The sequence below is a fragment of the Barbus barbus genome (assembly GCF_936440315.1).
Source record: "Barbus barbus genome assembly, chromosome: 36".
In the NCBI taxonomy this organism is placed as follows: Eukaryota; Metazoa; Chordata; class Actinopteri; order Cypriniformes; family Cyprinidae; genus Barbus; species Barbus barbus.
Genome location: NC_136714.1, coordinates 26,911,890 through 26,970,145, shown reverse-complemented (window position 1 = coordinate 26,970,145; position 58,256 = coordinate 26,911,890). Strand labels below are relative to the sequence as shown.

The 58,256-nt window shown below is 36.3% G+C and overlaps 3 protein-coding genes across 5 annotated transcripts in view; 1 reads left to right on the top strand and 2 right to left on the bottom strand.

The window, feature by feature from the left end:
• LOC306856288 (programmed cell death 1 ligand 1-like) overlaps positions 1-8,361 on the bottom strand; it is a 12,693-nt gene extending 4,332 nt beyond the window's left edge. The window contains exons 1-6 of one of the 2 annotated variants that reach the window (XM_079395467.1): positions 8,020-8,361; positions 6,208-6,274; positions 5,200-5,553; positions 3,839-4,117; positions 2,158-2,265; positions 56-130 (exon numbers count right to left, since the gene is read on the bottom strand). In XM_079395467.1, the coding sequence (XP_079251593.1) occupies positions 56-130; positions 2,158-2,265; positions 3,839-4,117; positions 5,200-5,553; positions 6,208-6,268 (877 nt within the window). In that variant the 5' untranslated portion in view covers positions 6,269-6,274; positions 8,020-8,361. Of the gene's footprint in view, positions 1-55; positions 131-2,157; positions 2,266-3,838; positions 4,118-5,199; positions 5,554-6,207; positions 6,316-8,019 lie in introns of those variants that run through there. The other variant, XM_079395466.1, reaches the window with a different exon arrangement.
• A 4,093-nt stretch (positions 8,362-12,454) lies between these two features.
• LOC306856093 (3-hydroxy-3-methylglutaryl-coenzyme A reductase-like) lies at positions 12,455-21,952 on the top strand. Of its 2 annotated transcripts, none has more exons than XM_079395108.1 (19): positions 12,455-12,516; positions 13,248-13,434; positions 13,624-13,735; positions 14,053-14,140; positions 14,222-14,306; positions 14,833-14,938; positions 15,324-15,430; positions 15,533-15,652; positions 15,921-16,045; positions 16,132-16,450; positions 17,191-17,385; positions 17,468-17,626; positions 18,333-18,490; positions 18,601-18,706; positions 19,532-19,702; positions 19,880-20,020; positions 20,232-20,390; positions 20,477-20,631; positions 21,103-21,952. In XM_079395108.1, exons 2-19 carry the CDS (start codon positions 13,267-13,269, stop codon positions 21,152-21,154), a joined length of 2,526 nt encoding a protein of 841 aa, XP_079251234.1. In that variant the 5' UTR covers positions 12,455-12,516; positions 13,248-13,266; the 3' UTR covers positions 21,155-21,952. The 2 variants fall into 2 exon arrangements, with proteins under 2 accessions (XP_079251234.1, XP_079251235.1); XM_079395109.1 differs by having other exon boundaries at positions 12,470-12,516; positions 13,290-13,434.
• Positions 21,953-23,726: 1,774 nt separating this feature from the next.
• Positions 23,727-57,421, bottom strand: LOC306856414 (ceramide transfer protein-like). Its single transcript, XM_079395694.1, has 17 exons — positions 57,040-57,421; positions 55,614-55,748; positions 39,309-39,425; positions 33,261-33,368; positions 33,021-33,159; positions 32,622-32,705; positions 31,875-32,032; positions 29,969-30,061; positions 29,797-29,883; positions 29,057-29,149; positions 27,365-27,460; positions 27,135-27,267; positions 26,166-26,236; positions 25,949-26,077; positions 25,647-25,776; positions 25,376-25,510; positions 23,727-25,156 (listed from the first exon to the last, which is right to left on the bottom strand). The coding sequence occupies exons 1-16, from the start codon at positions 57,181-57,183 to the stop codon at positions 25,383-25,385; spliced, it is 1,845 nt and encodes a 614-aa protein (XP_079251820.1). The 5' UTR covers positions 57,184-57,421; the 3' UTR covers positions 23,727-25,156; positions 25,376-25,382.
• Positions 57,422-58,256: the final 835 nt, after the last annotated feature.

The following is a 58,256-nucleotide window of genomic DNA, read 5'->3' as shown; positions in this document are numbered from 1 at the left end:
GTATATATCACAATAAGTTCCTGTGCTGGAAATGATGTCAATTTGAAAAACTCACAATCAGTTTTGGCAGAGGATGAGTGTGGAAACAGAAAAGCACATTTAGGTGATTCATTTCGTCTGTTTTTCTGACCTGAGAACAGATAAAGTTAGAGGTGATAGAGATAGAGGTCACATGCACATTTGTTATCATAATTTATTGGAATTCACCCATGGTTGCACATAAAAAGAGGATATGAAACAGTATTTTTGCATAGTAATGATTTTATAATCGGATCATCAGCAGTTGACTTCTAAGCATTCAGCGCTCATGCAATGGACAAATGATTTTTCCATTGTCAGGAGCAAAATATGTTTTAAAAACTTCATATTAAAGGTCAGATAAAGCCTACTGTAATGATAGCACATGTTCGGTCATGATGCCAGTGTCTGAGCAGGTTTTATTTATAAAAAACTAAAGCCTTTTCCATGAATGTTTGCGGTATTTACCAGTGACAAAACCTGGTTCTTTTTCCTGCAGATACTGAAGATTAACAATCAGGGGAATCTGTGTTTCTATGCAGTTTGTATCGTCACGTGCCGCTGCTGACTCGTTAAACTGCGCTCTAATCAATCATGGCCTGTTCTGGAAGCTTATTTCTCGCAAAAAAAAAAATAGTTTTTTTTTTTGCAATTGTGGGAGTTTATGTCCCACAATACTTCAAATAATACAATGCTTGAAAAAATGGTATTACCATGGTATATGTTAAAAAATAAAAATAGCTGTATAATGGTACATTTTAAATAAAGGTAATTACCATTTTGGACTTTTTCCTCACCATTGCGAGTTTATTTCGCATAATTCATACATTTTTCTCAAAAGTACAAGTTTAAATCTTAATTCAGACATTTCTTCCTCACTATTGCGAGTTTGTATCTCACAATTCAGACTTTATTCTCACAATTGCAAGTTCACATCTCCAAATTAAGGCAGTTTTTCTCTCTATTGCAAATTTATGTCTCACAATTGCAAATTATAAACTCACAATTTGTTTTTTTTTCTGACAGTTTATCTGTCATGATTTGGATTTTTCTCACAATTTTAAGTTTACATCTTGCAATTCTTGCAACATTTTTCTCACTATTGCGAGTTTATATCTTGCAATTCTGACTTTTTCTCTCAGAATTATGAGTTTATATCTCAATTTTTCTGATAATTCTCACTATTTTGATTTCTCACAGTTGAAAGTTTATATTTTCGCTGTTGACTACGTTTCTCACAATTGTGGGTTTATAGCTCACAATTCAGATTTTCTCACTATTAAACTCACAATTTAATGAAAAAAGTCAATTGTATACATTTTTCCCCCCCACAATTTTTAACAGAGGTAATTTTTCTATGAAAGAGTAGGCATTATTTATTTGATAGATGGTTTTAAAATAGTACTATGCTACATTGTTGTCACATGACCATGCACCCTACATGTACACATATAGAAATAGCTAGAGTAGTATGTTATTATGTTATATGAACATAGCTCAAAATGATGTCTGTTAATATGACATAAAGCACCAGTCAAGTATCAGGGTTATAAGGGTAATTCACTGGGTCATTCCTGTTTACTTTCTAGTTTCATAATGCCACAGAAACAGAAGTTCAGATCTGTGCATGTGCAAGATAACTATTAGCTTTTTATGAATTTTTAAGCTCAAGCCTTTTTAAAAGTGCCTGGTCACACAGCGTGTGAATGACTAATGAGGTTTTCACCTGTGTCAGCTGACAAATTCCAGTTTCTATTTCCTGCAGATACTGAATAAACTGGGGATTCCTTCTTCACAAACTGTTCAGTGATCATATGATGTTGACTCACATGACTACGCTCTAAATTAAACAACAAATCGATCAAGCACATCTACACTGGTTACACCTAAAACCAGCTCACCATATCTGATTGAGAGACCATATGAGCCGACACAAACAGTAAACAAGTAATACAATCATCTGGAATATTAAAGATGTAATGTCATGTTACTATGTTAAATACCAGGGGATTGACACATTTGCATGGTACTCCAAGGTACTTCAAATAATACAATGCTTGAAAAAATGGTATTACCATGGTATATGTTAAAAAATAAAAATAGCTGTATAAAGGTAAATAAATGTGCAATGTAAATTACCATTTTTTCTCCTATGCAGAATGACAGAGATGAAGACAATGGCTAAAAGCACAACAACCACGGCGACAATCCACGCGTATTGAGTAGAAGAGTGAGGAAGGATGTCATCTGTAAACAGAGAAAAATGTTGCCGTTAAAAAAATTAAATAAAATATATGATTGTAAATGTAAATGTGATGTGAAATATGATCGCAAAATATATATGTATCATTGATATTCTTTTAAAGTTTGTTAATATTTTGAATGTGATTTTATGTTTAAATTTTATTTAATATTTAATACTTTTTATTTGAAAGTTTTAGTAATTTTGTGTTTTTGTCATTGTTATTATTATTTATTTTAAATATGTCTATACAGGTTTTCAAGTTTTGTTGTAGTTTATTTATTATTAGTTATTTTAGTACGTCCACTTAAACTAAATATTTTGCCTTTGAAACTAGCTGAAATAAAACTTTTTTTTTTTTTTTTTCTCAGTTAATGTTTATTTAAATTAACACATTTTTTATGGGTTTAGTTTTAGTAACATTAATAACCCATGTCTAATCCAATCAGATATTAGAGCTATGAGACCAACAAAACTTTTATTAAAGCTAATAGCAGTCCTACTCTATCAACACTTGACATATTTTGCAACTCTATTATATAACAGAAAACATTTCCTTAGACGTCGAACGATGCTTACTTGCTTTAGGCTGAAACATCATATGAATAAAATCTGCATCATTATGAGACTAATGTCTGCTGGAAAAAATAGCAACAAAAGCACTCCTCTGCATTTATTTGAAACCGATCCGTTTTTATTTTGTGCATGTCTTCACCTACATATTTCATATCACACGCCCCCACATCCGGGGAAAACCGTCAAGGAAAATCTCTCTCACAGAAACCATAAGCAACTGAAAACAAGGGCAACTTTCAAACTCTGATACTCGTTTCTACAGAGATGAACTGATAGATCTTATAAGTGCTATATACATTCAGAAAAAAAACATTTAGGCCTAGACTTGTTCCATGCAAAAAGTCTGTCCACTTGAAAAACACAGTTTTGAGTTTTATCCCATCACTTGCTCACCAATGGATGCTCTGCAGTGAATGGGTGCCGTCAGGATGAGAGTTCAAACAACACCACTCCAGTCCATCAGTTAATGTCTTGAGAAGACAAAAGCTGCGTGTTTGTAAGAAACAAATCCATCAAGACATTTTCATTTCAAACAGTTGCTTCCAGCTAAAATACGAGTCCATAATCCTAAAATAAATCCTGAAAAAGTCCATCTCCTGTTTTCTCTCACATCGAAATCCACACACATATTTGTTTAGAGCTGTTTTCTCTTGTAAACAGTGCTTGACCTATGCATATTCCTCTCCTGATTCAGATGAGACGACCTTTTCATTGAAAGAAATCAATATTATGTAACACATTTTACCCAGAATCAATGGTTTGAAGTTAAAAACGTCTTAATGATGGATTGGTTTCTTACAAACATGCAGATTTTGGCTTCACAAGTTGCTGATGGACTGGAGTGCTGTGAATTACTGTGATGTTTTTATCAGCTCTTTGGACTCTCATTCTGACGGCACCCATTCACTGCAGATCCTTTGGTGAGCTAGTGATGAATGCTACATTTCCCCAAATCTGTTCTGATACTATATAACAAAGCTTTCAGACATCAGTGAGACTCACCTGGTATGCTAAAGGTGGCCGTCTGCCGGATTTCACCGTTCACGAGGAAAGAGCAGGTGTAGTTATTGACGAGGTCTCGTTTCACGGTCAGTTTGCTGATGATGTGGATGAGATCTTCGTCTGTAGAGCGTGTGGTGCTGTTGGACATCTCTGTGAGGTTTGCGTTTTGACCATCGCTCCAGATAACCTGAGCTGACGGGAATCCCTGAGACTCACAGGAGAGCTCGACCTCATCCTGACCCGTCTTCACGATGCTTTTCTTTACAGGAGTATAAGGAGCTGGAAACCATAAACAAGATATATAGCTAAACTCACACCCAGGACAATCCGGTTAAAATTTTCGAAAAAGTGGATATATTTGGAATACCATTTCCACCATACTAGTATTATTTCTGTAGTATGCAATATGCTAATTTCCTGCATGCATTGAACTCAAACCCAACCTGAATGACCTACCACTGTATCCATGATTTTTGCTTCTTTAATAATTTGATTAGCAAGTTTACACATTTCTACACAAAATAGGATTAAAAATGCACAATAATGTTTATATTTGCAAGTTGCAACTCAATGAATTATACTGTATTGTGTGCGGTATATAAATAGAAATGTTCTGTACAAATAAATGCCAGTCTAATCAAATCATTAGTCAAGAAGCAGATAATAAAAATCCAGACTCATTTAACTCAAATCAAGCACATTGCATTGCGTGATAAGTTCTTCCATATTACACTATTTCCATGCATACAGGAATTGAACAATATTCATACTGCAGAAATATTGGCTTTTATTGATTTATTGACATTTTCATGAACTTCTACAATGGGACTCTTGTCTGCTGACATGCTAACTTAGTGAATGTAACATACTAATATATATTATCATCTTGCTATATATATATAAAAGATTCATAGTTAGTGCCGTCAAACGATTAATTGTGATTAATCGCATCCAAAATAAAAGTCGTTTACATAATATGTGTGTGTGCTATAAATACACACATATACAGTATATATTTTGAAAATATTTACATGTATATTTTTATATTCATATAATTTATAACATAACATTTTTCTGAAATATATACATGCATGTGTGTGCATTTATATATAAATAATAAATATACACAGTACACACACACATATATTATGCAAACAAAAACTTTTATTTTGGATGCGATTAATTGTTTGACAGCACTATTTATAATATATAAAATGTGTTTATACATACTGCATAACGAGTCTTATTAAGGGTCCCGAAATGCATCGCTGCAGTTAATTAACTATGCAAACCAACCAAAAGACTGTTGCCAGCTATCATGTTCCTTTTATGAATTTGTGTGTTTTGTAAGGCAAACGCACCTGTAACCTTGAGCGTGACTTGCTTGTAGTCTCCATCGTCTCCCTCTTTCACGATACACCGGTACATGCCTGAATCTTTTATCCGGAGCTTTTCCAAGAGCAGCACCGCTTTGTTTTCATTCAGCTGTTGGTGGATGAGCTGTGCGCGCTTTATGAACATGGCACTTGTGTAATTGGGATTTTCTGTGCCTCTCTCCAGCCGATACACATCTACGGCCGGCTTCGGCTCGACTCGGCTCCATATGACAGTGAGGTCAGAAAGACTTTTAACCTTGGAGAACAAACACACTAGTCCGACATCTCCATGTAGCTCTGCCTCGTAAACGCTGTCCTGTAAACTGACTGTAAACAGGGCTGGAGGAAGACAGATGAGACATCATCATCATCAATATCATGAGATTTATGAGAAAACTTTAGTGTTATCACTCAAAAACTACAATTATCACCTATGATCAGTTTGAAAAAAGCTTGCGTTAAAATTGACCATTTACATTAACCTACAGTTAGGGCTCCTACAATGAAATTTAATATTGTTATCTTTGAAATTATATTTAAATTTTAACAGTGCATTTTGGCTGAAACTAAGATTACCATGGTACATTTTCTAAGGTCCATTGTATGAATTGCTTATTCAAAACTGGAAGTGAAATTATCAAAGGAATTTTTTATTGCTCAAATGTTGCTCTTTCACAGCTCACGAGACTTAAGGACTTCTCGGTTATGTTTAATGTATTACATTTGTCTCAAATGAGTCGCTATTCATCATCTACTAAGATTCTAGAGCTATAAAATTCATGTAGAGAGCAGTTCAGATGGTTTGATGTTCAGATCATCAGTTTGAAACAACACTGAGAACTATTCTCAAACTCTAAAGCAGTTGAAAGATCATTTGCTTCATTAGGTCTAATTAATGTCTAGGATAAACCACTGCTTAGGAGTCTCTAGCTTCATCTTTGAATCATCTAAAACAGAAAACAGACAGAAAAGTGTAATGTATATCAGTCATACCTGATGCTGAGACGACAGGCCACAGCAGAGCCTGAAATACGACGACCAGCGTCCCCCTCATTGACCCCTGCAGGTAAACACAACACATCAATCTGATATCACATGAAATCCTCCTGATCTCAAGCCCAAACTGAGCCGGTTATGAAGTGTTTGTGTGTTTTGGCTGGTCACTGATGTCATGAACCACAATGATTCAGCAGTGAAGTACTTCTTGATTTACAAATGCCGCCAGACCAAAAAAATTAAAAATGGCTGTATGAGTCAGATCTGGGGCATCATAGATGATTCATGAACTGATTCAAATGTGGGGCAAAACCTAAAGAGCCCCAGGTAGAAAATTTCACACAGGCAGAGAAATAATGCAATGGTCATTCCTCAGGAAGGTCCATCTCTTTCTAAATGAACACACACACACACACACATATACTGTGTGTACATATATATATGAGACACTGTATTTTTGAGTAATACACAAAGTACCATCCGGACAGCACGTGTAGATCATAAAAATACATTTTTCTCTTCATCCAAGCAGTCACACTAAGACTGGAAGGGATGATATTATCAGAAACTGGTCATTTGATTTTCAACCCCACAGGAGAAGGAAACTAGTGACTTTGAAGCTGATTTACCCAGGTTACTATAGTTCATGCCACAGGAAAAAAATCAAAGGAGTTATTGATGTAAAAAAACAAAACACCCACATTCTCATCTTAACCCACTTATAGAAAAATGGCATACAGTTAGTGGTTTAGTGGTTGGCAAGCAAACCTCACTTACTCCAGTAAGTCCCCTTTCTTTTTTTGGTTTCAACCAACAACCTCTGGGATATCAGCCCTAATCTACCACGAATGTGTTATATCCACTTAAGAACACGCAGATGGGATTTCTACAGATTATCCCATTTAGCCTGAATGAGGAAATTCATACTCATACACTTTCAGAAACAAGGTACAAAGCTGTCACTGAGCATTACCCTTACAAAGGCTAAAAGATATATCTTTGTACCTTATTACCCCTTAATAGTACCTTAAAGATAGAGAGTACTTTAAAAGTGCATAATACCTTTGTGACAGTTTTGGACTTTTTTTCCTGAGAGAGTAGATCTGAACTAGAAGTATAACCACCTAACTAATCCTCTGTAGGTTACTGTACAGTATGTCTGTATATCTGAACAGCATATATAGGGTAATTCAAGATCTACTGTCAAATTTGAATAGCATGCCCATTACAAAATAATTGTGGTACTGCAAAGACTGTTAAAAAACATGGTTTTACCAAGGAACATTTAAAAATAATACAATTAATGAATGAATAATTTAATTAATTAATACAATTTTAAATACTAACTCACTAACTAAATAAATTGTTACTGTGGTACACATCTAATGCTGTGGTACATCTAACATCTAATATAAGTGGCATCTATCTATTTGACAACAAAGAAATCAGCCCAAATAAAAGAACAGGGAAAAATGAATCAAAACTGAATTTGGGCTTTCTGACCCCCCAGATACAGCATAAATAAAAAAATAAATACAAAATAAACAAATAAATATTCAGTTCCACTGCTGTTAACATCTATGACACTATCACTCTAGCAGAGCAAATAGTCTTTTTAAGGTGCATCATATTGCAAAAATACATACAAATATGCAGCAAACACAGGATGTTAAACAGCAGCAACCAGGCTGAAAATACACAACTTTAAAATGACAAAACAAATAGTGAAACTACTTCCCAAATCATGATGAATTAATTTGCTCTATACCTGCTAGTAAAGAACAGATTCTACTAAGTATGATAACTTACTTATTGATGAATGCCACACATGAGCAGGTGCTGTATCCTGCGGATCTTTGTTGTGATTATGAGGACAGGATCAGCTGTAAAGCGCTTTTCAAGCTCGTGCGCTTCCGTGCGCTTCAGGCTGCTGACTGCTGTCTGACTGATTCCTGGCTGACTGTCTGCCTGCCGCTAATCAAGAAAAGCGAGTCTCAAAAGAGTTCAGTTTCCCTTCTTACAATGATACCGAGAAATGAATGACAGCACCGTTAAATCATCACTCAATCCGGTAAACCATCACTGGAATCAAAAAGTCAGATGACACCAGGAAGGAAGTCTAGTTTCCGGTATGAATCAAATCTAATAAACGCAATTTAAGGAAAAATCGGCGAATTTATAAACTCTGAACCGAGCGCTAGTGACGCAACAGAATAGATCTCATAAAAGTTATATTATAGACAGACAGACAGACAGACAGACAGATAGACAGATAGACAGATAGACAGATAGATAGATAGATAGATAGATAGATAGATAGATAGATAGATAGACAGACAGACAGACAGACAGATAGATAGATAGACAGACAGACAGACAGACAGACAGACAGACAGACAGACAGACAGACAGACAGACAGACAGACAGACAGACAGACAGATAGATAGATAGATAGATAGATAGATAGACAGATAGACAGATAGATAGATAGACAGATAGACAGATAGACAGATAGATAGATAGATAGACAGATAGACAGACAGATAGATAGATAGATAGACAGACAGATAGACAGACAGACAGACAGACAGACATATAGATAGATAGACAGACAGATAGATAGATAGATAGATAGATAGATAGATAGACAGACAGATAGATAGATAGATAGATAGATAGATAGATAGATAGATAGATAGACAGACAGACAGACAGACATATAGATAGATAGACAGATAGATAGACAGACAGACAGACAGACAGACAGACAGACAGATAGATAGATAAATTCTTACTTTGTCCAAAGAAAGTTCTCAGTCTTGTCTGTTTCTCCTGAACACTATGAGTCTTCCTTCCCAATTTTACTCCTTTGGGTGTTTCCTAAGTTTCATTTTGACAAGAGAAGACATGAGAGGGATTTAGAGGAATGTAGTACCAGTTTCCAACAGTTCTCTTCAGATAAAACATCTGAAAACATCTGCTCTTGAATTGAAATGAAAGCGTGTCATCATTTACTCACATCTCGTGTGTTTCCTTCCTTTCTTTCTTTTCATGTAATAAAGTGAACGAGGACCTCAAAATAACCAAAAATATCCATAAAATGTCATAACAGTCTATAAGACTCATGCACTATATTGCAAGTTTTCCTTTGTGTGAGGAACAGACTCAAATCTGTTAGTTATGACATTTTAATTCATTTAAAGTTCAATAGCTAGATCTATTTCTCAAGATCTGTGGCTTATGTAATATGCAATAAAGTGTCTTATGACAGTAAATAAGGTTTATAAGGTTCGAGGTGAAAAAATAACAAACAATGTCATTTCAAATACACCCCAGGGCTTTCTGGATCTTGTGTAGGTGGAAAATTTTGGTTGTGATCTTCTTCCTGCTGGTATTAGAGCAACTGAATGGCATCATCACGCTATGAATGAGATGTTCTGGGTTTCCCATTTCTATCCGGGGGACTCGTTTAGATCAGATTTACAGGTATGATGGAATTTCCTCCTGGAACCTGTGGTTCCTTTAATTTGAGATGTTATTTTGGATATTTTTTTATTGTGATTTTCTTTTTTGCTTCACGGAAAGAAACCTGATATGATGAAGATTTCCATGTCTAGTAGGGTTTTTTTAGGCAAGACCCGGGATCATGTTACTTACCTGTAGATTACAGGTAGAGTGACACGGGGAAAAAAACATTTTAACAAAACACAAGAAATACAAGCAATGGGCGTTTAGTTGGCATTTAGAGATGTGATGACAATAAATCAGGAAGTTCTATATATTACACTGATGCGATGAGTAAGATTTACTGTTAAGAATGAAGAGTTTCTCCCTCTTAATAAAGACAGAGTGACAAACGTGTATCCGTGAACTGAATGACTGACATGTGTGATTTTAGTCACGGTGGAGATGTTTGGCTTGAGGTTTGTTTGACTCTGTCATTCGATCCTGTTGATGAAGCGGTTTAGTTTTCATGGCAACTGATAATCATTTCTCTTTCTGTGTTTTCAGTCAGCTCACAGTTTATTTGACTCATTCTTTCATCAGTTTTCACCAGAGTGGTTAAACATAATGTTGTCCACTAGATGAAGCACTTTGCAGATTCTGAGAAACAAACCATTTCATGAGTACACTTTAGGTTTAGCACGCAACGAAAGATACAGATCAAGCGGAAAACCAAAAACAAGAACATTACATTTGACATTTAACTGTTTACCATGACTGACCAGTCTTGCAAATGAGGAAAAACACAAGCAATTTATCCAACAAGGAGCCGACAATATTAACAGTGCAACAATTTGAAGAATAATAAGAGAAGTGAAACTGCAGAATAGAAGAGAAAAATTAGAAAGTGCATCATTTTTTTAACTAGATGGTGCTGTTAGACCATTACTTAATATTTAAAGACATGTCATTGCATGAGTATTTTGAATGAAATGCTTATTCTTTATAATGCAGTATTATACTGATCTCTATTGTGTCATATAATGTAACTAGTGTGTTGAACTTAACAAGCAATTAACTTAACTATAAGCCAAATTTCGCTTGATACTGCGACCTCTGTTATTCTGTGACAACTTATTTACATTTATGTGCTGTTTTGTTTTAAGTTGTGTACATTTTAGGACTAATGTTGAGGAGATCCCCCTCACAACATAAAGCACTTTGAGTACCCAGAAAAGCACTATATAAATGTAACGAATTATTATTGTTCCCCATATCCCAAATCACTATATGGAATGCAAAAACCTCGAAGCTCAGTATCTCGAAACTGCTTAGAATGCAGATAGAACCTTATAATTCCAAGCTGATGATATGTTTGTGATGCCCTGCCATTTTCGTTTAATTTGATCTATTTTATGTAGTTGCATCCTTATGTGGGATATACACGGCACAGTCATATACAATTTTCACTTTTATGTTCCAGAGAGGAAAATATTCCTAAGGGTTGGGAACGAGAGTTACGAATCTAACTGGAGTTCTGGATGACCTTCACACTGGATGACTAACCACAATGTCACGAGGAGGTCCTGTTTACCTCTAAAAAGTGGAGGGTCCTAACAGGACAGCTGTTTCAAAAGTATCCGATGCAGCCACATTAATCCTGTAGTATTGGGAAAATGTGTTTGTATGACCATGTAGCTGCCGCACAGATGTCACTTAAAAACTGGAATTAAAATGATCATTTACATTTAATGTTATTATTGGGTACTGTTTTATGATGTACTACAATCAGATAATTGTCACTATTTCAAATAAGTAGTATAAATAGCAGAAAATCTTGCTATTTTAACATAGTGTAAATAAAATCTATAGCTATTTGCACTTAGTCTAAATAGCATATCCTTAAAAAAATACTGCTATTTTCACTTGGAAAGAGCATCTATCGCTAAAAAAATGTTATTTGCATTTATATAATCTAATTAGTGCAAATAGCCGCTGCCTAAAAGAATACATTGGCACTCATCACTGAACAAAGCAGAATATCATAATCATGGCTCTCTTGCTATAATACAATATAATACTCCCACCTTGTGGGCTATTTCCTATGGAAGCTCGTTTCTGCCACTAAATAAAGAAATGATTAATTAATTAAGAAATAGCTACTTTTTGTCTCACAATTATAAAATGTATAACTTGCATTGTTTATATCTCGCAATTCTGTGAAAAATTCAGAGTGAATGGTAAGATAAAAAGCTGCAGATTACCTTTATTTTTGATTCCATGGTGGAAACATGACACAAGTGAACCTGAATTCATACACAACGTAATGTAACCTACTAATAAATGTCATCAATGCCAGATAAACTTTTATTAAATTGTAATTTTTTTAAAATCAGCATTCACCTTTTTTGACTGCATCTGATCATGTGGCATTGTTCTTGTCCGTCATGCATTTATTTGTTCTATTTTTTATGTGTGTGTGTTTTTGTTTTTGTATAATTCCATTGTTTCTCATTATGTCTAAATATGTAATAATAATGCCCCTGCTGAATATTAAAGTTTTTCTTAAAATTTAAAAATCCATTATTAACAACACTGCGTCCTGTGGATGCTGCTATGAGAAAAAACAGCTTGATGATCTTCTTAATTTTTCATTACTCCATGTCAAACTCGATTAATTAAGTTAGAATTAATTACTATCCGCAAAATAGGATACTTGTTAACCTAAACTTTCCCAGCTTGTCTTAGATGACGTCACGGCAGTGGGCGGTGCGTGCTCGCTCCGGGCGTGTCGTGCGCGAGCCCGTTCCCGTTGAGGGCGGATTACGTCAGTTACAGTCACCGTGTGAGAACAGATGAGGGTATGATATAACGAAATTACAACTTACATCTTTAACTTCATTCTTAAATCTCTCACTTCAGTCAATATAAGGAATTATATTGACATTTTTTGGCGTTGTTGTTAAATTTGAGGCTCAATGACAGCTGTGTCCTGTAGCTTAAGCTAAATTAGCTTAGCATGCTGTCAGCTCACCTCTTTTTGACTGACTAATTTATAGCTTTTCGTTTTCTTTAATATGTGTTACAAAGGTAAATTGATAATGTTTGTATGTTGATGGTCTCATCGATCGCTATTATAGCTCAAATTATTATAAATGTGATCATGCTAATGCTAGCCTCCGAGTTTATTGTTATTGTTATTATTAATGACAACTTTCGTTACTTTACTGATGGATTAGATATCTCAAGATATGACATTAACTGTTTAAATCTGTTAAAACTAGCTAATGAAAAAGTTATAGCTTAAAATAATTACTAACTGAAACAAGAATATGAGAAAAGAGCAAAGACGTGAAAGAAGTTTAAAAAATAGTTTATCATTGATTTGCTGAATAATATTGACTGTTTTAATAATATTATAAAGTATCTGTCACTGTTTTTATTCAAATTGTCACTTAGTTTTGAGGATTTTGTTGGTTTCCTCATGTTGAGAATTGGGAAAGAGGAGTAAAATTGCTAAATTTAATTCAACTTTAATCTAAAACTCTTGTCAGTAGCGTGGATGAGCAGCTAAGATGTGTTTTGTTGACAGGTGTCCTGCTGAAGCTGTGATGATGCTGTCGTGTCTCTTCAGGCTCCATGGCCTGTTCGTTGCCTCTCATCCATGGGAGGTGATCTTGGGAACGGTTGCCGTGACGATGTGTCTGATGTCCATGAACGCTTTCGCTACCAATGACCAGATCTGTGGCTGGAACCATCAGTGTCCCAAAGTACAGGAGGTACACGGATCACATTTCAGATCATAAAATCATTCAAACGAGGTTATGGCTTGGTTCCGGTTTGAACTCATTTTATTACCTACTGAAGTCTAGCTCAGGTTGCAATGTTTGCTGTGAACTGTACGGTTGGGAATTCTGATCTTTACCGAAACAAAAACATTAAGAATTTTTTTTGTTGCACATTTTTAGAAAATTCTAAGCAGCGACATGAACATTTTAACCATTACGAGATGTGGAGCCATCATTTACATCTACTTCCAGTTCAGAAACCTCCGTCAGCTCGGCTCCAAATACATACTGGGTGAGTTTCTTTCTCTGAAACTTATTTGCTTTTGTGATGTGACATATTTCTGAGTGAAACGCCATATTTAAGGAGGAAAAAATGTTGTAATTTGAGAACTTGATTAAATGGTTAAATGGTTGAAAAATACACTACTTAATGAAATATTAAGACATACAAACATATTTTTCTTTAGAATGAACAATGCATTGATTAATTGTTCACAGTTAAGGATAAGAATCATGAATTTCGATGTTGCGTTGAATTTAAATGTACAATTTTGCCTCTCATCTTAACCATTCATATTATAAAAAGTATTTATTGTGTTTTGTGTCCAGGTATCGCTGGTCTGTTCACCGTCTTCTCCAGCTTTGTGTTCAGCACTGTAGTCGTTCAGTTTCTGGGCAAAGAGCTCACAGGACTGAAGTATGAATCTCATCTGTCTCTCATATTCATGTCCTCTGTGTCTTGAGTTTGTCTCTAAACGGTCTCGTTGTGTTCCTGCAGCGAGGCTCTGCCATTCTTCCTGTTGCTGATTGATCTGTCTAAAGCCTGCACACTGGCCAAGTTCGCTCTCAGCTCAAACTCACAGGTACAAAAATATGATTTTGCTGCACTAAATATTAAACGGCAGCATGAATATTGCATTTTGTTTTTCATGTTTTCATTTTTTATTTTATTTGAGCATGTAGACGAGTCCCAAATTACTTTAGCTGCATGTTATAGGTTTTTTCTGGAATAAAAAAAAATAATTTTAGTCAATTTAAATAAATTCTTTGAATCAGTTCAAGTGGTCCATTTAAATAAGTAGTTTAAATATAGATCATGCAAATTATTGGCGTGTTGGCATCGTCAATGTTATAGAAAATGCACATTAAAAAAGTATTCAAGTGGACATTGCTGTTTGTTATTATGTGTTATAATCAGGGTAATTATAGTTTACTAACACTAAAATCATTACATTTATTAAATAAATGTTTTTCTTAAATCTTATTTCTCAGCTTAACTTTATGTACTAAAATAATATTCTTATAAGATATATAACTAATAAATTACAAAAGTATTATAAAATTAATCTGAAAAACTAATTAATTCATATAAATGTAACAAATGCACAGGAGGAGGTCAGAGAGAATCTCGCTAAAGGCATGGCCATCCTGGGACCCACATTCACGCTGGATGCGGTGGTGGAGTGTCTGGTCATCGGTGTGGGAACAATGTCTGGTAAGTTAAAGCTGCATGTCTCATTGTGGCTCTCTTGCGTTCTCTCTTTACTTTCTTTTTTTTTTTTCCAAAGAAGTTGACAAATAAAAAAGTTGGGCTACCATAGGCATATAAACCTGGACGATGTATTGATCTGACTGCATGTGGGGAAAAGTCATGGAAAATTGTATAGTCTTTTAAATAATAATGTATAGTTTGATAAAAATTAATTATTTATTTTCAGTCTCTATAAAATAACGTCTTAAAAACCTTATTCAGTAATTAATAATGACTGGTAAAGTCATTGGTTAAAAGTCACTGGAACCCTTAAAAATGTGATCCTAAACTTGCTTCAAACTTTTAAGCTATGCAGCTCTCACTGTAACTACTTCCTGTCTGATTGCAGGTGTGCGTCAGCTGGAGATCATGTGCTGTTTCGGCTGCATGTCGGTTCTGGCCAATTACTTTGTGTTCATGACCTTCTTCCCCGCCTGTGTGTCGCTGGTGTTAGAGGTCAGTGTGTTTGTTTGTAGTGTTTGTAAGATGTTCTGTATAGCATATAAACCCAGATGTGAGTGAGCATTGACCCCAGTCACTGCCCCCTGTCTCGTCCAGCTGTCCCGTGAGAGTCGTGAGGGTCGGCCCATCTGGCAGCTCAGCCATTTCGCTCGTGTTCTGGAGGAAGAAGAGGGAAACAAACCAAACCCTGTCACTCAGAAGGTCAAAATGATCATGGTGAGTTTAGGAAACATCAGGCTTACAATAATGTAATACACTACTTTTCAAACATTTGGGGTCTGTACATTTAGTTTAATTATTCCATTCATCAAGGACAGGTTAAATTAATCAAAAGTGACAGTAAAGACATTTATAATGTAAAAAAAAAAAAACATAAAGTTATTTAAAATGGCAAAAAAAATCACAATATGATGGTTTTTACTGTATTTTGTAATTAATTAAATGTAGCCTTACTGATGTCTTTTTTGACTGTTTTTGACTTCAGTCTTTAGGTCTGGCGTTGGTTCACGCTCGCAGTCGACTCGTGACTGAATCTCCGACGCACAACATGAGCAGTTCAGACGTGGTTCTGCCTGCAACGAACATGGAGTCCGACAGAACCATGTCCAGGTGCGAGCTGAGAAACATGACACTGTTGAGAATGAAAATCTCTCTATTTATTTAATCATTAGTAATAATCTCTTTCTTTCTGTCAGTGTGGATCTGGAGCAGGTCATCACGCTCTCTCTCGCTCTGTTATTGGCAGCCAAGTATGTGTTTTTCGAGCAGGCCGAAACAGAATCCTCCCTGTCAATTAAATCCCATGTGGCCACACCCAACTGCTCGCTGACCAATAGGAGAGGAGGAGAGGAGCGCTGTCAGAGGGATTCGGCCCCGCCCAAAGCCCTGATGGGGGTCCCTACAAATAAAACTGAAGGAGAGCCTCCTGATCTGTCTGATGGAAACTGTGAGGAGGGAAAAAACGATGAGCGCCGCCCTGTGGACGAATGTCTGATGATTCTTAAAGACCCCAAAGTAATTCAGTCACTGTCACATGCGTGTTAACTGACCTTAAAACTTCATGTGCTTTTATGTTAGCTCTTTCTATTCTCCAGTTGTTCATTTTATAAGATTTATTTATTGTTTGTTTTGTTTCATGTTTATTAATGTATTTGTTTTTCAACTTTGTTTTTTCTTTCAATGTTTGTTTTTTTGATTCCGTACATTTAAGTTTTTTCATCTTTTCTCGCTTTTAATGATTTATTAATTTTTTTTGTATTTTTGTTTGGACATTCATTCTTTGTTTAACATTCTATCATTCGCTCTTTCTTTGCTTCGTTTTTTATCTATTTTTCACTATTTCTGTCTTTTTCTGTTGCTTGTTCACTTGTTATTTCCTTATTTTGTTCATTTGTTTTGGTTTATGATGTAATTTTTTTTTTTCCTTCTATTTGTTCATTTATTGTTTTTCATCTTTTTCTCTTTTGATGATTTATTCAGTTTTTTGCACATTCATTTTTTTGTTTATTATATCTGCTTTTATCTGTTTTTTGTTCACTTGTTTTTTTTTTCTTGTTTATTCGTTTTTTTTAATGTTTGTTAATTTATTTGTGCTTCCATTTGTTTCTTTTCTTCCATTTTCTTTAGATTAGTCATTATTTTTTTTATTTATTTTTTTGTTTCTTTTTTGTCTTGCGACTCTTAAAGACCCTTAAGTTATCAATCAGTAATTAAGCAAACTTCATGTGCCTTACGTGATCTCTCTCTTCTTTCAGAGAGGAGCTCGTTGCCTGACTAATGCTGAGGTGATGGCATTAGTGGAGTGCAGAGGCATTCTGGGATACTGTCTGGAAGCAGTGATGGAGAGTCCAGAGAGAGGCGTGGCCATACGCAGAGAAATGCTGTCCGCCAAACTCCCGGACACGTCTGCGCTGGAGAACCTGCCCTACAGACACTACGACTACTCGAAGGTGCTGCTCTGGAGATCCAGGGTTATGTGTGATGACGTCACAGCTGAATGGATGTTTAAATGACATTTCCTCATTTCCCCAGGTGATTGGCACTAACTGTGAGAATGTGATTGGCTATGTACCTGTGCCAGTGGGCGTGGCCGGACCACTCCTATTGGACGGGAAAGAATTCCACGTCCCCATGGCAACAACAGAAGGCTGTTTAGTGGCCAGCACTAACCGAGGATGCAGAGCCGTCACAGTGAGTTATGTGGTTATTTTACATTTAAAAAGTAAATAAAATAAATATATAACGAGAAAAAACTAAACAAAAGAAATAAAAGCATGGCATTCTACTTCTATTTCTGTTCTTTCTTTTGCTCGTTCATTTTGTTTGTTGCTCTTATGTTCATCCTTTCTGCTAAATTTCCGTTTCTGTCATTCCTTCACTTATTTGTTCTTTCTTTGGCTGATTAATTGATTCTTTTGTGAATTTGTTTTGATTAATGTTGTTTATTAATTTGTTTGCTTGTTCAGGCATTCTTCATTAAGGTTTCTGGTGTATATTCATTTGTTTCTTTGATATTTTTCATCTAGTTGTTTATCCTTTCTTTTGTTGATCTTTTTCATTTTATGTTGCAAATCAAGTTTTTCTATTTTTTTTCTTTTGTTTGTTCTTTTTGTTAGCTTGATCTGTTCATTGTCTAATTTAGTACTTACTTATTTGTTGATTGATTCATTCTTGTGTTTTATTTATGTTTATAATTTTAGTTTTTAATGTTTACTCATTTGTTTTTTCAAAAACAACATCTGCTTATTTTTAAAATGATTTCTTTGTTGTTTTCCTGTCTTCTTTCTTTTGTTGACATATCCTTTTTTTATTTTGTGTAGCACTATCATTGATTGGGTTTCTTTCTCTCTGATGTTAAGTGTCTCGTCACTAAGCGCTGTTTCTCTGGTGTCTGTAGTTGTCGGGTGGCGTGAACAGTCGTGTTCTGGCGGATGGAATGACTCGAGGGCCGGTGGTTCAGATGCCGTCGGCGTGTCGGGCGGCGGAGGTCAAGGGCTGGCTGGAGAGTCCAGAGGGGTTCAGTGCCATCAAACAGGCCTTCGATCACACCAGCAGGTCAGAGGGCAAAGGTCACATATAGAATGAACCCTATATAGCACTGCTGTGGGATAGTTTCCAGTGCTCAGGATAACTTCAGCTCTGAAATAGCTCTGTGTGTTTCTCAGGTTTGCTCGTCTGGACCGGCTGCAGGTCAGTTTGGCCGGGAGAAATCTGTACATCCGCTTGCAGTCTCAGACCGGAGACGCCATGGGCATGAACATGCTGTCAAAGGTGTGTGTGATGAACCAGCGCTCGAGCGTCTCTCGTATTACAGGAGATTTATGGGTCACAGAGCAGAGCACCTTCACTCCAGCACTGACTTTAATAGATGTTCCTGCTCTATTTGAAATGAACTATTAAACTATTAAAATTCACAATGGTTTGAATTAAATCTATACTTGAATTTGAAAAAGTTCAGTCTGATAAATGATATATTGGTGACCAGATGTTTTTTTTCTTTTTATTTAGCTTTCAGTCAGAAGTATTATATATATATATTTATATGTATATGTATTTTATATATGTATATGTGTATGTGTGTGTGTATATATATATATATATATATATACACACACACACATACACACACACACACACACACACACACACACACTCACGTATATATATATATATATATATATATATATAATATATATAATGTATATATGTGTGTGTGTGTGTGTGTGTGTATGTATGTATATATGAAAACATTACAGTAAAGTATAATATTATTGTAGAAATTATAATACATTTATTATTAAATTGATATTACATTTATAGTATAATATATTTCTTTATTTAAAATGACATTGTCTTTGTTTATAAATTCCTAATATTTTTACAAATATTTTTCAATTGTTTGTTTTATAATTATTGTATATATTTTATATAAAAATGTATTTAAAAATGTTAAAAAATTTACTAATGTTTCATGAATAGGTTTCCTGCCCTACATTATTTCCCACTGATTATTTCAATCTAAAATACAGTGACCACAAATCTGAGACATCTGTGTGACTGAAGGTTTACGGTTACATTGGTTGTGTGTGTCTGTAGGGAACAGAACAGGCTCTGAGCAGACTTCAGGAGCGATATCCTGACATGCGTCTGCTAGCCGTCAGCGGGAACTACTGCACCGATAAAAAACCAGCTGCTGTCAACTGGATCTATGGCAGAGGAAAGTCCACCGTGTGTGAAGCAATCATACCAGCACGAGTCGTCAAAGAGGTCAGACCGGTTTAAGATCTGTTTGCTAAGAGAAAGATAGCTACTGTTCCTCTAGGGGGCGACAGAAAGCCAAAAATCACAGGATGTTTTACTTTAAAGTGTACAAATGTGAATCCGTTCAATGCATGAAATGCAAATGGAAATCCAAACTTTAGCATCAACTGATTGTGTTTGCAGCTGTTGAAGAGCAGCACAGCGGCTCTGGTGGAGCTGAACATCAGTAAGAATCTGGTGGGTTCAGCGATGGCCGGAAGCATCGGGGGGTTCAACGCTCAAGCGGCAAACATCGTAACGGCCATTTACATCGCCTGTGGACAGGTGCGTGAGACCTACAGCTGCTAATATGACATTTGCTTTATTCCTGATCATATTGTCTGCAAGTTATCATGTTATGCACGTTATGCATTGTGAATATTGTAATTTATAATAATGTATGTATTTATAAAATTACATTAATTAAAAATATTTACTATGTTATTATATAATTGCTATATCATTTTTCTATTTTGTTGTTTATATGTGTGTGTAGGATCCGGCGCAGACGGTGGGCAGCAGTAACTGCATTACTCTGATGGAGTGTGTCGGGACGGATGGAGAGGATCTGTATGTGTCCTGCACCATGCCCTCATTAGAGCTGGGAACTGTGGGAGGAGGAACCGGGCTCCCTGCACAACACTCGTGTTTGCAGGTAACACATACACACACACACTCGAACAACATGAGCGTCAGTAAGGCAGTGAATGAGCTAAACGCCCTGCTCTGTGTGTTGGTCAGATGTTGGGAGTTCACGGCTCCAGCGATCAGTGTCCCGGTGAGAACTCGCGGACGCTGGCGCGGATCGTCTGTGCCACGGTTCTGGCCGGAGAGCTCTCTCTGATGGCCGCTCTCGCCGCCGGACACCTCGTCAAGAGTCACATGACTCACAACAGGTACAGCACACACCTGCATCGATAATTTGAGCAGTGACACATACATACAAAAATCCTTCCTTTCTATAAACACTTTTATTTTTTAATATTTATTTGTGATCATAAATGTTTTATTTTTAATTCGAAATTAGTCTTCTCAGAAACAAAGTAGGCGATTCTTCTATGTATATTTCTGTAATTTAAAATGATGAGTGAGTTTTTTATGAGTGATTGCTAATTAAAAATAAAATATTTGTTCGTGTGTGTGTTACATAGTATACACATATAGAATAAATATATATTTTATATATATATATATATATATACACATATAAGTTAACATTACCTATATATTATTGCATGATTTTACCTGTTCCAAATTGTCTAGTAATATTAACATTATTACATTTATAACATTGAGATATTTATATTACAGTATGATTTTACATGATATTGTTTTGTTTAGATTCTAAAGTGTTTTTACTCTAACAGGTCAAAAGCCAATCTTCGAGAGACTGAACCGCAGCCGAATGAAGCTTCCTGAAGCACAGAGAACTCTGGGAAACGGAGTCTGTGTGGTTTCTGGTGATTATTCTCAGGGCGTCTGAAGACACGGCCTGCAGGAGTGACCGATGTCTGGAGGAGTTCTCTTCTGTGAAGCGGCTGGGAAATACTAATGCTTGATGTTTGAGTTGTGCCTCAGTTTTGTAAGGCTACAAGAGTAAATGAGTGAGATGCTGCTGCGTTTGTGACTCGATTGCTGCTCATTTCACTCGATCTGTGTCTGTTTAGTCTTGCACTAAAAGCCAAAACCGCACTTGCTCAAGATTTGCCAAAACCTGGGACAAACTGAAGTCAAAACAAGTCAAAGTTTATATTGCTTGATAGTGAAAACAGCAGAAAATGGGACGTGAAAACAGGCTTTTTTGCATCTTCAGTCTCTTTTTGAATGTATTTAATTTGTGTGTTCAATTAATCATGCCAAACTCACTGTGACGAACTCCACTGACGGACCTTATAAACGAGGTGCTACTGTACTTTAATAAAAGTCATTTGAGTTTATGAATGTAGATGTTATGTGTGTAACTAAAGAAATGGGTCTGATGGTGTTGTTTCTGTTGCCTCTGTATGAATTCATGACTTTTTGTCAACAAATGCAAATCCTTTCACTATCTGACCATAGAAAGTCATATCTGTGTTTTTAAACTTGCATATTTCCTGCTAAACCACTGATCAGATGAGCATATTTTTAAATTATCGGTGTTTTTGTTAACTGTTTTAAAAGAATTATACTGGACAAATAAACATGAACAGAGTTTTATTAGCATTCTGTGTACATTTGAATTTTTATACAAGAATTTAGTGGGACTCTAAATTTAATTATTTTGTTGTTTCACATTAATAAATCGGCTAAAACAGCATCTAATTTTTAAGTTGATAATGCAAATCAAGCCCAAGATTATTTATACATAAAATACTATGTATTAATTAAATTTTTATTTTTACTAAAACATATCTGGTTCGTTTATATTGTTAAAAGTTAGTTTTTTTAAATTATATATTTGCTAAAATTATTTTCTACACATTTTGAAATGATCCATTTTTATTGGGCAGCTTGTCAGGGCTGAATGTTTGAATGGTACAGATCTTTCAAAAGATCAAAGAAAATTTGAATTTTTCATTCCATGACAACTTTAAAATCGGCAGCTTAATTCAAGTATTCTTGCAGAATGGGGCAGGGCTACATGTATCGCTCCGCCCACAGCGCAGTTCATTGGTTAGTGGCAAAGTAGGCAATAATAGACTGTAACCGTGACCATTAACATGCTTAACAACAAAGTATTACAAATCGATCAATTTACACTAAATATCTGAATCAAATACTGAGGTTGAATATGAAAAATCCTTTTCAAAACTCCTAAAAACAAAATGTGGATCCAAACAAGCATTAATTACACAAAGAATGAATGACAGGAGTCAGAGGTGCAGAAAGATGTCAATCATTTTATTCCTCTCTACACATATTCACAGTACATGTTCATCCTGACACCTTTAATGACACATTATTATGTACACGAAACATCTGAACCCCAACGACATTACATTCAATGCAAATGCAACTAATTAACACACTAGACTGTATTAGACGGCCGCACACACACACAAGCAGAACGCCTCTCCTGATTGGCTGTTTCCACCGATAAACCCTCCAATCAGCAAACGCTCACCTCGGTGGGGAAATCAGGTGTACTCACACATTCAGCTTTACGCTTTCACTCCGGTGGATTCGTACATTCGGGTTCAGCGAGTGTCTGGAATGTTTAAGTTGTACGAGAGTGATGTTGTCATGCACCTGTTCTACTCGTCGTGCTCTACGGTGTCTTTAACAGTCTATCATGGGAAAGTTTGACCAATGAAAGTGTTTCGCAAAAAATGTAAAAGCTTGTTTTTTTACAAAAAAAATTTCTTGCTCAGTTTTTTTTTTATCTTGTTTTCCAGTATAAATATTTAAAAATTCTTAAATCATAATTTTTTTGGAGATACGATATATTTAATCAAAATTAAGTGAATTTATGCTTAAAAAAACATGTCAGAATATAAATAAATAAATATATATATATCTTTGTATGCATATATATATAAATCTATTTAATACAAAGGGAAAACAAGATTTTTTTATCCCACTGACAGATATTATTTCTTAAGCATAAAAAAAATTAGATCAAGTCATTTTACTTACTGTAGATGCTAAATGTATGCAAAGATTTTCCGAAAAATTAATGTGAATTAAGTGCATTAAGACAATAATATTTAGCAGTGGACTAAAAAATGCATTTATTTCAAATGGAAATATATATATTTTAACCCCACTGAGAGATTGATTTTTTTCTTGTTTTAAGAATTAAGTCAACTAATTTAGTTTTTTTTTCCAGAAAACAAGACGGATATCTAACTAACATCTTATGTAATTTTATTTATTCTATATTGTGGATGCTAAATGAACACCTTTTCTGAAAAATTTATTGAAATCATCCTTAAATCAAGGAAAATATCAGTCAGTGGGTAAAAATATTTAATTCAAAGGGAAAAAATTAACAAAGATTCTTTCTTATTTTAAGCACAGCATAATATTTATAGATATTTTCAGACAATGTTTTAAGTCATTTTATTTACTGTAGAAGAAAAATTACTACAAACATTTTACAGTAAATGTATAAAAATTAAATGCGGTTGTGCCTAAAAGAAAACAAAAACAAAATTTTTTTACCCCACTGACCCTTTTTTTAAGCATAATTTAAGAAAACAAAGACTTAATATCTTAATTTTACTTCTCAAGTATCTTGATTTAAGAATTTGCAGATTTTTTACTGGAAAACATGACAAAAATACTGAGTAAGAACCTCATATTTTGCCAGTTTGTGCCTTTTAAGATTGTTTACTAATGCTTGAGATTCACTTTAGAAGAATACATTTAATCAAGAAAAAAATAAATAAACGCAACTAATTCTACCTGATCCACAACTACTTATCTACACCACAGATTTGAACCGCATCTCCCTATTGGACAGTGAATTTGATTGGCATCAGGGCTCCTCCAATAAGAGAATGCTCTTCTGACGACTCAGTCTGATTGCAAAATCACATTTAAATAACATGAGGTAAGAAATCAATATGAAATTATCTTTGTATAAACACTACAGGATGCCAGGTTGGTTTGTGGCTGTAGTTTGGATATAACGGATGTGGGCGGTACGATCAGCAAGATCAATAATGAGGCACTTTTCTAGAAATGTTTGAGTCAGTACACACCTCTCAGTCTCTCACACACACACACACACACACACTAAGGCATATGGAGTCGGATTAGTCAGGTAAAAGCATCGACTGACGATCTGAAGCAATAATGAAATTATATACAAATAATCTGCACGCAAAGTTTTTCTGACGTATTAAACATTTCTGGCGGTTACGATCGATCTGGAATTGTGCTACGATATATCAGCTGCTGGGACACGGATATAACTAAATCAAGAAAGAAATGAAGCGTCTCCTCGTCAGCGGCAGATGCTGCACTTCATAAAAGAGACGGCCAACATCCAGACGAAAGGCAGGTTCATAGAGTTCACTCACAAACATGCCTTTGATTTCCCCAAACAGCAATTATACGAGGACAATGAAAGCAAAGCTGAAAAAACTAGACTAAAACAGAGCCGGTCTCATGTGTTCAGCTTCAAAACTCTCCGTTATATAGAAACTCCATCTCACTTTACATACATATATATTCATATCAATATAGATCTCTGCCAGAAAACATGGGACAGACATTGGCGTCTCTAGTCCTCTGTCTGTGTGAGCTAGTGTGGCGCTACAGAACGGCTTCAAGCGTCTACCGATGGGCCGCCGCAGGGGCTTCCTGTGGCAGCGGGATTCAGAACAGTCTGGAGAAGGGACGCGATGAGTCTTCTGTGTCGCTAGAGTGCGCTGTAGCTAGAGGAGCGTGCGGGAACTGGAGGCGCTCGGGCACACCCCCAGAAGAACTGGGGAACTGCAAACAATGACAAATTATTAATTTCATTAAAAAATAAATAAATAAATACTTCAGGGATCTTATCTATGCCCAAACAGCCTGTAACACTCCAAAGAGAAAGCAAAACTTGAAATCGCATCATATGACCCCTTTATAAGACAACATGAAGTTAAAAAGTTTTTTTTACTATTGGGGTCACTGCTGACGTATAAAGTCATCAGATGTAGTCTGGTGTACCTGGTGCTCAGAAGAGGATGGGCTTTCCGGCAGTTTTATCCTGGACGTAGGAAGTGAAGCGCTTGAGGAATTTGGGATATTCTCTCTTCGCGACGGCCCTCAGGACAGACGCAGGAGCCCAGCCGCCAGGATTCACTGCAGCCACAACAAACAAACTTATTAGTATATTCATACATTTATATTAAATATTAACATTTTTCTTTATCTTACTTGATTTAATAGTAATTTAATAGCTATTTTATGAATATTACAGGTGAGAGGCTCCTCTAACCATTGGCCACATATGTGATTTTGCACAGGATGTTGTCTCTGCTGATCTCCTTGTCTCCCTCTGGAGGACTGACCAGTGTCTGGCAGATCATTGCAATGTTGATTTTAGCACGAACGCATCTGTTGTTTGGCTACACGAGGACAAAAACAACAAAACAGTGAGCCATAAATATATATACACAAGTTAGAATTGATCCACAAAAGCCATGAATGCATTAAATGTTGCACCAAACTCGTTGCTGCTGCTGGTTAAACAGAGGCGACACAGATTGACTCAGCAGTTGCCATGGAGACCAGACTCACCTGGGCATTCTCGTGCTCGACTGAGAAGTTGCAGACGAGCCATGTGTCTGGATCGTTCTCGTTATTGGCTATAATCTTACGAATGGAAGACAGGTACAAGACGTCTCTCTGGGACGCTGGCCACACTCTCTACACGGACCAAAACACAACACACTCCGTCAGAATCAATCAAATCACAACGAAGAAGTGCCTTGGAGAAAGCATGCACTCCTCTCACCTTATGAGTCTGGTAGATGATGATGGCGTTATCAGACAGCGTTTCCACGATGTTGAAGTTTTCGACAGTAGCTGGAGACAGAGACAAAAACAAGAGCTGATAAAGCTAAAGTCAAGTGAGGGCTGAAACACAGAGGTACAAGACGACGATGAGTAATTCTACCCATGATGCATCACTATCGATTGCACCAGTGATCATTAGGAGGTACGGCTGAATTATCCGGCCAGTGAAAGTGTTCTGGTAAGTCACTGTATTAAAGCATTTAAAAGTATATGGTGCTTTCACAGGCCATTGAATGTGCTCCATTATTAATATCATCATACAGTAGAAGAGCTTTATTAGATTATATGAAGACGTGATGTTATACAAACCAGAAAAACAGATTTTTCATATTTTAAAATAAAGTAATAGACTGATGTACTATTTAATTGTACTATTCACATTAACTAAAACCATTTTTTTTTTTAAATGTTCATCAAAATATTGGTGAAATAATATATATATAAAAAATATATGGAAAAACTTAAACTATATGAAAATTTTAAATGCTACCGTGAAATCTAAGCACAAAAATAAATAAAAGCTAAAACAAAACTACAATAACCAAAATATAAACGCACACCTCAAACCAATGTAAATGTAGCTTTGCATCACAGGAATAATTTACATTTTAAAATCTATTACACTAGAAAGCACTTATTTTGAGTTGTAACAATATGGCACAATACTTGTGCCATATTGTGCCATACAATACTTGTGCCAAATACACAATACTATTTTTTATCAAATAAATTAAAACTAAAAATGACTAATAATAGTTGCTGAGTCACTGATGAAATGTGTAGTGTAGAAAAGCTCTTACTGATTCAGTGCTGATCATGTTTTTGTGCAAAAAAAAGTGATGGTTATGGCAGCTTTAAGTTTTAATGTCTGTAATACCATGTTGTGTGTCTGTGTGTATATACTCACTCTCCCAGTCGTTACGAACATCCGTATCCCAGAAGTAGTGACAGACCTCGTGACCTGTGACCCCTTTGACACTGTGTGTGGCCTTCAGAGGGTCCAGCACGATCCCGTTCTCCTCCACCTCACGCCGGTACACCTGAGAGAGACCAACACAGACGGAGAGTGAGTCTGTGGACTAAAGCACACACATCAGATCAAACTAACATACATTACACACATTAGATCCAACTCACCTTCATCTCTCCCTCTTCCACCACCAGCTGCCAGTTAGCATCTCCACCCACGTCCTGCAGCGAGTAGGTCATGTGATTCTGAACCATCTCCTCCACCTGTCCAAAACACAACAGAACAAGGACAGAGGTCTCATTTAAGAGGATCTACATTAATAACACTGAAAGTCAGCATTACATAATACTGACTAAATATGATAGCCAACATGAAACTGCTTTCACAAACCACTGCTCTTCTGTAATGTTGGATCAATTCTATTTTTCTGAACGAAACAAAAAGAAAACTACTCTCCAAAAAAAAAAAAAAAAACTCCAGAAACACCACCAGCAATCACTTTTCTGAGGGCAAGTTCTTCCTCCAGAGAATTGGCACATATCTCGAAGCTAACAGGCATGTCTTATTACTCCCTAAACTTTATTATATTAATCAGCATTAAACTACTGGTTTTAGAACGGCTGCATTCAAAAGCAACCTAAAACAATGACTATTTCATGCCATTTTATCAGCGCTTTATTACATAGTACAAACATGTACAAGACCAGGAATTAAAGCAAATTAGCTGCATTTTGATTTCAAGGTGACAAAGTAAGAGAATTCCTAGAATGTATTAAAAATGTAAATTATCACATTAAAAAGCAATAAAAAGCATTATTAGCTGCAAATTTAAAAGGCAAACACAAAATAGCGATACCAGGGCAGACTGTGTGGTTTTAATGTGCTGTTTAAAGCGTACATGTTTGTCCATCATGCAAACTTGAAAATAAAATGACTGGCTGTGTTTTCAAACCTAATGGACTCCCTTGACTGAGAGACAGCAGATTTGGGCATTAGCACAGCATCATACCCACATTATTATCATGCCCAAAAAAGCTGAAAAAATAGGCACTAGGCAGCTCAGATTAAGGTGCATTGTTCATTATTTTATTTAATATATTTGCTTGACATTTTTGAAAAGCTGAAAATATTTGTATTACATTTACATTTGTGCATTTAGCAGAAATGCTTTTTTCCCAAAGCAACATATTGTGGTAAATCTGCAGAATTTAAGACTTAAGACATTTTTTAATGATGCCCAAAATGTTATTTATTTATTTTATACCATATCAGCATCAAAGGCTATTTTCAAGTCTTAATTACAATACTTAATTGAATTGAGTGCAATTATTTAACAATATTATTTTACACAAACAAAACAAATAAGTATCTATATAATTATATACAATCATTCAAATTGATATTTGATAAAAGTATTATTAGAATGCACTTAAAATGTTTCCTGGTTTCCTTTAATGCAGGACATATTAAAATGTTTGGAATGATGCGCAGAAAGTCCCGCTGACTAAGTAGGCAGCTCATTAGGGTTTGAAATACAGCCATTATGCACGTATAGGTGTGATGTTTGTGAATGCATTAGAGATGTAAGGTCACGTCATCTCATGCAACAGTGTTGAATGAGTGTGCTAGAGGGCGCCGTTACCGCAGCACTGAATCTGTGCTCATGGAGGGAAGGAGTGAAAGATACAGCAGAATATGAGGGAGAGGAAGGACGAGAGGGGGGCTACACAGGTGAGGAAGAGAGAAATGCAGCTTCATCAGGAGAAAAAAACCCCAAAGAGACCAAGACAGAAAAACAGAGCACCACAGGGACAGAGGAAGAGGTATACAGACGATCACGATGAGAAGAATGAGCTCACCTTCTCAGCGAATCGGTGAGAGCCCACCCTGGAGTAGATGTCTCCTGAAGGCACTGAATTGCTCCTCTGTATCCTGCTCTTCTCACAATGAGACTACAAAAACACAAAAATAATTAATGATAAAAACAGTATTTTAGAGTGAAACTGAATAATCAGTGGAAAATAATGTAAGACAGGATTGGATTTTCTCCATTGGCTTTTGATTGGATGGTGAAATACTAATATGTTATTGTTTATAATTATAGAACCGGTCCTGTTAAACCGCTGTATGGTCTTGGCCACCGTGCTGCAGCTCAGTTTCAGGGTCTTGGCAATCTTCTTATAGAATATATTTATAATATATATAACTTATATATATCCTTATTTTTATAAAGTTAAAAAGTTAATAAATATATATATTTATATTATTAATATATTTCATTAAAAAACATCAAAATGCAAAACTTAAAAGAAAATTACATACTTTATTTTAATTCATGTGACAATTTAACAACATCAGAAAACCATGAACGTGTACGTGTTGTTAAACTATTAATTTAATTAATAAAAATATAAAATGGCAACTTAAAATGTGGGTACTTCAAGTAAATATTTTACGTCTAAGGGGTTCAGCTGACAAAAAAGGCATATTTCAAAGTTTAATAATCACATTAGACGGTAGCACAATTAGGTTTTCCACTCTCAAATTAAACAGACTTCTGCGATCTCATTTAAGACTTTGAATGTCTGTATTTACACACCTGTTCTTCTATTTTGTCCTGTCGGTCCAGAGCGGCCTCCACAGCATCAAAGAACTCGTCTTCATTGATCAGGCTGTTTGGACCCTCCTGATGGACAGAACAAGATGAACATCTCCATACAGTTTACAGCTCTGCCTACTTCACAAAATTCATCTGCGTAAACCGAACCCACCTCGTAATCAGGCCCTCCAAAATGAGACTTCTTCTTCAGCTCGGACAGGGCTGATTTATATGCCTCCTCCACCCTCCTCCTCTTCTCCATCTCCTGTAGAAAGAAAGAGAGGGGGAACGGCTTTAGCTGACTAAACACTGCTGCCGTGATGTTTAATGTCTTGGCATGAGTAGATCTTGTCTCGGTGTGATCTGGACTGTTCTGAAGCGCTCCATTGTTCAGACAGAAGCAAAACGCCTGTGTTCTCGCTCTGATTGTATATGTCAGTATTGTGCTGAATGCTGCTGACTGCGACACATCGGCAGACGGATTCAGCTGCACCTCTGTATCACACGCTCACACATAAACCCATTAAAACTGCTGGAGGAACTTCGCTGACAAAGATACCGCAGCAGTTATTCACAGCTTCCCATGTTTATGAGCATGGTTTCCATCTCTCAGACTCTGATGACATGATTTTTATCTAGAAATGAGCAGCACTAGCACAATTTGTAATAGCGGCACTGGAAGTATAGTGATTTAAATAAAATACTATTTCACTATATAACTAAAGTAGTTTCAACAGCAGAGCTAAATAAATGCACATTTGAAAAGATGTTTATGTTTGCTGCATATTAATGAAAAATGATAGAGTCCTGTCACACTACTGTCATGCAAAACATTCTGATTGGCTCAAACTCTGACAGAGGACTTCTTATATCAGTTTTTGTAGTTTCTTCCGGTGTCATTTTAGTATTGCTTTTATAGAATTTTTATATTTATTCATATTTTCAATTTACTTCAATTTTTATATTTTCATTTTTATTGTAGTCTAAGTTTTTTTATGTATTATTTATATAGGATAACAGTATTTATTATTATTTTCACTTTTCATTTTGTTTAAGTTTTAGTCATTTTGTTCTGTATTATTTGTACAGTATATATATCGTCGTTGATTTATATACTTATATATATATATATATATATATATTTCAGTTTTAATTTAAGTTTTAGTAACTTTATGTTCTTTCTTCATTTTGTATATTTCTATAGTTAATTTTTTTTTATATAAATTTCTGTTTCAATTTCAGTACTTCAACTTTAATTTATTTTATTTTGGTTAGTCTAAATTTAGTTTACATTTTCATCCAATATTTTTTCAGCTTTAGTTTAGTTACCGAAAACTAGTATGCACAAACTAGTCGATAAGTTGCACAAGTATTTGAGTCGACTAGCCATGGGTCATTTGACTTCAGTTGCATTTCTTCTATGTCAGTGGGTGACATTATTTTTGCATGAAAACTTGTAAAAAAAAAAACAAATACATCTGACAATACAAGAACGTGAAACCGAACAGTCGTCGTCTTCTCTGGGTGACTAGTTGATTAGTATATAGTAGTAGTCATGGAAGCCCTACTTTGCTCGGCCTACTAATGTATAATTTGTTCACATATAGCAGGGATCCTCAAATCTGGCCCACTCCTGCAGAGTTTAGCTCTAACCCTAATCAAACACACCTGAGCTGCTAATCAGAGTCTTCAAGATCATTAGAAAATCACAGGTAGGTGAGTTTGATCAGGGTTGGAGCAGATTAGCCCTCCAGGGAAAGATTTGAGGAACCCTGACATATAGCATCAATGCAAAATATTTATGCCAAAGTTACAACTACTTTAGCTGTGAATTGCCACGGCAGATGTTCCATAATTTGACACCAGATCCTGTTCACACATGACTTAACTGTGGGTATTTTTTTTTAGCTTTACACTACAATAAATGTGTTTTATTTTCACAGTCAGGGAAATATTTTGCTCTGTCAGAGACACAATCACAGCAGCAGCCTGCAAACAGAGCCCTGAATTACAGAAACACCATCTCTCTTCTGATTTGATCAGCCCAAGGATGAGCTCCAGATGCCCGAGTTTCGTACCTTATCCAGTCTCTTCTGCCAGCTGTCCTCTCTCTTCCCCATCAGGTCGATGCAGTGGGAAAGCGTAGCCAAGATCCCCGCCGTGGTCGCCTTGAACGTGATGGCCTCTCCTTTAAAATCTATCCCATTAATGCCTTTATGACTCAAACACTGGAATACTGATGGGGAGAGAGAACAAACTCAGTCACACTCTGAAACGTCAAGACATTAATTTACCAGACAGTGTTACACAGACTCCAAATCAGGCATAATGCAATAAAACATCAAGTCGTAAATCAAATCTCTTTGATGCATTTTCTGGGTATTTATTCCAATCAGCAGTTGCTTGAGTTATGTAGTTTAAAACATATTTAATATTCTACATGTATTATATATATAATACATGTTATATATATATAAAACATCTGAGGTTCTTGGTTATATTATACAAAAACGGTATGATGGCAACATTCAATTCAGCCGTATAATATTTCCTCTAAAAAAAAAATTATGCAGAAATGCAAAACTCAGTGAAAACATCTCAAACACAGCTCCACTGGAGATATGCTGACTTTATGTTATAGATTTCACACAATACATTACAGCAGGCTCAAATGACTGGTTCACTGGAGTAAATTAAGTGGACAAACTGCTCATAATGTCAGTGGCGCCCCAGTACTGTCCCCTCAAGCTGAATCAGAGAGAATTCATTGAGTGTGAAAAACCTGCTGAAGATTCCCACATGCAGAAATCAGTAAAAACACTCACGTTTCTCCTTGCTGCCGTTGTTGTTATGGAGGAATTCTCCATTGGAGCGAGTGGTAGGGAAACCATCTTCATCGTCCTCCACGACTGAGCAGAGAAAACACACACAAACAGTCAGTGTGAACTCATGGGCCTGTGGTTGGTGGTGCTCAAGTTGACACATACTGTAGTACACAACACAGCGAGAGAAGACTAAGATGAACAAAAGAGGCAGTTGATCAACAGGCCCTTGTACTGTAACAACAGATGCATCCAAAGCGAACGAGAGCGACAGCACCCATGCAGAGGAATCTGGACATCGCTGCAGTCTGAATAAGGTTCAGTGTTGTCTAAACATGTCTGTCCGTATACTGGATATCCTCGTCTCTCCCACACACACCAGAACACACTCTGTCTACTCACTCTTGTCTCTCTGGAGCTCGTCTTTGGTTACGGCATCAGCGCAGCCGTCAAAGTATTTCTGCAGAGTGTCCACCTGCCTGCACAGGATGTCTCGAAACGTCTCCATCTCTGCCAGCTTCTCCCGCAGACTGTGACCCTTCTGTGGGTCAGAAACACAAACTTATGAGTTCAGAGTAGAGAGGCATGACTCATTCCCATATTGGCATCGTTCAATAATGGACGTTTTATTTGTGTCCTCACCTTAAAGGAGGAGGTGGAGGTGGCTGAATATCCGCTGGTGGCTGATGTGAGGGACAGCATGGAGCCGTGTCTCCTCAAACTGGACTCAGAGCCATAACCGGACTCAGCCTAAATACACAGACACAGAGAGACAGAGCTTAATGCGATATTCAGGAGCGTTTTTACACTAAAGCTTCAAAAGTCGGCCACAAGGCAATAAAACATCAAGTCATAAATCAAATCTCTTCCATGTTAATAGTTGATAAGTAGTTTTAATAATAATAAAAAATGAATGAATAGTTGTAATTTTTTTAAATATTTTTAATAAAATAATAAAAAGACAAATTATATTAAAAAAAAAATCATACAAAAATATTCAAGTTATATCATTTATATTCATGTATTTTTTTAATATTTAATATGTATTACATACATGTTAATATAAAATACATAAGTGTGGACTGCGTATTCAGTTCATATTCACATTGTAATTTACACAGTCAAACACAAACATGACACTTTAAAAACAATAAACTGTTGTGTGTGTGTGTCCTGAACAATTTCCACTTCATCTTCAGGATACGTCACTCACACACACACACACACAGTCCAGAGAGTCACTTTCCATGAACTCAGAGCTCTCCTGTGGCTCATTTCATGAGTAACAGCCTCTGAAAATAGATTCGGAGTTTATTTAGCAGCATAAACACACACACAATGACTGTCTCCCCGCGAGGCTTCGGAGTAGAGCATGACTGCACAAGCCCAGGTTACTGTATCTTTCCTTCACATGATTTGACCTCTGTACCACATTAATAAACTCACTCATTACAGTCAATCTGAAAGAGGGAATGAAATACAATATGAAAATCATCTACTTCCCCTGTGATGTTCCGCATACTGAAACGAATCCAGTGAATCTGAGTTCAGTCTGAACACATTCACACACTGAACACAAAGCCCAGAGAGAAATAGGAACACACATACACCTACACAAACAAACCTTTCCTGTAGATATAAACCACCTGTAAACACATGACTCTACAGTCAAAACAACCTATTATTATTAAATAAATGTACAACTGTAAGAGCAGATTAGAGTCAAAACAAAAGAAAATTAATGCGTTTAAAAGAAATCTGTCATGAGAACAAGGTTTTATTACAGACACTGTTAAATGCTTATTTAATAGCAAATTGGAGTATAAACTTCCTATTTTATTATTAAAAAGTTGCTTATGTGCAATTTAAATGTTTGTGCAATTACATTTTTATTTGAATGTCGATTACTAAATACATTGGATTAACTGATTATTAAATAAACTTGTTTTTGTTTGTTTTCGGTTCTTGGCTAAATTAAAATTTGAAACAATATGAAGCATGCAATGACAAGCACTTCAAACAGTACCATGTTTGCTACATTGTTGTCACATGACATTACATTGCTATTTGGAATATTTTTAATATCCATCTCCATTATTTCAGCCTTTTTAAATCAAACTGTGTGAAATTGGCTTCTGCAGGCCAATGAAAAATTGAGTTACGCAAGAAATGTTAAAGCAGACATCACACTGGAAACTGAATGGTAAACATGTTGCATTGTGGGATACTGTATTCCTTATTTTGGATAAACTCACATTGTGTGCAGCAGTATCATTATATATATATATTCATTCATATTCAAAGTGTCTAATTCTAAGGCCTGGTAATATTTCTATTCGAAATTGCGATTCCTCGATTTATAAAAAAAAAAAAAAAAGAATCGTGGCAAAACATTAAATTTGAATTCATCGATATAATCAAGAAAAAAAAATAAAAAATTCACCCAGCCCTAGTATGTAGTATGAAGTATGCTATACTGAACATACACACTGTCTTTAGTGAGTAATTAAATCTTGTCCAGCACTAGATGGCAACAGTGAGCGCATGTACGGTTGAGTGGGCAGAATCTGATGTAACTATCGGATAGAACCAGAGAATAAGCATTCAGTGTCTCAACCAAAGATGGGTAAGCCCTACATTCACTCCAGCCAATCAAGCGCACTCTTACGGTCACTATGGCATTGATAGCACCTCCACTGACCAATCAGAAATAAAAAATAATGGCCGTCTTTGTTACACAATCAATAGCCTCAGAGACTCCATTAATGCCCTCTTTCTCTCAAACATACCCACCCCAAATCAATAAACCTAATCAACTGTTTGCAAAAGACAGCAGGAGAGAAAAAATGAGAAGGCATTGTAATCAGTGGCATTTTTAATTCAGCAGCAGTATCATTAAAATATATTATGTGCGGTGTTACTTTAGCATCATTAATTTACCGTTATAGTTTTTGTTCATGTTTTGACACGGGTTATTATAGTTGACTAAAGCTAAAACTGAATCTAAAAGCATAGAAACATCTTTGTTACTTGAAATAAAATTAAATAAGAAAAACTCTTTATTTCAGCTAACTGCCAAGTTATTAAACTCATTTTAAACTCCACGATTACAAAAAAAAAAAAGAATTATATATATACATAAACTACAATTAGAAACGGATTCAAAATATTAAAAACTATAACGTATCTCAATTATACTAAAATAACACTATGTATGATTTTGCATTAGTTATTATTATATTTTCATTTTAATTTGTTACATTCATTCTTCTTTTTTTTTAAATAAAGGTGTATTTATTTCAGTTTAAGTTATTTTAGTTCTAACTTTAACTCAATTTTATTTATTTATTAATTTAAAAATATACTTAAAAACAAAAAATACATTGTATTTTATTTCCATTAGCGATTATTTTAATTCAAGTGACAGTGATTTTTTTGTTTGTTTGTAATGGTTTTAGTTTTAATTAGGATAATAACCCTAGTGAGGACCGAGTCGGGGCTGATGTTTTGAAGTCATGGACTCCGCAGAAAAGGGATTATGAGAGATGAAATCAAGCACGTCTTTTAGATACACAAGCGCACGTCTCATTTCCAGTAGCTTTATTGGGAGTGTGTGGTGTTGACAATGAGAGTGAAAGGCTTAACACAATACAGCTCTGATTAGATGGACAGATTACACTCACAACCTGCAGCAACAGACAGATCTGAACAGCTCCACCCATACGAGTCTGTATCATATCCTCACGTAACTCAAACCACAGATTTGTTATTAAAAGGTGCAAACGGACTATGTTATGCTCTGCAGTCAGACTGTGTTATGCATTATGTCTGCTGTCAGATTCCCGTACCACATAATTTTCAAAGATAATTGTATAATGAAAACTCCACCTGGCATGTCATATAATGGGGTCTGAATTAAAAGCATTGCTGAAGCGGATCTTTGTGGTTCTGGACTATTCCCTTTGTATCCTAATGAGATGATAGGCAGAAGGAAAGTGTCCTTGGGAAGAATTTCACCAGTGATTCAGACTAAAAGGCTTGTTCTAAGACGAGCCGTGTGTGAGTCACTATCAGAGAGGGGTCATCCTCGAGGCAAGAGAAGAATGAATGGATGGGGAAATGTGTGTGTGTGTGTGTGTGTGTGTGCGCGCGAGTGTGAAACCCCCTCCTCCTCCCCTGGGCGGCAGAAATCAGAAGCACATGTAGATCAGGGTGTCTCCTCATGACATGAACACTTGTGCAAACTCAGCAGACAGACGCTGAAAGAAGCAGAGCAATACACACACACACACACACACACACACACACAGAGGCTGGAATATATAGCTAAAATTAAAAAGTATTTTTATGAAATTTTAAGATGATTTAGTTAATCACTAAATCATAATTTTTTAACTAATAAAAATAAAGGAATTAATGTTTACTTAATTCATTTTTAAATATTTTATTATATATGATCATTAATTTGTGTATATGTATGCATGTATATCTGTGTGTGTGTGTGTATATATATTTTATTTTATATATATTATACTTATTTTATTTTTAAAATGTTTTAAAATAAATCAACAAATGAAATACACAATCATTTACTTAATTTTTACATTTATGAATTACTTTTGTGAATTCTTTAGATATGTAATTATTTATTCGTTTAGAATTATTTAATTTGTAAATTAATGAAAATAAATTAATATATAAATTAACTGAATTTTTTAAAAATATTAATCACTTTTATTTATTAAGCATATTTATTTAATCTTATATATAATTATGCATTTGTTGAGATTTATTTGATGTTTTATTTAATATTTATATAAATATAATGAATATTTTTTTTTATTAAAAGGTGCCATAGAATGGAAAACTGTATTTATCTTGGCATAGTTGAATAATAATAGTTCTGTACATGGAAATGACATACAGTGAGCCTCAAACACCTTTGTTTCCTCCACCTTATTTAAATCTTGTGAATAAAAAAGACCACTGAAAAATAGATGAATCAGAAGATAACACCGACTGTTACGTAACAGTCGGGATCACTAATAGTTACGCCCCCAACATTTGCATATACCCGCCGCCAGCCGAATCATCAGAAGTTCTGCAGGTATTGTGAAGAAATACGAGCGAGGACAACTTATCTATCAAGTTTTTCGTCACTCAATAGCTCAGATCATGATTCATATATTGTTTCCCCCATCAGCCTTTGATTGTTTTAGTTGATCCACACTTCTAGAGTTTGATTTCCACCGCAGACGTTTTCTGTCCTCACCCACACCCCCTGCGCCATCTCTACCTGACCACATCCTTTCTCTCCAGGGTATTTTACTACAGCTATGCGACTGGTACTTTCACTCATGCACATTAGTACTGAACTGCTGCGTGCGTGTTTGTGTACATGTGAACTGCTGTATGAGGTTTCACGTAAGATCAACATTCATTGTTTTTATTTGCGTTACCATAGAATTGTGTTTGTGACCTAAAATGACTTCCTGTCTGTGTGTGTGTGTGTGTGCGCGTGCGTGCGTGCGTGCTTGTAAGTCACTTCAGTGCTCAGCCACTCAGATGATGTAGACAGACTGAATCACATTCATAATCTCACACACAGTCAGTCTTCTCTCTCATTTCTCATCTCAAGGCGTTATTATTTAGTTTTACGACTCAGCAAGCAGCCTCTAGACAGGTAACTAACCAACTCGGAGTTTACCATTTTAGTAACAGGGTAAACAAGACTGCAATGTCTGACTGTTATGTCCGATTTCAGATCAATTCACCCAAATTTGTCACAAAAACAACAAAAAACAGTGGTTGTTTAACGCTTAAATGCATGCCTCGGGTCTTTAGCGACCTGGTACATCATTCCTCTCCCTCCTTAATTTTTTAAAGTTAGACATCAACTTTCTTAGTATTCTTCAATATATTAATTATAAACAATATATCAAGAAAAATACTAAATATAAAATAATGCCTGTTTTCTGATTCATTTTTTGTAAAAAGTGTATAGGGTCCCGAGGTATGTAAATGTGTAAGTATTTTTTTTCTGTGCAACTATTTACATATCTGATGACTCAATACGTGCAATGCATCTTTATTCCTCGAGGTGGCACTATTTGATACACAATGATGACGTGAAGTTTCACTCAATTACCGCAGGCATAAAACAAACGAATAAAACAACAAAATTAACTGGTTTGAATGGCTTTACTGCAGAGCAAATACTATACGCAATGAAATATAAATGCCACTGCCATTTGATGTTGGATGTGGTGAATAAGCTGCCAGTGATCAAAATATCGAATATGAAGTAATTGAAAACGATCGTTTTGAGAATGTGGTTGAAAGTGCGCTCTGACGATGACAGCGATGGTAAAATCATCTGCTCAAACTGAAGCCTTTTAAGTTTCAAAAGGTAATGAAATATGCTTTATTTTATTCTTCTGTAATTGTTCTTAAAATATCAAGAGAGCTTTTTGCTACTGCAGCAGTTTGAGATCCATCCGTGCTGGATATACAGGTCCGGGTCGCTAAAGATAATGTAATAAATAATGTAATAATGATTGGCGAAACTTTCATGCATTTAAGGGTTAACATCTACATAGGCGGTTCTCAGCCAGAAACCAGACTTAATACTGATAGCTAATAGTCTGGCTGTGTGAGAGAAGAGCATGCTGGGTAAAGACAGACACTCACCCTGTGTTGCTCGATGGAATCGATCCATTGGTTGCGATGCTCTGGGTCCTGAGCACGTAGATACCACACACTATCATTGACGCTGATGTCCAACCGGCACTCGTCAAACTCATGAGGCTACAGAGACAGAGAGAGAACACTTATTAGACTGATCTGATCATCAAACATCATTACTAACGACAATCATATTTGTACATTTATAAACAAGATGCTTTGAATGAGGGAGGGATCCAAGAATCCAATCTGTTGTTGATAATCCACAACTATTCAGTAAAAGACAAAGTAGTAGTAGTATATTTTTATTTAATGCCATGTCAGTATCTTAGGCTGTTTTCATGCCAAAAACAAATAAAAAAATTCAAGTATAACAAACAAACAAGTTATATTACACAAGATTTTTTACATTAACATATGATTAAATTCTAAAATAATTTCTGGCAGAATTATACTAAATTCTTTAAGTGAGTTCAGTACTACACAGAACAACCACAACCAAAAGAAAAGAGAGATAGCTTTGACCCACAGAGCCAGCTGAGAAATGTGAGATATAAAAGAAAAAAAGAGACACAAAAAAAAAAAAAACCCATTAACAGCAGCCATGTCTGAGTGCGTGTGTGTGATTTTGGTATTATTGCCAGATGTTGATCTCTGCAGACCTCACACTGCTCTATGAAAACCAGATGAGGAGTCAAACACTCCTCTCCTTCAGTCTGATATACTGCACTCCTCTAGCCTGGTGTTTCTTTTCTTTAGCCTCCCACTATACAAGAACACACCAGTATTTTTAATATTACAATTAAAACATTGAAGACATTTTATTATTCCTTAAAAATAAGGTTTTAATCATTTTAGTAGGCTATTACGTACATTCTACTGAACAATAGGAATATATTTCTGCCGCAATGTCTACAATTGAAACCCGAACGATTATTTTGACGGGTTGCCGTGAATACCTTTACATTTCTGTGTGTATATGATATGAGGATAGTTTTACTCAAATGAAACTGTCAAATGCCCATGAAGTGACTCTCAGAGCAGTTCTGGAGATGTTGTTCTGTATTTATGTCCTCATTTAGTGAGGTGGCAGACGTTAATATCACCGCAAGCCTCACGCGCGCTTCTGTATGAGTAGCAAACCGCGCATCTGCGCCATACATTAACACAGAGGCAGGCAGAAGTCATATTTAAATATTGTTTTGCAGCTTAATATTAATAAATACTAGTCGGAGTGGGCTCACTTTTGTGTGCGCGTACGTTTGTGTGTATGTGTGTGCGTGTGTTTCGGGGCGGAACATACAGAGCGCCCGAATGTAATGTAGAGACAGAAATAACATGCCGTCGTGTAAATAAGACATAACGTAAGGCTAGTTAGTTTGTTTAATAAAAGAACAAGGTATAGACCTGTTCTATTAGAAAGGTAACTTTAAATGACATCTGGCGCTATAGAGAAAATAAAATTAAATAAAATGAACTTGACCTTCAAGGGGGGCAGGGGGTGTGCCATTGGGAGGGCGGGCCGCCCTCCTAAGATAATGGCAGGGGAAACACTGCTCTGACCAGCACCAAAAATAGAAAGGCAAGATTAGAGTTTGCAAAAAAAGCACAAAGGTGAGCCAGAAGAGTTTTGGAACTGTGTTTATGGACCTATAGGGCCTTTCGCATCACAGGAACTTTTTCATAGTGCCCGAACTAATTGTGGAACTACCCACTTTTTGGCGTGTTCGCACCGCGGGAACTAGGAACGGTTTTAGTTCCAGGAACTCCGTTTGGAGGAACTAAATTAGCTCCTACTTCAGAGTAGGGTCTAAAACAGTTCTAGGAACTATCCGTGACGTAAGTGTATGCTGATTGGCTAAACGCGTACGAAAAACGTCGTTGGAGATTCTTAGTCCTCCTTTCCGTTCTTTCAATCGCGTGACGTATACGTTGAAATTCTATGACCATTATTGTAAAACCTGCGAGACACAACAAAACCACAGCTCCAATCACAGCATCCATCCTCCTGTTGTTAACGTTGTTCTTTGTTTACGCTGTTGAACGCCGCATACAAATGACGTCGCTGTCGACCGGCTTACGTCACTTAGTACCCACTGTCGGTGCAAATGCAACCCTTTAAATGGTACTGGGAAATAGTTTGTACTTTAGTACTGTACTTTTAGTTCTGGAACTAAAGCAGTGCGAAAGGCCCTAATGAGTAGGGCTGCACGATTCTTGCTAAAATGTGAATCACGATTTTTCTCCATGGGAATTGAGATCACGATTCTCTTTTTTCAACCAAAATGTATTGCACTCAAGTACAAAAAAAAAAGAAAAAAAAAAAAGAAAAAGAACCACAGGACATTCAGTATAATAAAGTGCTGGAGTAACAAAATTTATCTTTTCTTTATTTTAGACCCCTTAAAGTGAATAATTTTAAAGCTTTAAGTTGTTGAACATAAGAGAACATTAACAATAATAAATAAAAATATTCACATTCACACGGGGCATCGGCGTCAACGCCTCTCGTTTACTTTGAATGGAGTGACTAAAATGCAACCACTGAGGGCAGCACTATAAAAAACAAAACTGAGTACCTATATTTTGCTTTCACTCACAGGAAAGGACACTACTTACATGAGCAATAACCTGAGTCCTTAGAAAGACACATATCAGACTACATCAACAGAGACAGAGCATTAGAAAGATCCCAAATGATGTGACAGGCACCTGGTCCTTTGGATGAAGCGTGGGGTGCTCATTCAAAGCCTGACGCTAATCACAATATGAAGACGCATGACAGGACGACACACGAGGACTAAAACGGCTTTAATGAGACCGGAGACAAAGCTGCATGTGTTTAAAGGACAGAGAATAATCAGTCACATCTGAGCGAGGATGATTATCACTTATCACACCACAAAACACAACCACAACAAACACAGAGAGCCAGAGGCCTCAAACAAGGCTTTACATAGAAACAGCATCTTCCCACTGAAAAACCAGAGCTCAGAGGAAGCTGTGAGAAAACTAAGAGACTCGTTCAGTGTGAGACTATTCATAACCAAGAAACGTTATGCTGCCTTATAAGATGCATTTGCTGAGAAGGCGATCTTCTCGGTCGGTCGGATCTGTTGTGCATTTACAATGACAGTGTTTGAAAAACGGCTGTTATGATGTTGAAAATGTCAGTTTAGATTTAGGAGTGCTTATATTTGTGCATGGAACCCAGAATGGACTGACGTGGGAACATTCTACTGCCTGTATGGGAAAAGCATTGAGCGGGATTTTGGGAATAGAAAATCGAGACACGGTGGGCAATGCAGGGGACCCCGAGAGGGTCACAGCGGGTACTGAGAAGAGACACTAAAATAAACCCTAAGGGTCGTCACCATGGGACTGACTGAACCTGCGAGACACCAATCGCACGGCAGTGAACACAAACACACATATCACAACACTGACACACAGATGTTAAACAGGACTGCCATTTGTTGATTCGTGTGCAGTGTTTATTTTGGCAGGAATTTTTTATTTGGTCTTAGTCTTTATCTTGAGAGGAAAATGCTTAGTCTTAGTCACATTTTAGTCATTTAAGTCTTTCATAGTTTTAGTCGGCGAAAAGTCATTGCATTTTAGTCAAACTACAGTTACCAACATTTATTTTGGTAGCTATTTTATATGTATTATTCAAAGAAAAATAGTAATAATTTCTTCTCTCTTTAGACCAAATCAATTAAGCTTATGAGAAATTTGAATCAAGGATTGAATTTGGAAAAACTGGAATAAATAAATTTTTTGGCAGAGATACAAATTAAACTCATTTTTCAGATACAGTAGGTTTACGTAACAAGTATACATACATTTATCATCTTTTGTTGGTTAATATTCAACCCTCTACGGACACCTTGGCAATTGAATCGCCATTGGCTAGTAAATTAATACTAGGCCTGTGTGTGTGTATATATATATATATATATATATATATATATATATATATATATATCCTAGTGTATATGTTTGTAAAATGGTACAGCTTTTTAAATATCTGAAAGCACACTCTTAACATCAGTCAGTCAAGCATTATAATATGACATTATGATAATCAAGTATTATCATAATGGTGCTTTTTTGGTCATTCAGTGTTTCTGTAAAAAAAAAAAAAAAAAAATAGGTAAAAACAATAATACTGATAAGACGATAATAATATTAATAATAATAACAACACAAATTCTGCTAATAGCCAGTATAACAGTATAAAAACAGTATAAGTAGGCACTAAGGATTAACGAGCTGCTGGATTCATGCTTTTTCTTGACATTACTTGTTTTGTGTAAAATGCTTTGATGATAATGTAAATACTTCATGCCAACTGAAACATTTAAATAGAGAGACAGAAAGAGCAGGTACAGAGCTCTTGCTTTCTCGGTGCATTATTGGAAATCTTCAGTCCTACATGTGAACTGAACTTCAAACACTCTGGGTGGATGCATTCATTCCTTTTCCAAAGATCCGCTTCCCAGCACGCGCACACACACACACACACACAGGCCTACGTGTGCAAAGACACAACAGCACAAGGAGACACACAGTGAGGGAGGCTGTGAAATTTACAGCATTGTGTCAACAACTAAATGAAATGTCACATATACAGAATCCCAGTACAATAATCAACACATCGTGTGCGGCAACATAAGAATGATGCATTATACAGATATGTGTGGTTTTTGTAGAGCTACAGCAAGAAAATAGACAGATGCATCCAAAGTAAATACTACATCTAAAAGACAACAAAGTCTGAATATTCATTACAATTAAACAAGTCAGACATATCTATAGTTTGTAATATATTATTGGGGGTAAGTGTACACAAATATGACGGTTCGGTACGTACCTCAGTTATAACGTCACGGTTTGGTATGATTTCGGTACAACAGTAGGGCCCTATGAAATCTGTTTTATTTTTTCCCCAATTCCGTTTTATATTTTTGAAAATTCATTTTTTTCCGTTTTTATTTTTTCTGTCTTCCGTTTTTTTTTTTTTTTTTATATTTCTGGACTCCTTTTTAATGGTAAAATTAAATTGTTATAATCAAAAAGCATGTCTAATTAATTAAAATCATGCAACTTATACAATTTAACAATTTATTAAAAGTGTAACAAAAATTATATGTTTAGGGCCGTATGAAATGTTTTATTATTTTCTCACCTTATGTTTTGTTACCAAATTCTGTGTTCCAGCATGTCTAATTATTTGAATGTATACAAACAATTTTTATTTATTCTTACAGTAGCCTTATGAAATGTTTTTTTTCCCCTCAGAAATTCTGTGTTGTGTATTTAAATTTTACTGGTTATCAGATGAAGACATAAAACATTGATTTAATTTATATTTTAATTAATGAAAATTAAACATGATTAAAATTAAACAAGCAAATAAAGGGGATTTACTATTAAACTTAAAATATTTTGTGATTATTTCTTAAACAATTAAGTTTTATTATTTTTCAACAGTAGTAGAAGTAGTAGTATTATGTACATTGTACTAAATAATAGTAATATAGCCTATTTCTGGCACAATTTATTTATTAAGTTAAACAGAACTTTTATTTTGACGGGTTGCCGTGAATACCTTTAAAAGTTCTGTGTGTATATGATATGACGCTAGTTTTTCTCAAATGAAATGGTAAAATGCTTGTGAAGTGACTCTCAGATCTGTTTTGTAGATATTGTTCATGTATTTATGTCCTCATTGAGACGGCAGACGCTGAAATCACGACGATCGTGAATAGGAATGTGGTAATTAAAAGTTGCATATGAAAGCAATGCGAGTCGATCGTTTGCAGTTGTCGAGCTCATAATCAGAAGTGGGACTTATAAAGTTTGTGATAGCATGAGACCAGCTATGTTGTTATTTTTATCCAGTGAAGACTATCCAGTGTTATTTTACAGTTGAATAGATTATTACGAATTTTATTTGTATCTTGTTTATGTTTGTGCTATTGATTGTCATTAATTTATTCATTTATATTTTATTATTTACTATTTACTTGTCTTTTTTAATTATAATAAATTCAATTCTGAGTGCACGTGATTCTTCGGTGGGGAGGGGGCGTGGCCCATGGGAAATAGTCCTGCCACCACAGCTGGAAAAAATCCTAGAGGAAACACTAGCCATGTTTGCATGTACACTTTTTTGTCATTCCGACTGAAAGATTCGGTGGACTGTTTACATGAGACGTTATCTAATCCGATATGGAGTTTACATGTGCCTGTGCTTTTGATTTTAGGATACGCTAATAGCCTACAGTGACAACAAAAACAAGTCACCAGAGGAAAAAACGCCCATATTTACGTTAATATTTTTAATAGCTGCTTGCACTTGCTTAGAATAAACGGCTAATATTTAAATCCCTTGCGTTCATTTGAGCGCTCAGTCTCTGTAATGCAGCCCTGAAATGAATTGTACTCTGATACAACAAAGTTTTACTGTAGGCTACTTAAATGGAACAAATACACGATGTCTTACCAAGAGTTGCTGAACAATGAATCAAAGGAGCGTTGCTTTATGAACAGAGGGAGTGATCGCAATGAGCTATATCCCACATAACAAACGTATTTTCGTACAATATTCATGGCGTGAGCATGTATAAATTCAAGCAGATCGGAAATTATGAATCTGTAATCTATATAAATACAAATGACAAAGACAAATTTTGGTCAATTTGTTTATTTTCATTCTGCTATACTTTCACTATCATCGTGTTGTTTCTAAGCAGAAAATTGCGCTTGATTTCTGATCCGTTTTTCACTCCGGACATGAGAGCAGATAGCCCGTAACACAGCAAACGTTCTCCATTCTAATGTGTTTTTAACAGTATAATACAAAATTTAACTTTATACCTTCACTATTAGTAGTGTCGGTGTCCCCAGATCACAGAATGTACCGCGTCGCTGACATCACGTTCACGTTTTGACGACTCGGCCTCTTGACGTGATGACGTAGACGCAAAGTAATCGGTTTAACGCGTTTACATGGTAGAATTTTAATTTTGTTCGGTTTATAGAAAGGTTTATCCGGGAGCAACAGCTCATTTGCATTAAAGCAACATACTCAAAAACAACGCGTTTTGGCTCACACCCTAAAAGTGTCAATTTTAACAAGCTATAAAAAATTATCTGTGGTGTATTTTGAGCTAAAACTTCACATATACGCTCTGGGGACATCAGAGACTTATTTTACATCTTGCAAAAAGGGGCATAATAGGTCCCCTTTAAAACTATAGGGAGCCCTTTTACATTATAAGGTTACTATAAAGGCCTAACAATTTAACCCAAACTTACATTTAATTACTATTTATTTTTAAATAGATGATCAAAACTCAACTTAAAAAAAAAAAAAATTGTATGCAAACAACACAATGCAGCACATAAAATTTCTAGGCTATTTGTTGAAATATTCATTTACACACTGGCTGTCATAGCATGTTTCATAATGGATTCATTTAAACATACATTAAATAATTAAGACTAACAGGTTTAGTAAAATAATGAATTTATGGTGTAATATTTGTCAAAATGCTCCTCTCTAGACTTAATTTTTCTAGTGAACTAACGAGCTGTGGACACTGATGACTTGCTGAGGTAAATGAAATGCTATGTGACATTTTATTTCCGTGCTGTTTTGTTGGTGTCTTTCCGTGGTTGAAAAACTGATTGAGTGATTACATGAGGCATGAGACTTTCAGTCATGTTTATTCGCGTTAAAACTAATAGTAAAGAGGAAGGAATGGTGGTGTTCACTTGCAGTCAATGCTTGTGTTGGGTTTATACCAGCACGTTACTGAACCGTCCCAGAATCGGCTCTCAAAGGCGATCTGTCATGCCACATCAAAGACTGTCAAAACGCCATTTATAATTTGAATTTCCTAGAAAACAAATACAAATACTGTATTCGTTCGGTAAACATGCGTATCGAAATGGTTCGGTATGAATATGTGTACCGTTACACCCCTATCCATTATGTATCCACATAATAACCTAACTTTATTTAAGCTTGCAAAAAATGAAACAGAAGTACAAGAGATGCTGAAGTGCATTTATTTACAGTCAGTCATTTGATGCTAAATTTTAATTGCACAAAACAAATGGACTAAAAGCTCTCTGTTGCCTAATTAAATGTATTTTATAGGCAGTTGACAACAGTTCTACAACATCTTTTAAATTATTCAATGTGCCACAGAGCAAAAGTGAAAACATCACAATGCGCTTTCTATTCACTGAATAATGGTTTGCCGGCGGTTATCAGGAGTTTTAACCTTTTGACCAGAAGCGACGGTTTAAAGTTAAAAATGTCTTGATGATGGATTTGTTTCTTACAATCACACAGCTTTTGGCTTCTCAAGACATTAACTGATGGACTGGAGTGGTGTGGATTACTTGTGATGTATTTATCAGCTGTTCGGACTCGCTTTCTGACGGCACCCATTCACTGCAGAGGATCCATTGGTGAGCAAGTGATGTAATGCTACATTTCTCCAAATCTAATGAAGAAATAAACTCATCTACATGTTGGATTGCCTGAACTATTCCTTTAACCACAGACAAGACAATTAAATATAATATACAATAATCAATTACTTCCTAAAATCATATTCATAGTAGCCACAGCCTGACATTTTGAGGTCTACATTCAAAGAACAAATGTACCAACAGAGGTTTGGTGTGTCGAATCACAAACAAGCATGACGATAACATGTTCCAGGGTGTGAAATAAGCACAGTGTGCTGAAGTCCACACTTGAATGTGATTAACCAGCAAAAAATTATATCAGGAACTGGTTACAGATGGATGTTAAGGCTCATAGATAATGGGTAAATTTCGGTTTACTGAGCAATTCAGTCTTGGATCTGTGCTTTGAGAAATCAGAAACACAGGAAGGTGGGATTTCAGCTTGAACAACGGAAACAAATGCCACGCTGACCCACAGATTAGGACACAGGATGCAAAGGAAGAGAGCATTTCATATGACTAACTAACCCGCTGTTATTGACAGGTTGAAGAGCATCTATACGTGATTTAAATGTCCAGACAGAGTCCTGGTTAGAGCAAATCTTGGAGGAAGCAAGTAGATGACAGGAGAGATGAGCAGAGGGACTTTCTGACTCGACCCCCAGGTCAGAAAACAGGAATTCATCAGCAGGAAGGCACAAGGGAGCAAACTTCCCGTTTCAGACAACAGGACAGTCGTACACCTCTCTTTTCCTTCTATTTCAGATCTACACAGCCTCTTTTTGCACTCGTTCCACCCTTTTAAAAATAAATCACAGATCATTCCCTCCCACATCCCTGTGTCTCCACGCTGCTCGCACCTCCTCCTCATTTCAGCATCGGTTTTCTTTACAGGACGTTTTAGGGTTCACTGACTGTTTGATCCGTAAATGGAGCCCGTTTGACACCTTCACACACAGATTCACTCAAACCCATTTTAACAAAAGCCCGAGGCACTCAACGGCTCTGGCAAAATTGGGCTAATCGAACTTTCCAGCAGCTCTGCAGCAACTGCCTCAAGATTTAAAGGGATGAAGCACAACAAAACGTCTCCAGTCGATCTTCACAATCTCAACAACTGTGTTCACCAACCATACTAATCTAACCTGTTTAGTGATGTTATTAGAGAGTTGACACTAAACTGCAGAGTTCAGCTCCAACACTAATTATAACTCACCTGCCTGTAACTTTCTAGTAACCCTTCAGACCTTGATTAGCTTGTTCAGGTGTGTTTGATTAGGGTTGGAGCAAAACTCTGCAGGGCTGCGGCTCTCCAGGATCCACGTTCGCCACCCCTGCTATAAAGTATTAAAAGGTTCATTACATGGAATACTAAAAATTTTATATGTTTGATACAATGCCGTTATCAACAAGTTTATGTTGGGAAAGACTCTTGTTGTGAAATAGATCATATTACTGAATGTAGGAGTGTAATTAAAAGAGGTGATGTAACCATCTCAGTGCGGTTACATTTTAAATGTAATTATCTTATGTCCTCTTTTTGTTTACTGGCATGTAACACATAAAATTCCCAGCAATAGGAGGTGATGTTAACCAAAATCAAAAATGAATGTAATTTGAAATGTGTATTTCCTACTGGGATGAATGAAGATTTGGTTCTAAAAGAATTTTAAATTAAAGACTTTTGTAATTACTCCAAATAATGTAAAAATCACATGTTTAAAAACGTGTTTGCAGACATGTATTTCAATGAGTTTAGCTCTGATGAAGGCCTGTGTGCTGAAACATATTTGCAAAATAAAGATTTCTTCCAGCTTCAAGATTCTTTCATTTCTCTACTCCACGAGTGCTGCTGGTTTTGTTTATGTATTTTATGAGAATGCCAAGGCTGCTCTTTTCCATACAATAAAAGTGGACAAGTCAAGCTTCAGAAAGGAGACAAAAAAAAAACAGAATAGTTGAAGTTTTATAAAGCAACAACAACATTGAGACATCAATCATTTCTATTAATTCAAATATGGTGTGAAATATTTGTGCCTCTAGCATTACTGAGCGCAACTGCAAAAATAATGATGGTTTTCCAAAGATTGACTGCTGAGAGGTTTTGACACAGAAACTGTGCTGGTCAAGCTGAGGAAAGGAAGACAGGACCGGCCGTCTGTTTCAGACATGGAGAGCTGCTTGTGTGTTTGTGCAAATACAAGAACGCACACTAGTTTATGGTTTGTAGTATGGAAAAAAAAGCAGGTCACCGCACAGACATGACTTCAGATGACGACTCGAGCCCAGAGTTTACCATGTGACAGAAGGTGAGGACATGCACACAATGGCTGTGAGAATGAGAACAAGCTGCTTGATAGCACTCCTCTGGGGCTTAGCACAGCACACTAATCGAAAATGCAAATGCGCGCACACACACACACAGTCATTGACATTTTAAAATGCACTTGACTCCCTTTCTCTCTTTGGCAGCTGTAACTACAAACACAGTTGCCTTTATCAAATATTCAGCAGGACAATACAAGTGTGTGTGTGTGTGTACATGTGTGGTGAAAGCATTGGGCTTTGCGGTTAAGTGATATTTATAAAATTATAAGATTTAGCCTACTTCATAAAAAGAGGCAGGTGTGCAAATAAGCACAGATTTAGCACATCTTCTCAGAAAAAATGCATGCATGGATGGTTTCAGAAATGAATCCACGCTCTGGAAGAATAGTTATGAAGACATTAAAAACACTTTTTGCTGTGTAATTTCTGAATTTAGTTTGCACACAAAGCTTGACCTCAGTTTGATGAAAATGAACATTTTCCAGGCTATGCATGCCTTCCTACAGCGATGACAAAAAGTACCAAAGCTGCCGTTTTATTTTACCAGAGCAGTTTCGTTTAATGTCTGAAAGGCTTTTAAACACTGTTTATTGAACCCTGGTGACCGCTGGCGACAGAAAAACTGTCTCTGCTCTTCATTGCTCTCTCTCAGCGTAGCTGTAAACAGTTGCAAACTGATGACAACTGACTCCTTTTCTGTTACCGAATAAACATGCATTTGCTGTTTTAATCACAAAACAAATTACTCCGCTCGTTTAGTGAGACATCTATGTGTAATTGATTTACAAAAGAGGTGGCATGTAAAGGTTGGGAAGATCATATAATAATTTTCCCGTTTTGGCGCCAGAGCGGTTCAGCACACGAGCGTAAGGCTACATGAAGATCAAGTCAGTTGTGTTTACAGAAGACTGACGGGTCGGTAACTCATCTGGTAGCAGTTTTGATCAGTTTCTCTTGTGGTTTAGGTTTGGATAGATGAAGCTGGACTGAGAGCGATCTAAATGATATTCAGCCCAAAGCCACATAAATGATCTAAAAAAAAAAAAACACATGAGAATATACACAGGACCTGTGGGGACACACACACATCTTCAACAGGAAGACCTAAATTTGATCCATTTTATCTTTAAAACAACCAGTGTAAAGAAACAAAAACCATCAGGTCAAAACAATATAGAGTAACTTGATGCACACTGTTTCCACATTCAAATCCCCTTTACAGTTTCTGCTTTTCCTTCCATGTCTCTTCATGTTCTCTTTTACTTCTCTCCACTCCAAGTAAGAAATTTGCCTGTCCTGACATGAGCCAAGCGCTGCACTTTAGATCCCATGGTGGCGTTTGCAATGACCCGCCCTGCACCAGAATAACCTGTACCTGTCCTTCCCCATATCCCTGACAAACCAAGAGACTGAGAGAACTTCCCCTCTTCTCCTGTCAGATCATGACATAGTCCAGGTCCAGCGTAGCTCAAAGAAAATTTGCATGTTTACAGGCCAAGCTTTTGGAGAGCTTAACAAGAGAGCAAGAGGGCGAGAGAATTCCAGCTCATGTGAGGGTAAAACTTTGGCAGGCGAAAGCACATAGTTCAAGTTCAATGCACTGTGAGCACTGAAAGCTGTGTGGCGTGGCCGCTGTATTGATGTTTTTTTTGATAACAGATCCACCTAAAACACTATGAACCGAAACACAGAAAAAGCACCTAAAATACCTGCTAACACAATTGTAGGGTGATGTGGGTGATGCCCATGGCATTGCTTATGGCTTTGAGTGGTTTTTAGCATGTTGCTATATTGTTGCTTATTTGCTCAAGTCAAAATGTCTAGTGTCTGTGTCTCCTCAACTAGAGGCCCTTGGCTGAAAAGGCTATGGCAATATCTTTAATACTTCCCAAGTAAGAGAATACTAACTTTGGGGAATAAAACTCTAGTGGTGCTTTTTCCCGTTTTTGAACTGTCACCATTGGCATATAATGCATCAAAGACTACTCAAGTCAACAGATTTCACTAATAGACCTACCAATCTTTGTGTAAAAATAAAATAATGATGCTGCCATTTGCTAAAGTAATTTTTTTGCCCCCTTTAGTTTGGCTCAGCTGAAAATTGTAATTTTGTCATTTGTCTTTCTTCAGAAAAAATATTAACAAAATCCGAAAATTTATGCCGAGGAAGACCCCGGGGAAATTTGTTTGATTTGACATGGAATGACCTTATAGCATAAACTGTGCAAGACAAGTTGCATGCTAAATTTAATAAATTACCAGATGCAAAAACTCAACCCCACAACTCAAGATTAGGGTGCCCCAAAAAATAAAAAAAATCCTACACAACTAAATCTATTACAGATGTTGTGATTAAAGTGAAAAAAAAAATAAAATAAAAAAAACATATATATATATATATATATATATATATGAATGAATGAATGAAAAGGGTTGATCTCAGGTTGCATCAGATCTTAAGTGTTTTTGTAGCGTTGAGCATTATAGCCATCGTATTCTGACTGACTGAAGTAATTGGATAAATTTAAGCATTTGACCTAAAAGACAACACAGATATATTTAATAAGGTAATTATAACAATTGAAATGTAAAAATGTTACCCCTTCATGTAGTTAAGTTAATTTATGGTTACAAGTTTGTTCAACTTGTTCACTAACCCTAAGAGTGAGCAATAGGAAAAGTATTGCTTGAGTTTCAATGTGAAATCAGGCAAAGGTAAAACAGCACACTGGATTCGTTAAGGGTTGCTGACAGACCGCTCAAGTTGTTTTTGTCATCACACGGATTGATCTTTCACAATCTCCGCCTCCATCTCCTGAGGTCTGACATTCACAAATCTAATCAAGTTCAATTCAACAGGCCGAGCGTCTCACAAAAAGCACAATTAACACTGTTCTCAGCTTGTGTGCTGATCTGAACACTGAACCAGCGAGACTAATGAGGCGTTCTGGGTTTGAATCAGGCCTTCACGTGGACTGTGTAATCCTGTTGTGTCTGCAAGGGTTAAGCCAGTCTGATTTTAGGGTGGTCCCGTTTGTGTGTGGTTTAAGTATGTGTGAGTCATGTGAGGACAGCGTAATCGCAGGCAGGAAGAGCGGAGTGACACAATAACCTGTTTTTTGTGAGGATTTACGAGGACAGATTGCTGCCGTGTGTGTGCTGAATCAATCTGAATAAAGCTGCTTCATATTCCAGAATGGCATTCTGATTTACTGAGAAAGAGAAATACGTTTAGATGCACTATAAATAAAAAATGTGTCTGTTTTTGCCCTATTTTTGAGATTACACAGAAAGGCCCAAACTCATCCAGTGAAAAGGGTGCAAAATAAACAGTAACCACGTGCCAAAGTGAGTAAAAAAAAATTGAAACACAGTGGTAAATTTATGAGGAACTGGAACATAATACATGGTTGAAATCCAACTGTTAGATTCTAACTCTCACTGATATAAGCAACACATGATTCAATGCAAAGAGTACAAAACTCTCGAAAAACTAGGAATATTCCTTGCATTAAGCAAAATAAAACATGAACAAAAAATCTGAACAGATACAGAGATGAGAAATGGCTTACATACGCACAAAGTAACCTGCAGTGTTTAACACTAATATGCAAGGAAATAACAACTAGGCCTAAATAATCCAAAGAAATTCATAAATCAAATGGCAAACAGGCTTTAAAAAAGGCCGGTAGAGAATATTTTTAACTAATAAATTCTGCCAATTCACTCACCACTGGCAGGTGTTAAAGTTCATTTTGGACCCTAAACATCTCATTTCTACCACACGCTTGTATTTAATAGCAAAGTTAATATTTATGTTTACCCATAAAGGTTGGAGTTCAACAAATACACAGCTGGAAAAGAGTCGCTCTCAAGTCTTAAAACAAAGGAGCCATTTTTCTCTCGCTCAAAGCCAAAATGCAAAGCATCAAATTAGAATGTCGAACACACAGCAGCGACCTGTAGCTTTAAACATGAACTACCTGAGCGCAGGCTGTGCACAGTCACAAACCTACGAAACAATTCCATCATCAAGCCCATTATTTCAGACTTTACTTCCTGTATTTATTCTATACATTTTCTTAGATCTCAAACAACTCAGAAAATGCTTGTATGTTCCTTTCCCTGTATCTTCAGTAAGGGTTTTGGTTTAATCATTGAAGGACCAGCGGTAACAGGGTCACCATAAGGACTTGTACCTCTCCAGCGGTCTCCATAACAACACAACCTTCGCCCTGTTTCCTCATTTTCAGCGGTGAGGCAAGAGTGTGTGCATGGACTGCTGTGGCACATGTCGAAATCTGTGTGTGGTCATGAGTTAATCTTCAACGCAATGCAGGGAATTCTCATTTCATTCTGTTTGTCCGGGCCAAATCAGATCATAAGCAATCAACCCAAAATCTGACCAGTATGCATTCAGTACCTGAGCTCCTATAGATACTGTATTTGCCACTACTCAGTTTGAGTCAAACATGAAGGCAAAGTTCACTGTGGCGTAACAGCTTCTGCAGGTGCGTGTGCACGAGTGTGATTTTAGCATGAATGGGGGGGGGGGGGGGGGGGGGGTAAATAGGCCAGAGTCTGTCTGTGCCTGGCCAGCTGCCTGTGGCAAAGGATCTTGTCTGTCCTCCATCAATCTCTTTTCTCCTCTACTCTGCCCTAAAAAGAGCTCTCAGCGATAATCATTTTAGATGAAGCACAACCATCATACCAAATCTAATTTCTAGAGATACAGCAATACAGACCCAGCCTTAAAAAAAGAACATTTAAATTAAGATTTTGCTAACATTCCCATTAAACAAACATTATGGGAATGTTACTTTTGAATGTTCTCTGAACAATAAGTATTAACATTTGTAAAAAGTCAGACGAACGTCCAACTAATGTATGTATTAATTAGCGATGTATAAATTATGTTTTTGTGCTACTATTTTCAGTATGTTGTTATACACCAGATACCTTTACAATAGAACAAACATTCTATTGACATCATCGGAAGAATGTATGTTTATAACTTTAAGAGAACCTTTATCATTCAATAAATATCCAATAAACAATATGATGGCCCAAAACAATCAGTGAAGTTTCAATAATGCATTCAATTCACAGAATTATCCAAAAACAGGGTGTGAAATCACATGCTTTGCGTCTAATCAGGTATTAAAACATTATAATGCACAATATGCCAAAACATATGATATTAGTAATCCTGAAGTTGGCATACAAGAATTAGAATTATGAAAAATTTGAAAAATGAGGCATTATATTATCTGCCTAATAAGACTGATAATAAAAAATGTCTATATTGTCAGTAAAACATCATGCATCCCATGCATTTCCATTCAACTACAGTTCTGAAGCTCACAGCATGACAATATCCAATTTGAACCAATTCAAGCTTTCGTTTTGAATGCACACCATCATTCTAATTTTGGCTCAGCTCTGAAATTCCCACGGCTTTCTGGAAGGATCTTTCCCCGGGATACTCACTGTGATGACAGCCTTGCTGAGGCAGAGGGAACCGCGGCAGCCATACTCGCGCTCGTCCTGGGATTTGTAGTAACTCAAGGTGTTGTTCTTTAGCACGACCCAGCGGTCTTGCCATCCGTGAATGTAGTTAGTCCACTGTAGAGAAACACAACTGTTATAAGAAAACAAAAATCTGTATCTAAGAGTGCACACAGCCATACTGATGACTTATGACAATAAACATATGATGCACAGTTCAATAAAACAATTGTTTGTGTTCTTGAATACATAGATATACTTTAAATGTGAGAGGGTTTAAGTCATTGCTTGTGGAACAATACACTAATCTCTTATGGAATAAGCTCCTCTCATCACAAAAACAGATGATCAGCTGTCTGAGTCATGAGGAGAGGTTTTCTCCTTTAATCCCATCAGGAAGAAAAGACCAGCAGATGAACTCTAGTAACCCCGACTAACTCCAGCTTCTGCCCAGGACCTGCTGTACCCCTTCTGAATTTTATATGCATAAAGAAAGATATCCATGCACCACATGTTAAGTATTTATCATAAAATATCAAAAAACAGTTTTGGTTAACATAACCTTGGGGCTTGCTGTCCAAAAAGCAGCATATGGTCACCATGCACTGGAAATCACCATGGAAAATATAATCATAATGCGAGCACACTAGTAATAAGGGTAAATAAGCTTTCCATTGATGTATGGTTTGTTATGATTGGACAATATTTGTCTGAGATCAAGCTATTTGAAAATCTGGAATCTGAGGGAGCAAAAAAAAATCCAAATACTGAGAAAATCTCCTTTAAAGTTGTCCAAATGAAGTTCTTAGCAATGCATATTACTAATCAAAAATTAAGTTTTGATATATTTAAGGTAGGAAATTTACTAAATATCTTCATGGAACATGATCTTTAATTAATATCCTAATGATTTTTGGCATAAAAGAAAAATGGATAATTTTGACCCATATAATGTATTGTGGGCTATTGTTACAAATATACCTGTGCTATTTATGACTGGTTTTGTGCTGCAGGGTCACATATATTATTTAAACTATTAAGCATTTGTAGTATTTGTTGTACTGCGTTTGATTTGTGCTTAATTTAATTAAGAAAACCCATGCGTCCGGGAAGTAAGTTAATGAGGAACAGAGCAGAAGTAAAACATTGAGCACATTACGGTAATAGGTAGCGTTAACGTTAAAAATTGATTAATTGTCCGGCAAATAATGTCACCATGCAAAATATCTTAACAAAAATCGGCATAATTAACGTTACTGTTTGCGATTACGATTTTGTACATTTTCTTGACAAGCTCCGTGACATTCATCCAACCGTCTGACGTTTGTTTACATCGGATCAGGTGGAAACACACACACAAACACACGCTTTCCCGGTTCGGGAGGCATTATTCGGGATCGTAACCTACCTTACTAAGCACCCCGCCGAATTCCGCCACCCCTATGTGCGGCCCGGGTCCCGGTTCGACGTCCAGATCCTCGTCGGAACCGGAGGAGTTCCAGCTCTGGCTGTCCGGTAGGAGTCTGCCGTTAGGAAGCGGGCTGGAATTCATAACGAATCCAACGAACGCTCCGCTGAGGGGGAAAAAAAACGACAAAAACAGAAAAACACGGGCGTAATATCAGCGGCGAATGTCCGTTAGAGGGCCTCGCATTGATTACGATGTTGTTTATCCAGAAAATCCCGAAAATAAGCGATAGATGTGGAAGCAAACCGTCCTTGTGTTGATTTCACGAGCGTCTGTGAGGTTGCGCGAGGCGAGCGCGAGAGACACCTCCTCTCTCTCTCTCTCTCTCTCTCTCTCTCTCTCTCTCTCTCTCTCTCTCTCTCTCTCTCTCTCTCTCTCTCTCAAAAACCCCGCCCTCTAAATCAACATCAGCTGCCAACAGAGATTCTCCTCACTCACAACAACAAATATTCGCGATTGACTCGGGGGGGGAAACAATGTGGAAAAAAATAAAAATAAAAAAAGATTCCGCATTTCTATTTTTTTTTCCCCTCAATTTTTGAAGGCGACGTACGCCAACGTCATACCCTCGCCCGCAGAGGCGCGCGCTTGCTCAAGGGGCGCTGGCTAGTGTATGACGTCACCGAAGCCTTTCGCCCCGCCCCTCTGTAGAAATGATTGACAGTTTGAAAGAGTTTTAGGTAAAGAAACGCCCACCGCTTTTGGATTTGGCAGCATTCGGGTGAATAATATTGATTAACACTAAAAATAATTCATGTAAAAATTTATTATTTATCACTATGTGGTTATATTGGTGTGAGTGCCGTTTGTTTTGATCAAATATTGATTGGTTAAGTGTTTAATAGCTCTGAGTAATCACCATGGTAACGATTGGCATCAAAACATCACGTGAATGCAGCCTATTTTCATCTAATTGCAGGTTCAGTCTATATTTTTTTACATTTCCACTCAGCAAAATGTGTCTTATACTTACAGAACCTACAGTCTATGATGCTGTGGTTTGTTTTCAGGCCTTTGCTATGGAGTTGCTAAGGTGCCATGAGGTGTGTTGTTTGGTTGCTAGGATGTTTACTCATATCACTAACTCTAATGTGAGCAATAATGAAAGTGTGATTCACTTTTTAGTAAACACTACAAATGAATTTGGTTTGCTAAAT

Bases quoted from the DNA above. Each gene is read 5' to 3' on its own strand.
- LOC306856414 (XM_079395694.1), bottom strand. From the start codon at position 57,183: ATGAATTCCAGCCCGCTTCCTAACGGCAGACTCCTACCGGACAGCCAG. The intron at 33,369-39,308 runs GTGAGTGTCTGT...CTGTGTATTTAG, and splicing joins ATTCCATCGAGCAACACAGG to GCTGAGTCCGGTTATGGCTC. The intron at 29,150-29,796 runs GTGTGTAAATAC...GTGTTTTTGTAG, and splicing joins AGGACAAAATAGAAGAACAG to TCTCATTGTGAGAAGAGCAG.
- LOC306856093 (XM_079395108.1), top strand. From the start codon at position 13,267: ATGATGCTGTCGTGTCTCTTCAGGCTCCATGGCCTGTTCGTTGCCTCT. The intron at 17,386-17,467 runs GTGCTGCTCTGG...TCATTTCCCCAG, and splicing joins GACACTACGACTACTCGAAG to GTGATTGGCACTAACTGTGA. The intron at 20,632-21,102 runs GTACAGCACACA...TTACTCTAACAG, and splicing joins AGTCACATGACTCACAACAG to GTCAAAAGCCAATCTTCGAG.